The sequence below is a fragment of the Telmatherina bonti genome (assembly GCF_933228915.1).
Source record: "Telmatherina bonti genome assembly, chromosome: 11".
NCBI classification, from domain to species: domain Eukaryota; kingdom Metazoa; phylum Chordata; class Actinopteri; order Atheriniformes; family Telmatherinidae; genus Telmatherina; species Telmatherina bonti.
This window is the reverse complement of record NC_136629.1, coordinates 6,398,219-6,460,538: the sequence shown is the minus strand read 5'-3', so window position 1 is coordinate 6,460,538 and position 62,320 is coordinate 6,398,219. Positions and strand designations below refer to the sequence as shown.

Below are 62,320 nucleotides of genomic sequence, written 5' to 3'. Positions count from 1 at the left end.
TAGTCATATCGTCGAACCTGCGGCCACATGCCTTGGACACTCGGGTGAAGAGGGGGGCGGAGCTGTCTCACCTGGTGGTGAGTTGGCTCAGATGGTGGGGGAGGAAGCTGGTCAGATCTGGCAGGCCCAAACGTGTCGTGAGGGTCTGCTGGGAACGTCTGGCTGAGTCCCCCGTTAGAGCGAGTGTCAACTCCCGCCTTCAGCACAGCTTCAAACATGTCCCAAGTGAGGCAGGGGACATTGAGTCTGAATGGGCTGTGTTCCGTGCCTCTATTGCTGAGGCGGCCAGCCGGAGCTGTGGCTGTAAGGTCGTTGGTGCCTGTCGTGGCGGTAATCCCAGAACTCGTTGGTGGACACCAGCAGTGAGGGATACCGTCAAGCTGAAGAAGGAGTCCTATCGGGCCTTCTTGGCCTGTGGGACTCTGGAGGCAGCTGATGGGTACCAACAGGCTAAGTGGCATGCGGCTTCGGCTGGTCTCATTAAGTTAAGTCATTCCACCTGTGTCTCGTTCTCTTTGTATGTGTGTGCATATATATCCACGACTTGGTTTCTGTTTTCAGTTGCTGGATCATTGTGTTAACTCCCCTGTAGTTTCCTGTGTAAATTTACCCGTTGGATCATATTAGTTCTATTCCCCATTGTGAACTTCAGTCAGCAGTCTCAGAGGCAAACGTCATTGGAAGCACACAGAAAAGGTAAACAACTGGACATATAGTGGTCAACCTTTATTTTTCATACTCAAAGAACCAACTCGACTGATAAAAACTGCCTGCTTATATATACACCATTCCCCCAGGTTCCCTAAACAGCTATATACACAGAAAACACAAAGATATTTACATTCACATTGTAACAGAAACTATACATATATTTACATAACCCTAACCATCCCAACAATCATACTTAAATTATCCAGCCCCTGATTAACCCCACTCTAACAATCCGTTCTCCACTAAATCCCCCTTCATTTATTCCACTGCTTCAGTTCCCTTTCCGCGGAATCATTTAAAGGCACCTGAACACCTGTGGTGTCTTTTCCCTATTGTCTCTGAAAAGCAGAGACAATCAGAGGTCAGTAAAACATCAATTTCTTGCAACATCCTTCAGGCCTTAAACCTAGTTTACCCACCACTCCTATCTTATCTTTACAGGTAAGCCTAATATGGATGACTCCAGGTTTCTTCACACAAACACCATGAACCAATAAAACAATACAATAAACTCTTTGTACTCATTTTACCACTTATCTTACCAGTATAAAACATACTGACCCAATTTAACCAGTTACCCAAATGTTTGCTGTCATTATTCCATAAGCCACAGTAGAGTCACAACATCTCATTGTGACACCACTGTTGGTTCTGTTGGCTCACTTCTTGTTTTAAAACCTTTGAGTTCTGCAACTCTTGTTTCCTGCTCCTGCTTTTGGGTCCACACCACCTCCACCAATATGGAGTCTTTTACCTGACGCAACATTGTTCCAACATTCAAAACACTTCCTGAAGTTCTACGAGAGGTAACGCTTCAAACATTTTCAGTGGCATTGATCCCCATGAAGGGTATGCGTCTATACACATTTAACTCAATACGTAGCTCTCAGTTAGCAGATAGCAATTCACCTCTTAATTATCCCATTTAGTGTTGGGTCATACATGGTTAGAAATCCTGATTAGTTTCCTTTGCAACCAGATACAGCTTATAAGGCTGATACTTTTATGGAATAAACAACAACAGCTAAATGTGTAAGTTTGCCTGTGTCGAGCCTTTTGTAATAGAAACACATAGAATAGTGTATCCAAACCACTTTTGACCGAACCTGACCATACCAAACATGACCTGACAAAACCTAGCTATACCATATTGTACTTGACTATACTGCACTGTATCTGACCGAACCTGATGATACCAAACCATATCTGACCAAACCTAATGATACAGTACCTTACCTGACTGAACCTAACCATACCAAACTGTATCTGACTGAACCTGACCATACCAAACTGTATCTGACTGAACCTGACCATACCAAACTATCTGACTGAACCTGACCATACCAAACTGTATCTGACTGAACCTGACCATACAAACTGTATCTGACTGAACCTGACCATACCAAACTGTATCTGACTGAACCTGACCATACCAAACTGTATCTGACTGAACCTGACCATACCAAACTGTATCTGACTGAACCTGACCATACCAAACTGTACTTGACAAACCTATTCATACCAAACCCTATCTGACCAAACCAGACAATACTGTACCATACCTGACAGAACATGACCATACCAAATCGTACCTGACTGAACCTGACCATAACAAACTGTTTGTGACTTAACCTTACAGTAGCAACCATATCTGACCCAACCTGACTCTACAAAACGTTACCTGACAAAACCTAACCATACCAAACCGTACCTGACTATAACGTACCGTATCTGACCGAACTTGACCATTCCAAACCTGACCATACCAAGCCGTATCTGACCACACCTAATGATACAGTATTGTACATGACTGATTCTAACCATACAAGACCGTATATGACTGAACCTGGCCATACCAAACTGTATCTGACCGAAAACTGACCATACCAAACTGTATCTGAGCGAACCTGACCATACCAAACCATATCTGACCACACCTAATGATACAGTACAATACTTAGCTGAACCTAACTTTACCAACCCATATCTGACCAAACCTAACTCTACCGTATCTAATCGAACCTGATCATACCAAACGTTACCTGACAAAACCTAACCTTACCAAACCGTACCTGACTATAATGTACCGTATCTGACCGAACCTGACCATACCAAACCATATCTGACCACACCTTATGACACAGTATCATACTTAACTGAGCCTAACCATACCAACCCATATCTGACTGAACCTGACCATACCAAACTGTTTCTGACTGAGCCTGACCATGCCAAACTGTACCTGACTTAACCTTACCATAGCAAACCATAGCTAACCGAACCTGACCATACCAAACGTTACTTGATAAAACCTAACTATACCAAACCGTACCTGACTATATTGTACCGTATCTGACTGAACCTGACAATACCAAACCATATCTGACTGAACCTGACCATACCAAACCATATGTTCCCAAATCTGACCATATCGAGTCATACCTGACTGTACTGTACCTGACCAAACCTGACTATACCATACAGTACAGGAACTGTATTTGGACCTGGACCGTACCATACCATATCATACCATACCATACCATACAGGAACTGTCCTCTTGATCAGGACAGTGGACCAGGACTCTGGATCAGTACTGTGGAAGAGAACTCTGGATCAGTGCTGTGGACCAGAATTCTGGATCAGTAATGTGGACCAGAACTCAATCGGGACAGTGAACCAGGACTCTGGATTGAGACAGTGGACCAGAACTCTGGATCGGGACAGTGGACCAGAACTCTGGATCGGGACAGTGGACCAGGACTCTGGATCGGGACAGTGGACCAGGACTCTGGATCGGGACAGTGGACCAGGACTCTGGATCGGGACTGTAGAGCAGAACACTGAACCAGGACTCTGGATCGGGACTGTGGACCAGGACTCTGGATCGGGACTGTAGAGCAGAACACTGAACCAGGACTCTGGATCAGGACAGTGGTTGTTTTTCTAAACAAGCTGATGCGTTTCGGTTCATCTCAACACAAACTGTTTGCATTGCCGCGCGCGTGTTTGTGTGTAATTGTGTGTGTGCGCGCGGTGGACCAATAGTCATCGTGTTACACAACCGCTTTCAGTTTGTGAGCCCTGCCCGCCGCCTGGTGGCTCCCCGCCCGCCGCCTGGTGGCTCCCCGCCCACCGCGGCTCTCTGCTGCCTGGCTGACTGACTGCTGGGCGGACTGGGGCAGATCCGAGCGACCAGTTCCGTGTTCTCTACCCAGCCAGCGTACGGACCAGCCTGAACGGGGAAGGACCGGACCAATGTCATGGTGGACATTCCCGCCGCGGCCGTGTGCGCGAGGGAAAGCGTGAACTGGAGGTGAGGAATGTGTTTTTATTTCTGATGCCGGATTCATCCGCGACGCCACGAGCATTTCAGCCAAACTTTGACGCTGCTGGCTGGACCTCCTCTCCGGCTCTACCCCTCCCTCACCGGCCCCCCTCTACCTCCAAACGCAAAGTGCGTCGCTGTGCACGCGCGCACGCGGGATTACAACGTGTTCGCGCAAACGCACGTTGCGCCTTCGCGTAGACATGAAAGGCCGCGAGCCGAAGCTCCGCAACTTTTACTGTCGACAGCCGCTGTGCGCGCGCGGGGAAAGCTACGCAAGGAACCATGTAGTGAGGAGCGTCCGCGTGCGCGTACGTTCGCGTGAGGGAACTGAAGGCGAGTTACACACAGTGCGTGTGTCACCGTAAACCGAAAAAAAAGGAATGAAAAGCGTGTCCGGTGATGTTGTTTTGACGCAGATGACGTAGAGCGTGACGCGCCTTCACGATGAGATAAGCAGATCCGCTCCGCGTGAAGAAATAACAGGAGCGCGCATGTGTGCGCGCGCGTGTCACATTGGCGGACCGCGAGGCGGAATTCTGAGCTGCGCACTTTGGATTTTTCTAGCAAAAGGCGGCGGAGTGAAGCTCACAGTGTTCCCGCTGTGTGTAGAGCCGCGCGAGCTGCCCAGATCCGGCTGCACACCTGACACACACACACACACACACACACACACACACACACACCGCGCGCGGCACTTCATGATGGGAGCTGCACGTCAGAATAAAGAGCAACCCTGAAGACAAAGTAGGACTTCCTGCTTGTTTCCCTCCAGAGTTCAGCATCAAGATGCTGAAAGTACTAAAGTACTAGTTAACCCCAGCACTAGTACTAGTTAGCAGTAGTTAGTACTCATGTAAATCATAGATAACTAATGGTGTTTGATCACCTGACTTAGTATGTGTGTTGGAACGATGTTCTTGCAGGATAAAGAAAAACGTGTGTCCTCCTCATCGGGACCACTTCCCGTAGCGGGTCGTCCTCATCGGGACCACTTCCCGTAGCGGGTCGTCCTCATCGGGACCACTTCCCGTAGCGGGTCGTTCTCATCAGGACCATTTCCCGTAGCGGGTCGTCCCCATCGGGACCACTTCCTGTAGCGGGTCGTTCTCATTGGGACCAATTCCCGTAGCGGGTCGTCCTCACCAGGACGAGTTCCTGATGATCTGGTTTAGAACCGTAAGTTCATCGTCACGCTGATCACCGTAGAAACGGTGGGATTATGATGGAATAAAACCAGATCAGTGTTGTCTAGTCCTAATCCTGACTTCAGGACCCAGACAGGCTGGAGGGGACCAGGTCTCAGTGTGGTCCAGTCCTCATCCAGACCTCGTCCTGACTTCAGGACCAGACAGGCTGGAGGGGGACCAGGTCTCAGTGTGGTCCAGACCAGCTTCGTTCCAGTTTAATGTGTGTTTATCCCTGAAATGTCTCCTGACTGTAAACCGTGGAACCGGTCCTGTAATCCCCGTTCCTACATCAGGATGGTTCTGTCTCCCTATTGGCTGCTGGTATAAATAATAAGTGTGTATTGATCGTCTGGACTGATCAGAGTTCTGTTGATTGGATGTTCTTGTCCGTAGGTGACCTCAGTGGATTAACAGATCACGCGTGTCCCACCAGCAGAAGCCAGGAGCCGGCGCATCATGGTGAACAGATCCCGGCCTCGGTGCGTCCCACCTTCCACCATTCATGGATTAAAACGGTACTTTGGCTGAAACAGGAAGTGGTTTTACTCTGACAACTTAGGAAGCGACTTTAACGGTGGATTGGATAAGTCCGGTTTATCCTTCAGCTCAGTGGGACTGATGTGGTCCAGCGAAGATGGAGACGGATCTGGACGGGAGACTTTCCTGAAGGACTGACGGAACAGTTCTAAGAATGGAGCAGGACTTCACACAGTAGCTCCTCGTATCGCTCCCGTGCTCTTCCTGGACTCATCAGTGATTTTCCCAACACTTCCACAGAAAAACTAACCTCCAGCTGGAGCGCCGTCCCGTTAGCAACACTCGTTGCCGTGGACTGACTCTTCTGGAGCTCCAAGGACATTTTACTTCCCTGCATCTGTCTGCAAACTTTAAACGAGATGGCAGCAGCAGGGCGAAAACATCTGGTGAGAGATTTCAACCACTTCATCACCTGCTACCTGTGTCGAGGTTACCTGATCAAACCGACCACAGTGACAGAGTGCCTGCACACCTGTACGTAAGCACACGCACACGCACACGCCACGCCACGCCACGATGTTCATGTGAACAGCTAAGTGGAACAGACCGATCACACCTCAAAACTGCCTGGAACCAACCGCTGCACCAGTAAACCTGCAGCGGTCTGGGGGGGGGGGGGACTGTTTCAGCGCTGCACCAGTAAACCTGCAGCTGTCTGAGGGGGGACCGTTTTCACCACTACACCAGTAAACCTGCAGCTGTTTGAGGGGGGACCGTTTTCACCACTACACCAGTAAACCTGCAGCTGTTTGAGGGGGGACCGTTTTCATCGCTACACCAGTAAACCTGCAGCTGTTTGAGGGGGGACCGTTTTCACCACTACACCAGTAAACCTGCAGCAGTTTGAGGGGGGACCGTTTTCACCACTACACCAGTAAACCTGCAGCTGTTTGAGGGGGGACCGTTTTCACCACTACACCAGTAAACCTGCAGCAGTTTTAGGGGGGACCGTTTTCACCACTACACCAGTAAACCTGCAGCAGTTTGAGGGGGGACCGTTTTCACCACTACACCAGTAAACCTGCAGCAGTTTGAGGGGGGACCGTTTTCACCGCTGCACCAGTAAACCTGCAGCAGTTTGAGGGGGGACCGTTTTCACCACTACACCAGTAAACCTGCAGCAGTTTGAGGGGGGACCGTTTTCACCGCTGCACCAGTAAACCTGCAGCAGTTTGAGGGGGGACCGTTTTCACCGCTGCACCAGTAAACCTGCAGCTGTTTGAGGGGGGACCGTTTTCACCACTACACCAGTAAACCTGCAGCTGTTTTAGGGGGGACTGTTTTCACCACTACTCCAGTAAACCTGCAGCAGTTTGAGGGGGGACCGTTTTCACCGCTGCACCAGTAAACCTGCAGCAGTTTGAGGGGGGAACTTTATGAAGCTGAATCAGAGGCTGACTTTGTTCCGCTTGGCTGCTCATCCTGTGATGTGATGTCATCCACACGCTGTGACTCGCCGTGACTTGGTCATGTCTGAATGTCTTGCAGTCTGTAAGAGCTGCATCGTGCAGCACTTTGAGGAGAGTAACGATTGTCCCAAATGTGGCATCCAGGTCCACGAGACCAACCCGCTGGAGATGCTGCGGTAAGACCACCTTCCATCTCTTCGTTCTCTTCTTTATCCTGAAAAAGCTTCTTTTAGTGGTTTGTCTTTTTTCAAGTTTAAAAAGCTTAAACATTTCCAGTAGTCATAATTTTTCACCATCTGTTCACCTTCTATTTTCACCTCCTCCTCCTCCTCTCGCCCCTTCCTTGGCTCCCACCCCCCAGGTTGGACAACACCCTGGAGGAGATCATTTTCAAGCTGGTGCCTGGACTCAGAGAAAGTGAGTTTCCACAGTTGGTCTGTAAAACCAGCGTCTCTCCACCTGCATCGTTTAGTTAAGCGAAGCTTGACTTCCTCATGGCGCTCCACAGTGAATTATTAACCTAGGAGAAGTTTTATCAGCTACTTCTCAGTCCGTTCCAGGAAGTTCAGGCCCGCTGACATCACCTCTAATGTTGCTCTGGTAGCAGGACTGGAGATCACTGTGAACTGACATCTCATCACATGCAGCCCAAAACACACAGAGACCCACAGAGACCCCGACTCCTCCAGGAACAGTCCCGACAGCGCTGGAGGACGCGGAGCCAGTCCTGCAGGAGATCACTTTCATGTCTTTCACATGTTTTAGTCTCCGTCATCCATTGTTTTAATTTACTGTAAGAGAAACTGGAAGTAGGCGGATTCAGACATTAGACTGAAGACAGTGCAGGAGCGAAAAGCAGTTTGTTCAGACGAGCTTTAATACCAACATCAAGAGTCAAATGATGAATTCTTCTCACTCCGGCTTCATATTTTCCTTCCATCTGCTTTTCCCGTCAACCAGGAGAAGAAAAGCAAGAACTGGATTTCTGGAGGAAGAACCAGCCCAAAGAAAATGGCCAAGGTGAGTTATAACCTCCTGCAGGTGAGTTAGAATCACCTGCAGGTGAGTTAGAACCTCCTGCAGGCGAGTTAGATCCTCCTGCAGGTGAGTTAGATCCTCCTGCAGGCGAGATAGATCCTCCTGCAGGTGAGTTAGAACCTCTTGTAGGTGAGTTAGATCCTCTTGCAGCTCAGTCAGAAACTCCTGCAGGTGAGTTAGAACCTCCTGCAGGCGAGTTAGAAGCTCCTGCAGGTCAGTCAGAACCTCCTGCAGGCGAATTAGAACCTCCTGCAGGCGAGTTAGAACCTCCTGCAGGCGAGTTAGAACCCCTTGCAGGTGAGTTAGAACCCCTTGCGGGCAAGTTAGAACCCACTGCAGGTCAGTCAGAACCTTCTGGAGGTGAGTTAGAACCTCCTGCAGGCGGGTTAGAACCTCCTGCAGGCGAGTCAGAACCCCGTGCAGGTGAGTTAGAACCTCCTGCAGGCGAGTTAGAACCCCCTGCAGGTGAGTTAGAACCCCTTGCAGGTGAGTTAGAACCTCCTGCGGGCAAGTTAGAACCCACTGCAGGTCAGTCAGACCCTCCTGCAGGCAAGTTAGAACCTCTTGCAGGTCAGTCAGAACCTCCTGCATGTAAGTTAGAACCTCCTGCAGGCGAGTTAGAACCTCTTGCAGAAGAGTTAGAACCTCTTGCAGGTGAGTTAGAACCTCCTGCAAGCGAGTTAGAACCCCCTGCAGGCAAGGTAGAACCTCCTGCAGGTAAGTTAGAACCTCCTGCAGGTGAGATAGAACCCCTGCAGGTAAGTTAGAATCTCCTGCAGAAGAATTAAACCTTCTGCAGGTCAATCAGAACCTTCTGCAGGTGAGTTAGAGCCTCCTGCAGGTCAATCAGAACCTTCTGCAGGTGAGTTAGAACCCCCTGCAGGTGAGTTAGAACCCCCTGCAGGTGAGTTAGAACCCCCTGCAGGTGAGTTAGAACCTCCTGTGGGAGAGTTAGATCTTCCTGCAGGTCAGTCAGAACCTCCTGCAGGTGAGTTAGAGCCTCCTGCAGGTCAGTCAGAACCTTCTGCAGGTGAGTTAGAACCCCCTGCAGGTGAGTTAGAACCCCCTGCAGGTGAGTTAGAACCTCCTGTGGGAGAGTTAGATCTTCCTGCAGGTCAGTCAGAACCTCCTGCAGGCGAGTTAGAACCTCTCGCAGAAGAATTACAACCTCCTGCAGGTCAATTAGAACCTCCTCCAAGCGAGTTAGAACCTCCTGCAGGCGAGTTAGAACCCCCTGCAGGTGAGTTAAAAATCTCCTGCAGGCGAGTTAGAACCCCCTGCAGTTTAGCTAGAACTTCCTGCAGAAGATTTAGATCTTCCTACATGTGAGTTAGAACCTCGTGCAGGCGAATTAGAACCTCCTGAGGAAGAGTTCGAACCTTCTGCATGTGAGTTATAACCTACTACAGGTGAGTTACAACCTTCTGCGGGTCAGTAAGAACCATCTGCAGGTGAGTTAGAACCTTCTTTAGGTGAGTTAGAACCCCCTGCAGGCGAGTTAGAACCCCCTGCAGTTTAGTTAGAACCTCCTGCAGAAGAGTTAGATCCTCCTGCAGGTGAGTTAGAACCTCCTGCGGGCAAGTTAGAACCCACTGCAGGTCAGTCAGACCCTCCTGCAGGCAAGTTAGAACCTCTTGCAGGTCAGTCAGAACCTCCTGCATGTAAGTTAGAACCTCCTGCAGGCGAGTTAGAACCTCTTGCAGAAGAGTTAGAACCTCTTGCAGGTGAGTTAGAACCTCTTGCAGGCGAGTTAGAACCCACTGCAGGTGAGTTAGAACCTCCTGCAAGCGAGTTAGAACCCCCTGCAGGCAAGGTAGAACCTCCTGCAGGTAAGTTAGAACCTCCTGCAGGTGAGATAGAACCCCTGCAGGTAAGTTAGAATCTCCTGCAGAAGAATTAAACCTTCTGCAGGTCAATCAGAACCTTCTGCAGGTGAGTTAGAGCCTCCTGCAGGTCAGTCAGAACCTTCTGCAGGTGAGTTAGAACCTTCTGCAGGTGAGTTAGAACCTCCTGCAGGCGAGGTATAACCTCCTGCAGGTCAGTCAGAACCCCCTGCAGGTCAGTCAGACCCTCCTGCAGGCAAGTTAGAACCTCCTGCAGGCGAGTTAGAACCCCAACCATGTGCGTTAGAACCTCCTGCAGGCGGGTTAGAACCTCCTGCAGGTCAGTCAGAACCTCCTGCAGGCAAGTTAGAACCTCCTGCAGGCGAGTTAGAACCCCAACCATGTGCGTTAGAACCTCCTGCAGGCGGGTTAGAACCTCCTGCAGGCGAGTTAGAACCCCATGCAGGTGAGTCAGAACCTCTTGCAGGTGAGTTAGATTCTCCTACATGTGAGCTAGAACCTCCTGCAGGTAAGTTAAAACCTCCTGCAGGTAAGTTAGAACCTCCTGCAGAAGAATTAAAACCTTCTGCAGGGCAATGAGAACCTTCTGCAGATGAGTTAGAGCCTCCTGCAGGTCAGTCAGAACCTCCTGCAGGCGAGTTAGAACCCCCTGCATGGCGTTAGAACCTCCTTCAGGTGAGTTACAACCCCCTGCAGGTGAGTTATAACCTCCTGCAGGCAAGTTAGAACCCCTTGCAGGTGAGTTAGAACCCCCTGCATGCGAGTTAGAACTCCCTGCAGGTGAGTTAGAACCTCCTGCCAGTGAGATAGAACCTCCTGCAGATCAGTCAGAACCTCCTGCAGGTGAGTTAGAACCTCCTGCAGGCGAGTTAGAACCCCCTGCTGGTGAGTTAGAACCTCCTGTAGGCGAGTTAGAACCTCTTGCAGGCGAGTTAGAACCCACTGCAGGTGAGTTAGAACCTCCTGCAAGCGAGTTAGAACCCCCTGCAGGCAAGGTAGAACCTCCTGCAGGTAAGTTAGAACCTCCTGCAGGTGAGATAGAACCTCCTGCAGGTAAGTTAGAATCTCCTGCAGAAGAATTAAACCTTCTGCAGGTCAATCAGAACCTTCTGCAGGTGAGTTAGAGCCTCCTGCAGGTCAGTCAGAACCTTCTGCATGTGAGTTAGAACCTTCTGCATGTGAGTTAGAACCTTCTGCAGGTGAGTTAGAACCTCCTGCAGGCGAGTTAGAACCTCTTGCAGGTCAGTCAGAACCCCCTGCAGGTCAGTCAGACCCTCCTGCAGGCAAGTTAGAACCTCTTGCAGGTCAGTCAGAACCTCCTGCATGCAAGTTAGAACCTCCTGCAGGCGAGTTAGAACTCCCTGCAGGTGAGTTAGAACCTCTTGCAGAAGAGTTAGAACCTCCTGCCGGTGAGATAGAACCTCCTGCAGGTGAGTCAGAACCTCCTGCAGGCGAGTTAGAACCCCCTGCAGGCGAGTTAGAACCCCCTGCAGGTGAGTTAGAACCTCCTGCAGGCGAGTTAGAACCCCTTGCAGGTGAGTTAGAACCTCTTGCAGGTGAGTTAGAACCTCTTGCAGTCGAGTTAGAACCCACTGCAGGTGAGTTAGAACCTCCTGCAAGCGAGTTAGAACCCCCTGCAGGCAAGGTAGAACCTCCTGCAGGTAAGTTAGAACCTCCTGCAGGTGAGATAGAACCCCTGCAGGTAAGTTAGAATCTCCTGCAGAAGAATTAAACCTTCTGCAGGTCAATCAGAACCTTCTGCAGGTGAGTTAGAGCCTCCTGCAGGTCAGTCAGAACCTTCTGCAGGTGAGTTAGAACCTTCTGCAGGTGAGTTAGAACCTCCTGCAGGCGAGGTATAACCTCCTGCAGGCGAGTTACAACCGCCTGGAGAAGAGTCAGAACCTCCCGCAGGCGAGTTAGAACCTCTTGCAGGTCAGTCAGAACCCCCTGCAGGTCAGTCAGACCCTCCTGCAGGCAAGTTAGAACCTCCTGCAGGTCAGTCAGAACCTCCTGCAGGCAAGTTAGAACCTCCTGCAGGTGAGTTAGAACCCCAACCATGTGAGTTAGAACCTCCTGCAGGCGGGTTAGAACCTCCTGCAGGCGAGTTAGAACCCCATGCAGGTGAGTCAGAACCTCTTGCAGGTGAGTTAGATTCTCCTACATGTGAGTTAGAACCTCCTGCAGGTAAGTTAAAACCTCCTGCAGGTAAGTTAGAACCTCCTGAAGGTAAGTTAGAACCTTCTGCAGAAGAATTAAAACCTTCTGCAGGTCAATCAGAACCTTCTGCAGGTGAGTTAGAGCCTCCTGCAGGTCAGTCAGAACCTTCTGCAGGTGAGTTAGAACCCCCTGCAGGTGAGTTAGAACCTCCTGTGGGAGAGTTAGATCTTCCTGCAGGTCAGTCAGAACCTCCTGCAGGCGAGTTAGAACCTCTCGCAGAAGAATTACAACCTCCTGCAGGTCAATTAGAACCTCCTCCAAGCGAGTTAGAACCTCCTGCAGGCGAGTTAGAACCCCCTGCAGGTGAGTTAAAAATCTCCTGCAGGCGAGTTAGAACCCCCTGCAGTTTAGCTAGAACTTCCTGCAGAAGATTTAGATCTTCCTACATGTGAGTTAGAACCTCGTGCAGGCGAATTAGAACCTCCTGAGGAAGAGTTAGAACCTTCTGCATGTGAGTTATAACCTACTACAGGTGAGTTACAACCTTCTGCGGGTCAGTAAGAACCATCTGCAGGTGAGTTAGAACCTTCTTTAGGTGAGTTAGAACCTCCTGCAGGCGAGTGAGAAGCTCCTGCAGTTGAGTTAGAACCCCCTGCAGGTGAGTTAGAACCTCCTGCAGAAGATTTAGATCTTCCTACATGTGAGTTAGAACCTCGTGCAGGTGAATTAGAACCTCCTGAGGAAGAGTTAGAACCTCCTGCAGGTGAGTTATAACCTACTACAGGTGAGTTACAACCTTCTGCGGGTCAGTAAGAACCATCTGCAGGTGAGTTAGAACCTTCTTTAGGTGAGTTAGAACCTCCTGCAGGCGAGTGAGAAGCTCCTGCAGTTGAGTTAGAACCTTCTTTAGGTGAGTTAGAACCTCCTGCAGGCGAGTGAGAAGCTCCTGCAGTTGAGTTAGAACCCCCTGCAGGTGAGTTAGAACCTCCTGCAGAAGATTTAGATCCTCCTGCAGGTGATTTAGAACCTCCTGCAGGTGAGTCAGAACCCCCTGCAGATGATTTAGAACATCCTGCAGGTGAGTCAGAACCTCCTAAAGTTGAGTTAGAACCTCCTGCAGGTGAGTTAGAACCTCCTACAGGCCTGTTAGAACCTTCTGCAGGTGAGTCAGAACCTCCTGCAGGTGAGTTAGAACCTCCTGCAGGCGTGTTAGAACCTCCTGCAGGTCAGTCAGAACCCCCTGCAGGTGAATTAGAACCTCCTCCAGGCGAGTTAGAACCTCCTGCAGGCGAGTTAGAACCCCCTGCAGGTAAGTTAGAACCTCCTGCTGGCGAGTTAGAACCCCCTGCAGTTTAGTTAGAACCTCCTGCAGAAGAGTTAGATCCTCCTGCAGTCGAATTAGAACCTCATGCAGAAAAGTTAGAATCCCCTGCAGGTGAGTTAGAACCTCCTGCAGGCGAGTGAGAAGCTCCTGCAGTTGAGTTAGAACCCCCTGCAGGTGAGTTAGAACCTCCTGTGGGAGAGTTAGATCTTCCTGCAGGTCAGTCAGAACCTCCTGCAGGCGAGTTAGAACCTCTCGCAGAAGAATTACAACCTCCTGCAGGTCAATTAGAACCTCCTCCAAGCGAGTTAGAACCTCCTGCAGGCGAGTTAGAACCCCCTGCAGGTGAGTTAAAAATCTCCTGCAGGCGAGTTAGAACCCCCTGCAGTTTAGCTAGAACTTCCTGCAGAAGATTTAGATCTTCCTACATGTGAGCTAGAACCTCGTGCAGGCGAATTAGAACCTCCTGAGGAAGAGTTAGAACCTCCTGCAGTTGAGTTATAACCTACTACAGGTGAGTTACAACCTTCTGCGGGTCAGTAAGAACCATCTGCAGGTGAGTTAGAACCTTCTTTAGGTGAGTTAGAACCTCCTGCAGGCGAGTGAAAAGCTCCTGCAGTTGAGTTAGAACCTTCTTTAGGTGAGTTAGAACCTCCTGCAGGCGAGTGAGAAGCTCCTGCAGTTGAGTTAGAACCCCCTGCAGGTGAGTTAGAACCTCCTGCAGAAGATTTAGATCCTCCTGCAGGTGATTTAGAACCTCCTGCAGGTGAGTCAGAACCCCCTGCAGATGATTTAGAACATCCTGCAGGTGAGTCAGAACCTCCTAAAGTTGAGTTAGAACCTCCTGCAGGTGAGTTAGAACCTCCTGCAGGCGTGTTAGAACCTCCTGCAGGTCAGTCAGAACCCCCTGCAGGTGAATTAGAACCTATTCCAGGCGAGTTAGAACCTCCTGCTGGCGAGTTAGAACCCCCTGCAGGTAAGTTAGAACCTCCTGCAGAAGAGTTAGATCCTCCTGCAGTCGAATTAGAACCTCCTGCAGAAAAGTTAGAATCCCCTGCAGGTGAGTTAGAACCTCCTGCACGTGAGTTAGAACCTCCTGCAGAAGAGTTAGAACCTCCTGCAGAAGAGTCAGAACCTCCTGCAGGCGAGTTAGAACCCCTTGCAGGTGAATTAGAACCTATTCCAGGCGAGTTAGAACCTCCTGCTGGCGAGTTAGAACCCCCTGCAGGTAAGTTAGAACCTCCTGCAGAAGAGTTAGATCCTCCTGCAGTCGAATTAGAACCTCCTGCAGAAAAGTTAGAATCCCCTGCAGGTGAGTTAGAACCTCCTGCACGTGAGTTAGAACCTCCTGCAGAAGAGTTAGAACCTCCTGCAGAAGAGTCAGAACCTCCTGCAGGCGAGTTAGAACCCCTTGCAGGTGAGTTAGAACGTCCTGCAGGCCTGTTAGAACCTCCTTCAGGTGAGTCAGAACCTCCTGCAGGTGAGTTATAACCTCCTGCAGGTGAGTTAGAACCCCTTGCAGGTGAGTTAAAACCTCCTGCAGGCGAGTTAGAACCCCCTGCAGGTAAGTTAGAACCTCCTGCAGGCAAGTTAGAATCTCCTGCAGGCGTATTAGAACCTCCTGCAGGCGAGTTAGAACTCCTTGCAAGTAAGTTAGAACCTCCTTCAGGCGAGTTCGAACCTCCTGCGAGTGAGTTAGAATCTGGCTTATGAAACATGAATTTAAAGATCAGTGTGATCTTTTTCCTGGATTGATTAGAGAGAGTGTGTTTGTTTGTGTGTGTGTGTGTGTGTGTGTGTGTGTGTGTGTTTGTGTGTGTGTGTTTGTGTGGGTGTGTGTTTGTGCTGTAGAAAGCCTGAGGTTTCAGCGTCTAGGCCTTCCTGACGGTGGCGGCGACGAGGCTGATGGTGGCGGGGATGAAGACTACCACCGGAGCGACCCTCAGATCGCCATCTGTCTGGACTGCTTACGCAACACGGGGCAGACGGGGGAGAGCACCGTCACGGTGGGCGTTTAACACACTTTTCCCAACATGCAGAACGTGGTCGTGGTTCGGTTCTGTCCGCACTAACGGGCCTGTACTGGACACTGTTTCCTGCACAGGACCTGATGAAGAGGTTCATCCGGTGCTCCAGCAGAGTCACGGTGGGAACAATCAAGAAGTTTCTCAGCCTGAAACTGAAGCTGCCGAGTTCGTACGAGGTGAGAAATGCCTGCAGCTATCAGTGCTGCTCACACTTCCAATATATCTGGTTTACATTTTTAAATAACTTTTACATCTAGTTTTATTTTATTATTTATGGAACCATATATTTACCCTCACTGAGGAGGGTGGGTTTTACTGGCATTTATCTTCTTGGTTGTTTGTCTGTTTGACTGTCGTTTTGCTTTTTGTCAGTCGATCTGTTTGTTTGTTTGTTTGTATGTTTTTTGTCTGTCTCTCTTTGTTTGTTTTTTGGTCAGACTTAGGACACGTTCACACCGCTGCTGTTTGGTCCTCAGTAACCGGACCGGGGTTTGGTTCGAATGTAGAAGAGACTGATTCTACCTAAATATTTCTGAAACCAGTTTTATGTTGACAAACAGATAATACCATAAATATAAAGGACGTGTGTTTTGGACGGTGGCCTAGAAGTTCAAACCACAACTGCAAATAAAGAACACAACATTAACCCCCCAGAAGATGGAGGTACCGGTGGGCAGCATGAGAAATAGTCATCCACGTCGTGTCGTTTGAATAGTTGTGTTTTTCAGTTTGTCGTTGGTGTTTTAACAACTTTATGATGTCTTCAGTTTAACTCTCATTCGTGGCTGTGGTCTGATTCAGGACCACCAGATAGCTACTGGTCAGAACGCACCTGGTTGGTGAGACCATTCAATCTGGTATTTTACAGATGTTTCCAGAACAGCTGGAGCGAGCACCGTTACTTCCATGTGAAACGCTGGTCTGTAATTATCTTCATGCTGTTTGTTTTACTGTTGAAATACAAGAGAAATAGCAGAACTGGAACAAGTTTACTGTGTTTTAATGCCTGTTTGACCGTCATGGTGTTATTTCAGGTGTGAAAGTCTGAGTCAGAGTGAAACTGGAATAGACGCAGGACTGGAACAAGTTTACTGTGTTTTAACCATAGACTGTATATAAAAGATGGGCGGAGCCTCCGTGACGTCACCCGTAGGTTTCTGAAGAGCTGAATTGAAGCTCGGTGGGCGGTTCCTACCATCACCATCTTGGTAGGGTCATGTGTGTCGTCTCGCCCGGAAAATACAAATATGGGCAAAGAGGTGGAGCTGAGAGGGGGGCTGTGAGCGTCATGGTGGATGATTGACATCGAACGAACTCCGAGCTTTCTGTAGCTAAGAGCTAACCGAGCTAACCCAGAGATAACAGGAGCTAATCAGCTAACGGAGGTAAGCGGGCTAAAGCTAAGTCACGTTGTTAACCGGCTAAAAACCGCGGTTGTTCTACGTTCTTCTGACTTGAAGCGGGAGATCGGGTACCTGTCAATCAAAAGGACACGCCCCTAAATATGCCGAATTTGAGATTAAATTACTATTAAAAGGGCAAGTTAGAAAAAAATTCAATCCTAAAACAACCTAAAATGGATTTTTAAACCAGGCTGTGAACATGTTTATTCCTGCTGTAAACATGTTTATTTCTGCTGTAAACATGTTTATTTATGCTGTAAACATGTTTATTCCTGCTGTGAAGTTGGTCTTTTTAACATGGGAGTCTATGGGGATTTGCTCTGTTTTGCATCCCCTAGTGGATGAAGGCGGAACTGCAGTTTTATGCACTTCTGTATAGGCTTTGCTTTTAACCGCCGGAGGCTCTGTCCATTTTTCATATACAGTCTATGGTTTTAACGCGTCTGACCGTTAATCATGGTGTTACGTCAGGTGTGAAAGTCTTTGAGTGAAACTGGAATAGATGCAGGACTACAACAGGCTACAAATGAGCGGCTCAGGAGATTTTCTACTTGCTGACGTCAGAATAACAATCTGAATTTGGCGTCATCTCAGTGGGAGGGACTTATTTTCAGCAGGTGGTGGGCGGAGCTTATTTTTAGTGAAAGGCTACCCCCCCCCCCCCCCCCGCAGGAAACCTTGAATCATTTAGCATTCAGTGTGCTTGCTGCAGACTGAGGGAAAAGTGGTGTCACACACGCTTTCACACACCTGCTGCATCCTCCCACTCGTCACCACAGCAAACTTCCCCCGTCTTCTCGCTTCAACACGCCTTCCTCTGCCGCTTCTCACTTTAACATCATTTCCACCTGATTTCTTCTGCTCCCTCTGCAGCTGGATGTGCTGTGCAACGGAGAAATCATGGGCAGAGATCACACTCTGGAGTTCATCTACATGACCCGGTGGAGGCTGCACGGAGAGAACGTGAGCTCATTTACACGCCTTCTCATCCAGACTGAGTTCCAGAAAGTTCTGAGGTGGAAGCTTGTCTGCTGGAATGTTGTTTCCACCCAAATCCAGTCACACATGTGGAAAACATGTGATTCCCATGTTGTTGACAAGTGAACATGTCAAGCACATATGGTTCACATATATAAAAATCATGTAAAATATGAGATTTCTATGTGATTCTCATGTGAACACATATTACACATGTGAAAAACTCTCATGTGAAACACAGGATTTACACGTGAACCACAAGAAAAACGTGATTACCATGTAGTTGACATGTGAAAAACATGGCAGGCATACATGGTTCACATGTGTAACATGTATGAAAAGCATGTAAAAATGTGTGCTTTTACACATGTGAAAAACCATGTAAAGCACAGGATTTACATCTGAACCACATTTTGTGAAATGTGTTATTCACATGTAACATATCTGAATTCCATGTGAAAAACATAACAACCCCATGTATGCTAATCACGTGTTATTCACATGTAAAAATCACATGAAATGCATGTAAAGCAACATTTTACAGACTAGTTCACATGTGAATCACGTGTCTCACATGTGGCTGAAACATGTTTCACATGTTTTTCACATGTAGTTCACATGAGGAAAAGCACAGCTCCATGTGATTCCCGTGGTTAACATGTGAATCACATGTGAAAATGCAGGAAACATCTGAACTGCATGTGGAAACCATGTGAAGACCACACATGAACATGTAGTTTACATGTGTTTCCCATGTGAACCACACTGGAATGTTTGCACATGTTGTTCACATGTGAGTCTGCAGCACAGGGAGCTTATATGTTCTGTTTTTATCCGTGACGATTCAAATCAGACTTTATTTCTATTGCACTTTTCGTGCTTAAAAAAAACAATGCAAAGTGCTTTACATCAAACAGATGAAACACACACACACACACACACATTTACATCCACAGTCCCCTTACACCCACCCACCACCCCCCTCTCCCTATTACTCCCTATAAGAGTTAAAAGAAGAGGAATGGCCAGGTACATGTGCACCAGATAAGGAAACGATAACCTCAGGGAGCCTCTACACAAAGGGATACCCCCAACCACGACCACCCACACAGTCACCGTGGCGGCCACCCGGGTCCGGCAGACAGGACCCACGCCACAGCACTGGATCAGGGACAGCCCCCACAGCAACACCCAGGCAGTCAGAGCAGGGCAGCTCTCGGTGGAGAGGACCCCAATGAGCAGAGAACTGGAGCGATAACTAAAAGTAAAATCCATCCAGAAATAATAAAATAATAACATTTATACTAATATGTAAATAAATATAAAAATAAATCAAATAAACTAAAAGAAGACTAAATATAGCCTGATATAAGAATGTTAAAACTTAGTTAAAAGATAAACTAAAAAGGGTTAGGTCTGGAGCGTTTTTTTTTTATTGGTTTATTGGTTTTTGGTTTATCTGTTTATTGGTTATTGGTTTATTGGTTATTGTTTTATTGGTTTTTGGTTTATCTGTTTATTGGTTATTGGTTTATTGGTTATTGATTTATCTGTTTATTGGTTATTGGTTTATTGGTTATTGATTTATCTGTTTGTTGGTTATTGGTTTGTCTGTTTATTGGTTATTGTTTAATTGGTTATTGTTTAATTGGTTTTTTGGTTATTGGTTTATCTGTTTATTTGGTTATTGGCTTATCTGGTTATTGTTTAATTGGTTTATTGGTTATTAGTTTATTGGTTATTGGATTATTGGGTTATTGGTTATTTGTTTATTGGTTGTTGGATGATTGGGTTATTGGTTATTTGTTTATTGGTTATTGATTTATTGGTTATTGGATTATTGGGTTATTGGTTTATTGTTTATTGTTTTATTGGTTTGTTGGTTATTAGTTTATTGGTTATTGGGTTATTGGGTTACTGGTTATTGGTTTATTGGTTGAGGAAAGCTCGTATGAACATGGATGCCGTGTCATGTTGTCTCATCGACACGTCTGCAGCCCGACATTCCTGTCCTGGTACGTCTACATGTGTGCGTGTTCAGATGCAGATTAGCTGTGGAAAGGTTCTGCTCTGGTGTGGACAGCTGTGTCTGCAGGAGGCAGCAGAACCCGGGTCAGGACGAGGAGCAGGAGGTCGGCTCCAGCTGTGCTCACGTGTCACATCTGTTACATCATCTCCAGATGTAACAGATCCAGATCTTTCCTGTCAGGAAAAGTCTTCCTGGGATCAGCTTCCTCCTGCAGCAGCAGCAGACGGAAATCCGCGCCAGTGTGACAGTCTCATGGTTTCAGTTTCCCAACGTGTTGTTTGGTTTTGTCTGCAGGACGTGCAACACGCTGGCGGAGTCCTCTCATGCTGACGCAGGAGACATTAGCTGACTTAAATGTTTTTATCTAATCTCGTTTATTACATAATATGTAATTATATTTATTCATTTTATATAAAGTCTTTTTTTTTTTAAAAAATAATTAAATAATAAAATTCTTTTTGTACTTATTTGATATTATCTGTTCTGGTGGGACTCGGTTACAAAATATATAAAAATTAAGCAGCAACAGCTGAAATACCAAACAGGAGGCTTCAAACCTGCAACTGTTAAAGTATCTGAAGCAGTTTCAGATGCAGTGCAGGTGGTTTGCTGATCCGATGGATCAAACCGGAGTTCTACGGTCGTTTAGAGGATTCTGCGTCTGAAACAGGTCGAGTTTTTACCTGCTGCAGGGAGAAACACCTTCATGCTGCCAAACCTCAGATCAGAGCCAAGATGGAGGCAACACAAATCCTCCTGGTCACAAACTGAACACAGACTCAGCTGCACGTTGTCGTTCATCCTGCTGTGAAACAGATGGGAAAACGTCATTCCAAGGAATCCAAGTATCTATAAGCCAGACTTCACAGGTGACGTCTCTGGACTCCCTGCTGGGAGTCCAACACAGAGCAGAATGTTTACATCTCTTTTTTTCAGATTCTATTCATCATCATTCCCATCATTCCCGTAATCATTCACAGCATTATTCCCAGCATTATTTCATCATCATTCCCAGCATTGTTCCATCATTATTCCATCATCGTTCCCAGCGTTGTTCTATCATTATTCCATCATCGTTCCCAGCATTGTTCCATCATTATTCCCACCATTGTTCCATCATTATTCCCAGCATTGTTCCATCATTATTCCATCATCGTTCCCAGCATTGTTCCATCATTATTCCATCATCGTTCCCAGCATTGTTCCATTATTATTCCATCATCATTCCCAGCATTGTTCCATCATTATTCCATCATCGTTCCCAGCGTTGTTCTATCATTATTCCATCATCGTTCCCAGCATTGTTCCATCATTATTCCCACCATTGTTCCATCATTATTCCCAGCATTGTTCCATCATTATTCCATCATCGTTCCCAGCATTGTTCCATCATTATTCCATCATCGTTCCCAGCATTGTTCCATTATTATTCCATCATCGTTCCCAGCATTGTTCCATCATTATTCCCACCATTGTTCCATCATTATTCCCAGCATTGTTCCATCATTATTCCATCATCGTTCCCAGCATTGTTCCATCATTATTCCATCATCGTTCCCAGCATTGTTCCATTATTATTCCATCATCGTTCCCAGCATTGTTCCATCATTATTCCATCATCATTCCCAGCATTGTTCCATCATTATTCCATCATCGTTCCCAGCATTGTTCCATCATTATTCCATCATCGTTCCCAGCATTGTTCCATCATTATTCCATCATTGTTCCCAGCATTGTTCCATCATTATTCCATCATCGTTCCCAGCATTGTTCCATTATTATTCCATCATCATTCCCAGCATTGTTCCATCATTATTCCATCATCGTTCCCAGCATTGTTCCATCATTATTCCATCATTGTTCCCAGCATTGTTCCATCATTATTCCATCATCGTTCCCAGCATTGTTCCATTATTATTCCATCATCATTCCCAGCATTGTTCCATCATTATTCCATCATCGTTCCCAGCGTTGTTCCATCATTATTCCATCATTGTTCCCAGCATTGTTCCATCATTATTCAATCATCGTTCCCAGCATTGTTCCATCATTATTCCATCATCGTTCCCAGCATTGTTCCATCATTATTCCATCATTGTTCCCAGCATTGTTCCATCATTATTCCATCATTGTTCCCAGCATTGTTCCATTATTATTCCATCATCATTCCCAGCATTGTTCCATCATTATTCCATCATCGTTCCCAGCGTTGTTCCATCATCGTTCCCAGCATTGTTCCATCATTATTCCATCATCGTTCCCAGCATTGTTCCATCATTATTCCATCATCGTTCCCAGCATTGTTCCATTATTATTCCATCATCATTCCCAGCATTGTTCCATCATTATTCCATCATCATTCCCAGCATTATTCCATCATCATTCCCAGCATTGTTCCATCATTATTCCATCATCGTTCCCAGCATTGTTCCATCATTATTCCAGCATTATTCCATCATCGTTCCCAGCATTGTTCCATCATTATTCCATCATCATTCCCAGCATTGTTCCATCATTATTCCATCATCATTCCCAGCATTGTTCCATCATTATTCCATCATTATCATTCCCAGCATTGTTCCATCATTATTCCATCATCATTCCCAGCATTGTTCGGTCATCATTATTCCATCATCATTCCCAGCATTGTTCCAGCATTATTCCATCATCATTCCCAGCATTGTTCCATCATTATTCCATCATCGTTTCCAGCATTGTTCCATCATTATTCCATCATCATTCCCAGCATTGTTCCGTCATCATTATTCCATCATCATTCCCAGCATTGTTCCAGCATTATTCCCAGCATTTTTCCAGCATTATTCCCAGCATTGTTCCATCATTATTCCATCATCGTTCCCAGCATTGTTCCATCATTATTCCATCATCATTCCCAGCATTGTTCCATCATTATTCCATCATCGTTCCCAGCATTGTTCCATCATTATTCCATCATCGTTGCCAGCATTGTTCCATCATTATTCCATCATCGTTCCCAGCATTGTTCCATCATTATTCCATCATTATCATTCCCAGCATTGTTCCATCATTATTCCATCATCGTTCCCAGGATTGTTCCATCATTATTCCATCATCATTCCCAGCATTGTTCCATCATTATTCCATCATCGTTCCCAGCATTGTTCCATCATTATTCCATCATCGTTCCCAGCATTGTTCCATCATTATTCCATCATTGTTCCCAGCATTGTTCCAGCATTATTCCATCATCATTCCCAGCATTGTTCCATCATTATTCTATCATCATTCCCAGCATTGTTCCATCATTATTCCATCATCGTTCCCAGCATTGTTCCATCATTATTCCATCATCGTTCCCAGCACTGTTCCATCATTATTCCATCATCATTCCCAGCATTGTTCCGTCATCATTATTCCATCATCATTCCCAGCATTGTTCCATCATTATTCTATCATCATTCCCAGCATTGTTCCATCATTATTCTGATAGTCTTTCAAATATCAGTCCATCATCATTCCATCATCATTCCATTATCATTCCCAGCATTATTCCATCATTATCATTCCCGGGACCTCAGGTCTGTCTGCCTTAAGTGGTTCAGGAAGTTCTCAGGTTTTAGACTTTGGATCCATTTTAAAGAAAACATGATTAAAGGAATAATAACTTGTATTAAAGGAGGGAAAGACCCTGTGAGGATGTTGAAACTCCTGAAGTTCGTAGTAAAAACGATTTCCCTCCTTCCAGTTATGATTCCAATTTCTTTCTGCTTCAACTAGAAAGTCACTGGGTTTAGGAGTTACTGGTTCCAGTCCAGTATTGACCTGAGATGAAGGTGCTGGACCATGAGGAAGTGGTTGACCCTGATGCTCCAGGCCAGCAAGCAAAGCAGAATTATTTCAGTGCTGAATGTGATGTCAGCAGGATGAACCAGGAACTTGTCAGTACTTCCTGTTGGAATGGGCTCGCCATCCTCTGACCCAGACCACGTTCAGATGTAGTTGATCAGTTTTCATTGGACACAGAAAATCCCGGTGTCTGTTCTTGTTCCAGGAATGAGGTTAATAAGAACGAAGGGTGAAGAAGCCTGTTGGTATTAAACAGAATCAGGTTGTGAAACTGGAATCAGTTTTACAACCAGCAGGGCCGAAACGGCCGCCTTTGACCTGAATATGGTCCCCATTGCATCTCTGAACAGTTTTATTTGTATAGCGCCACTTCACAACGTCATCGATGAACACTTTGCAGACTCCAACTCATAATAAACAGCCTAGTTAAGGAAAAACAACAGATTACATCAGATCTTAACTTGGATCCAGTCCCTCTTCCTGAGCTGCACGAGGCGACAGTGGAAAGGAAAAATCTCCAGCAGAACCGGCTCAGGGAGGACAGCCATCTGCCTGGACTGGTTGGGATGGAGAGGACAGGAAAGACAGACCAACATGTACAACTGCTTTTGTTCAGGAAGATCTGCAGAAAGAGAAGAAATATGTTAATGATGTCGATACTGTCCTGTTTCTACATGGTGGAAAAGGCAAAGAGGGATGAAGAGGAAGTATCTAGTGCATCAGATGGTGTCCCCATGGCTTCATGACTAATGGTTGGCTAGACTACCCCGACCTAAAGAGTTTATTACAAAGGAAGGTCTTCAGCTAGATGTTAAAGGTAGAGAGGGAGTCGAACTGGGAGGTCTGGCTCCATAAGGCAGGAGCCTGATAGCCGAAGGCTCTTCCTTCCATTGTACTCTTAGAGACTCTGGAACCACAAGCAGTCTGAGAGCAAAGGGCTCTGGTTGGAATTTAAGGAACGTTAACCTGTATTGCTCATCGGGTCTGGTTCATGTGAGCTCTGGTTACAGCTGAGACCAGCATCTGGAAGGAACAATCCCGTTCCTAAAACCTTTCCTTCCTAAACGTCCTTCACCAGCACGAAGCGGAACCTCCTTCCTGAAAGCATGCTGAGATACCGAGGTTCTGCCAGCGAGGCTCCGATACCGAGGTTCTGCCAGCGAGGCTCAGATACCGAGGTTCTGCCAGCGAGGCTCCGATACCGAGGTTCTGATACCGGGTTTCTGATACCAAGGTTCTAATACCGAGGTTCTGCTGTTGTCGCTCAAATACTGAGGTTCTGATACAGAAGTTCCTGATACCAAGGTCCTGCCACTGAGGCTCAAATATAGCGGTTCTGATACCGGGTTTCTGATACCATGGTTTTAATTCCAGGGTTCTGCCATTGTGGCTCAAATACTATGGTTCTGATACGAAAGTTCTGATATCGAGGTTCTGCCACTGAGGCTCAGATACCAAGGTTCTGGCTCTGGTTGATGGCCTCCTTGTCTTTGTGTCTGAGGAACGATGCTGACTGTAAAATCTACTAAAAAGTAAAATCTACTAAAGAGACATTCGAAAACTTGTCATAAAAACCAGTTTTGTTCATTTGAAAGAAGTTCGACGAAGACGGTTACAATGGCAGACGCTGCTGCTGTTCACGGAGAGAACGGAACTATTTACTTTCACGTTAGCCTCCAAAAGTTTCCAATATCCCAAGAAAAAGCCGCCACAGCTGCCTTTTCTGATGTGTCTGAACCGTCAGTGCTAGCTGCTGCTAGCTGCTACTAGCTGCTGCTAGCTGCTGATAGCTGCTGCTAGCTGCTGGCGGAAAGCTACTGTGTGTATCCGTATAATCAGGAAAACGTTTCATGATTAAAGGTGTTCATTTTTATTAAATTAATTTAACGTAATTAACATGTCAAAGTAAAAGCCCTCTATATGACGATATGAATGATATAATCTGTTAATACTGTGGGAGTGGCCACAGAGCCACTGCTAATCCTGAGGTATATAAGATGTACAAATGTAAAGCCCCCCCACCCCATTTGTTCCTGGTCTGGTCAGAGCCCCTCCCAGGGTGAGCCCGAAGTGGCCAAACTCAGCACTGTTTCCTGTTTCTGCAGACGTATCCTATGGTTCTGGAGTACCGACCACGGATCGACTTTGGCTGAACCACGGCTGCAAGAAGAGGACCTGCATACGTGCACATACATGCGGACGTTCACACACACCTAACATTTCCACCCACCCACACACACACACACACACAGAACATGCAGAGAAGAGATTTAGATGTATTTTTGTACAGCAGATGAAGTGCATTGGTTGTTATGTTGAAAAGCTTTTATGCTCCATAGAATAATATATGCTATATATGATATTTTTAAATGTATGTCCCTGTGCCTACAAACCTTCGGCTCAGACATGAAGTATGAGCATATCTTCAGTTTGCCTGTCTAACTCTAACTGTAGATTAAATGTTGATTTTCTACTGTGTATGCTGGTTTTTATTCTTCACATTCAGACTGAAACATCTGCTGTAGATGGACGCGCTGGTCGGGGGTCTTTCCCTCAAAATAAATCTGACCTTCCTGCTTTTAAACTAATGAACCTGTTAGCCAAAGCGCTGCCTTCTGCAAATCCAAACACCGCCGTCTGCAACCTGAGCCGATGCTGCTTTAAGTTTCAGCTTGGAGATGTCTTCCTGGCGTTTGGAGGAAATCCGTCTCTGCCTGGACACAGCTGCAGTAATGGACTGAATTCTTGGACATACGTCTCTGAAGCATTTTAAAGTATGTTTGCTCAAAATTAAATGTTTTTTTATCTTGATCTACTAAAACACTGAAAACATGAGTGAATAAAACACAAATAGAGAATATTCTGACATTTATCCAGTTAAATAATCGGCTGATCACACTTTGTGGGTATAAACTGGATATTAGAGATAGCGGAGCCTCTGTTACGTCATCTGTAGGTTTCTGAAGAGCTGAATTAAAGCTCATTGGGGGTTCCTACCATCGCCATCTTGGCAAAGTCTCTCCCAGAAAATGCAAAAATGGGCAAAGAGGTCGAGCTGAGCGGGGGGCTTTGAGCGTCATGGTGGATGATTGACATCTATTGATCTCCAGGGTGAAGCTAAAGGGCGACTGTCAGCTGGCTAAAAGCCCTGGTTGTGGTACACTCTGCCTTGATATTGGATACCTGTCAATCAAAAGGACACGCTGACTAGTTCTGCTGAATTTCAAGATTAAATAAAATCAGAACGAATGACTTAGACAATACCAAAAACCAACAACCAAAAAGAACAGGTGTATCGTTGGAAGAGATTTAAAAGGCAGTAAGGACATGCAGAGAGGTCCTCCAACGTTCTGGGACTGGATCAGGGACACCATCGGGATTCTAACATGAACTGGAAGCCAATGGAGCGACACTAAAACCAGAGAAATGTGTTGATGTTTATACATGACAGCTGCAAAACGTGCAGCAGCAATTTGTATTGTGATGCAAAAGTAACTTAAAGAGTCTGGATGAGTTGGAAAAAGATTTACTATGTTTTATAGGAGTAAAACAAGTCAAAGCAGAATAAAGTGGTTTGCGGTTACAACCGTACAGAAAAGTTCTGACACAGGGACAGACAAGCATCCCTCTTGAACCAGAAACGAACCCACAGTGGGAGCTGGTTCCATAAGAGAGGAGCCTGATAGCTAAAGGCCCTTCCTCCCATAGTACTCTTTGAGACTCTGGGAACCACCAAAAAACTGCAGTTTGAGAGCAACGTGCTCCTTTGGAATATATGGAACTATAAGATCTTTTATGAACAGTGGAGCTTGGTCATGGAGAGCTTTATATGTGAGGAGAAGAATTTTAAACTTAAACCTGGATTTAACAGGGAATGGGTAGCGATCTGAGAATACTTGTTTCACTTCGGATTTCACATGGAAAAGAAGCTCAACTTAGCTGTGCCTTGTGATGTTCCAGACTCTGCATTGTGCATTAAAACTGGTCAATGCATGGCTCCTCGTTCTATAATCTTTACTGACACCACAAACGAAAAACGTCTGTAACTTTTCATTAACGCGAAAACTTTCTTCTCCATATCTGCATTGACAACACGGTGAAGGCTGAATGAGTCAAATGTCCAACCAGCTTCGTGACAGCATTTCCACTGAGAGAAACTTCAGACTGTTTTGGTTGATTTGCTGCTTAATTGCAACAAAAAGCTGAGAACAGCTCATGACCATAGGTGAGGGTAGGAACGTAGATTGACTGGTAAATCGAGAGCTTCACCTTCTGGCTCAGCTCCTTCTTCACCATGACAGATCGGCGCAGAGTCCGCATTACTGCAGACGCCGCACCGATCCGTCTGTCGATCTCGTGCTCCATCCTTCCCTCACTCGTGAACAAGACCCCGAGATATTTAAACTCCTCCACTTGAGGCAGGATCTCACTCCCGACCCAGAGAGGGCAATCCACCCTATTCCGGCTGAGGACCATGATCTCAGATTTGGAGGTACCGCTTCACACTCGGCCGCGAATTGCTCAAGCGAGAGCTGGAGATCACGACCAGATGAAGCCAACAGGACCACGTCATCTGCGAAAAGCAGGGACCCAATCCTGAGGCCACCGAGCCGGATCCCCTCAACACCTCGGCTGCACCTAGAAATTCTGTCCATATAAGTTATGAACAGAATCGGTAATAAAGGGCAGCCTTGGTGGAGTCCAACCCTCACTAGAAACGAATCCGACTTACTACCAGCAATGCGAACCAAGCTCTGACACCTGTCGTACAGGGACCGGACAGCTCGCACAAGGGGGGTCCGGTACCCCATACTCCCGGAGTACCCCCCACAGGAGCCCACGGGGGACACAGTTGAACGCCTTCTCCAGGTCCACAAAACACATGTAGACTGGTTGGGCAAGCTCCCGTGCCCCCTCCAGGACCCCAAAGAGGGTATAGAGCTGGTCCACTGTTCCGCGACCAGGACGAAAACCACACTGCTCCTCCTCAATCCGAGATTCGACTATCAGGCGGACCCTCCTCTCCAGGACCCCTGAATAGACCTTACCAGGGAGGCTGAGGAGTGTGATTCCCCTGTAATTGGAAAACACCCTCCGGTCCCCCTTCTTAAAAAGGTGGGACCACCACCCCAATCTGCCAGTCCAGCGGTACTGCCCCCGATGTCCACACGATGCTGCAGAGGCGTGTCAGCCAGAACAGCCCCACAGCATCCAGAGCCTTAAGGAACTCCGGTGGACCTCATCCACCCCCGGGGCCCGGCCACCAAGGAGCCTTTTTAACACATCAGCCCCAGATATAGGAGAGTCCACCCTGAGTCCCCCAGCTCTGCTTCCTCATCGGATGACGTGTTGGTAGGATTGAGGAGGTCTTCGAAGTATTCCTTCCACTGACCCACAACGTCCCGAGTTGAGGTCAGCAGCTCCCCATCTCCACTGTACACAGTATTGATGGAGCACTGCTTCCCCCTCCTGAGCCGCCGGATGAAGGACCAGAATCTCCTCGAAGACGTCCGGAAGTCTTTCTCCATGGCCTCGCCGAACTCCTCCCAATCCCAAGTCTTTTTCCTCGGCGACAGCCGAAGCCGCAAGCCGCTTAGCCTGTCGGTACCCATCAGCTGCCTCCAGAGTCCCACAGGCCAAGAAGGCTCGATAGGACTCCTTCTTCAGCTTGACGGCATCCCTCACTGCTGGTGTCCACCAACGAGTCCTGGGATTACCGCCACGACAGGCACCAACAACCTTACAGCCACAGCTCCGGCCGGCCGCCTCAGCAATAGAGGCAGGGAACACAGCCCATTCGGACTCAATGTCCCCCGCCTCACTCAGGACATGTTTGAAGCTGTGCTGAAGGTGGGAGTTGAAGCTTGCTCTGACAGGGGACTCAGCCAGATGTTCCCAGCAGACCCTCACAACACGTTTGGGCCTGCCAGACCTGACTGGCTTCCTCCCCCACCACCTGAGCCAACTCACCACCAGGTGGTGATCAGTTGACAGTTCCGCCCCCCTCTTCACCCAAGTGTCCAAGGCATGTGGCCGCAGGTCTGACGATACGACTACAAAATCGATCATCGAACTGCGGCCCAGGGAATCCTGATGCCAGGTGTACATATGGACACTCTTATGTTGGAACATGGTGTTCGTTATGGACAATCCATGACGAGCACAGAAGTCCAATAACAAAACACCATTTGGGTTCAGAGGAGGGGGACCATGCCTCCCAATCACTCCCCTCCAGGTCTCACTGTCATTGCCCAAGTGAGCATTGAAGTCCCCAGCAGAACTATGGAGTCCCCAGAAGGAGCACCCTCCAGCACTCCCTCCAAGGACTCCAGAAAGGTTGGGTACTCTGAACTGCTGTTTGGTGCATAAGCACAGACAACAGTCAGGACCCGTCCCCCCACCCGGAGGCAGAGGGAAACTACCCTTTCATCCACCGGGGTAAACCCCAACGTGCAGGCACCAAGCTGGGGGCTGATGAGAATGCCCACACCTGCTCGGCGCCTCTCACCATGAGCAACCATGAGAGTGGAAGAAAGTCCAGCCCCTCTCGAGGGTTCTGGTTCCAGAGCCCAAGCCATGCGTCGAGGTGAGTCCAACTATATCTAGCCGGAACCGCTCAACCTCGCGCACAAGGTCAGGCTTCTTCCCCACCAGAGAGGTGACGTTCCACGTCCCTAGAGCCAGCTTCTGCAGCCGGGGATCGGACCGCCAGGGTCCCCGCCCTTTGCTGCCGCCCAGCTCAAACTGCACCCGACCCCTACGGCTTCTCCCGCAGATGGAGAGCCCACGGGAGGTGGGGCCCGTGTAACCCTTTCGGGCTGAGCCTGACCGGGCCCCGTGGGTAAAGGCCCGGCCACCAGACGCTTGCCCTCCCCACCCCCAGGCCTGGCTCCAGAGGGGTGTCCCGGTAACCCGCATCTGGGCAAGGGAACATTTTTGTCCGGGTTTGTGTTCATCATAGGGGTTTGTGAGCCGTACTTGGTCTGGGCCTTCCCCCAGACACCTGTTTGCCATGGATGACCCTGCAAGGGGCATAAAGCCCCAGACAACATAGCTGCTAGGATTTTTGGGACACACAAACCCCTCCACCACAATAAGGTGACAGCTCAGGGATGGGGAAAATGAAATCCATCACTGAAAAGCCGAACATCCAGAGACAGGAAAAGCTAGCTGTAGCAGCCGAGCCGCTAGCAGCTAGCCTGCTTTGTTTATCGGTTTTACCACCATGAATGTCGCCGACTTGCAGGTTATGTGAGCTGAAATGAAAGCTGTGAATCATTTATAAAATCTAAACCTGGAGTTGCTTTATTTCAACATCCTGCTTGTACTGAGCCGGCCCAGGTCGGTCCAGGTGCCAGGTGCAGATCCAGCACCTGATGCGAGGTGCTGGATCTGACTGTAGCTGTGAGCGCTCATGTCTGTGGGATTTTTTCCACAGAGAAAGTAGCTGCTGGTGGGATCAGTAAAGATGGACTTCAGTTTCTACCAAATACAGCATTGAACAAGTGCTTTTTGTCTTATTTTAAATGGTTTAGATTTATTCAGACTGAGATAGTTTTTCTTCATTATATTATATTTCAAAGCATCCTTTTACACAACTGTGCTGAAAAAAAGCAGGAGAAAAGCTGTGGAGGGTGAATATTGCTGTAAGAGACAGAACATTGAGCTTTACAGGCAGATGATTGACTGGGGTGATGCTGGAAGATGAGGCTGTGATGGGCTTAAACAGAAAACCAGAGCGTTGACCAGTAAGCTGGTCACTGGTGGCAAAGTACTGCCGGGATGCATGAAGCAGGAAGTTTTTCTAAATCAACTGTTTCATCTCATCCTGTAAGAAATTTCCTAACTGTTTCATCAGAAATGTAGGAATGCAGGTGATGACATATAGAACACACACCTCCTGACAAGCTAAAAATACACCTCTACACATGTTCATGTAGATTCTGTGTGCTGCAAACACTCGTCCTTCCAGTTGCTTCGTGTCCTTGTAATTTGATTTAGTTTGTTTTTCAGATAAAGTAGGCCAGAGGTCTCAGTGGTTCCTGACTCACATTACTGATCCCTCCCCGCTGGAATAAAAGCATGAAAGCAGACTGTTTCAGCAGGACATAATTGTCAAGAAGACAAACTACTTTAAACTCTTTATTTCTTGTAGAAATAATAATAATAATATATTTTATGGCAAAGTTCAGTTTTCCTTCTGATATTTTGATAACTGTTCATTCACATGGATGATACATGGATAGTTTAGTTCAATGGAAATCATCCATGTATATGTATATGTTAAATATATCTAAAAAAAAACCCTCCTCTCTCACCCACCCCTCCCATCTCCCCAGGGTAGGGCGGGTGGCTGTTCATCTCTCAAGCTCGGGTTCTCTACCAGAGTCCTGGGAGCTTGAGGGCCCTACGCAGTATCTTAGCTGTTCCTAGAACTGTGCTTTTCTGGATGGAGATGTCTGATGTTTCACCAGATATCTGTAGGAGCTACTTCTACAGTGTGGGGGACACGGCCCCCAGTGGTCCGATCACTATGAGTACTACTGTTGCTTTCACCCTCCAGGCCTTCTCCAGTTTATCCTTGAGGCCTTGGTACTTTCTCATGCTCCTTTTTTGGATGGTGTGGATCAATGAGTTGATGTGCTGCTCACTCTTAGCGTACAGCTTGATGTCATCCATGTACAGGAGGTGGTTGATGGTGGCCCCATTCCTGAGTCCGTATCCATATCCAGTCTTTTTGATTAGTTTGCTGAAGGGGTTCAGGCCTATACAGAACAGCAGTGGTGACAGGACATCTCCTTGATATAGGCCACATTTGATGAAGACTTGTGCAACTGGCTTGAAGTTGGCCTCCAGAGTGGTCTGCCACAGCCTCATTGAGTTTGCAACGAAAGTCTTTATGCTGCCTGGATCCGTGTGTGTGGCATTGAGTTGTAGGCTTTCCGGTAGTCAATCCAGGTGATGCACAGGTTTGTCTGTCTGGTTTTGCAGTCTCGGGTGACTGTTCTGTCATCCAGCAACTGGTGTTTGGCTCCTCTTGTTCCTTTGCCCATGCCTTTCTGTGTCTCTGCCATGTATTGATCCATGTGCCCACTTACCTTAGTCGTTATATTGCCTGACAGGAGCTTCCATGTCATAGAGAGGCAGGTTATTGGCCGGTAGTTGCATGGGACTGATCCCTTGTGGGGGTATTTCAGTATCAGGACTGTTCATCCCCTGGTCAGCCATTCAGGGTGAGTCCCATCCCTCAGGAGTTGGTTCTCTTGTGCTGCCAGGCGTTCATGAAGTGAAGCCAGCCTCTTTAGCCAGTAGGCATGGATCATATCAGGGCCAGGCGCTGACCAGTTCTTCATACTTGAGAGTCTCTGATGGAGAGACTGGGTCTTGTTCAGGGAGGGAGCTGTGGTCTGCTCTGAGGTCTTTAAACCACTGTGCTTCACTGTTATGTGATGCCTCCTTCTCCCATATGCCTTTCCAGCATTGTTCCGTCTCCAGCCTTGGTGGGTCAACATGTGTAGTATTACCCTGCCACACACACACACACACACATACATATATCTATCTATATATATATATATATATATATATATATATATATATATATATATATATGTATATATATATATATATATATATATATATATATATATATATATATATATATATATATATATATATATATATATATATATATATATTCATTCATTCATGTCATTCATTCATTTTCTGAACCGCTTAATCCAATTCAGGGTCGCGGGGAAGCTGGAGCCTATCCCAGCTGGCTTTGGGCGACAGGCAGGGTACATCCTGGACAGCTCGCCAGTCCATCGCAGGGCCACACAGAGAGACGAACAACCACTCATGATCACACTCATTCCTAGGGGCAATTTAGAGTAACAAATTAACCTAACATGCATGTCTTTGGATGGTGGGAGGAAGCCGGAGTACCCGGAGAGAACCCACGCATATATATATATATATGTATATATATATATCTATATATATATATAGATATATATATATATATATATATATATATATATATATATATATATATATATTTACCTAACAGATTTTCCATTAGGCCCTGCGGAAGACTGCTGGGATAGGCTCCAGCTCCCTTATGACCTTTAATCGGACTATGCGGTTCAGATAATAAATAAATGAATAATAATTTAAGTACAGGGATCTTCAACATTTGTCAAAATGGCTATTTTTACCAGCTGATTTACCAAATAAAGACTAAAAAATAACTCATTACTCAGAATAAACAAAAATTTTTCTGTCTTTAACAATGACATCATCAGAGTTGATGATGATGAGCGTTGACATCCTATATAACAACAGCACTCAGCATCAGCCACATTTCTCATCACTTTAACGGTTCTATCCTTTACAACCTTTTGCAGATACACATTTCCAAATTCTCTAACATCCAAGAATAGATGCTTTAGTATCATTCTGGATTCTTTAGCGTGTTCTGCATTTGTAAACTGTCTTTCTGTCTCCCAAGTTTCAACGAAACCTGAACATGGGCCATTTCTTTCAAGTATGTTTGCAAAATCCATCAAATGCTTTAATGTTACTTTACTACATATTTGCCACAACTCTAACATATGATTACGCCAGCATCATTGGTAATAAATTCACATTAATCTGTGAAGCAGAATTACACTCGGGAGCCACTGGGGAACGTCTGGAAGGAGTTCTTCCAGAAAAATCATGTTGCCAGCTGTTAAAGCTGAGAAAAATGTGGTCTGAGTAGGCCAGAAGTGACAACCTCAACCTGATAAAACAACATCTGCATGGCTCATGGTCAGTCTCCATCTGAGAAACCAACACCAGTCAGTCAGTTCAGTCCCGCTTTGCTGGCTACAACCTTGTCTGAGTCCTTCAGCTCTGGACCAGAGCCAGGACGCCCGAGCGAAGTGACACATGAGTGTCTCGTTCCTGCAGCTCTACTAAATTCCACCTTGCACAGTTGGCTGTGTCCCTTTTTTTGGTTTCCTGTTTAATTCATATCTGTGGATGAAAAAGACAGATTTTATTCTGCTTCTTTTCTTTCAGCAAAACCTGCAGGTAGAGATCCCCTTCAGCATGTTAGTTTATGTCTGATCAGAAACACAGCCTGGAATCCTGGTGGCTATTTGGGTTTTCGAGAGGACGAATGCTGCAGGTTTGCTGGGGTATTGCTTGTACTGTTTATTTTCCAGTCGGGATCAACTTGCTTCACGTTATTTCCATCATCAGATTAAAGACATTTTCCTTTTATAGCTTCATGTTGCTTCTCATAACATTTTTGTACTAATTCTGCAGCTATGAAAGTTTTTAGCCTCTGAGGTGGAAAATTTCTCCCGAATAACAAATTTGGCATTAAAGGAAAGTTATTGTTTGCAAATGTTCTCAATACCAAAGCAAATAATATGACATCATTCTTAATGGTCGACAAAGGTCCCTCAGGTTTGTGATGGTTCTATTGTCCCTTGAAGGTTGTACTGGTTCATGAGGCTCGTAAATGTCCACCCATAGGTTTCTGAAGAGCTGAACTTAAACTTGGTGGTCTTGGCAGGGGCATGCGTGTCGTCTCGCAAAAAAATAAAAATATGGGAAAAGAGGTGGAGCTGAGAGGGGGGCTGTGAGCGTCATGGTGGATGACTGACATCGAGTGAACTCCGAGCTGCCTGTAGCTAAGAGCTAACCGAGCTAACCCGGAGATAACAGGAGCTAACCAGCTAACGGAGGTAAGCGGGCTAAAGCTAAGTCACATTGTTAACTGGCTAAAAACTGCGGTTGTTCTACGTTCTTCTGACTTGAAGCGGGAGATCGGGTACCTGTCAATCAAAAGGACACACCCCTAAATATGCCGAACTTCGAGATTAAATTACTTTTAAACAGGCGAATTAGAAAAAAATTCACTCCCCCCACAGTTGTCATGAAGGTAAACCTGACCTATTAAACCAAAAATGGATTTTTGTACCAGGCTGTAAACATGTTTATTTCTGCTGCAAGCATGTTTATTCCTGCTGTAAACATGTTTATTCCTGCTGTAAACATGTTTATTCCTGCTGTAAACATGTTTATTCCTGCTGTAAACATGTTTATTCCTGCTGTGAAGTTGGTCTTTTTAACATGGGAGTCTATGGGGATTCGCTCTGTTTTGCAGCCCCTAGTGGATGAAGGGGGAACTGCAGTTTTATGCACTTCTGCATAGGTTTAATTTTTAACCGCCGGACGTCGCTGTTTGGTTGCAGCTAGCTGTGTGGCTAGCATCTAAACCCAGGGAGGCCAACATGACCTGACACTGAGTATCACATCTTTTATGTTAAAGATAAAAATTTTATTCAGTTTGGTTCATCTTTGCAAAAGACAAAATCACTGAAATCCTTCTGATGGGTTGAAATCTAAAATTCACCCATCCTGTTGGTATGTATGTATGTGTGTGTTTGTGTGTGTGTGTGTGTGTGTGTGTGTGTGTGTGTGTGTGTGTGTGTGTGTGTGTGTGTGTGTATGTGTTTTGCTTAAATAGAAAAATGACATCATGCTTTGACAGGCTGTCTGATGTGTGTGTGTTTAATGGCAGGCAGCAGGTGTGTGACAGCATATACTTCATATGTGAAACATGCAAATGGCTCTACACCGATGTAACCGAGCAGCTCCTGTGTGTGTGTGTGTGTGTGTGTGTGTGTGTTTTCTCTCAGCGTGACACGCAGCAGTGTGTTCAGATGTAATCCAACATGCTGGCGTCTGTTTCCAGGTGTGAACAGGATGTGTGTTGGTGATGCAGGAGAAATCCTGATCAAGGCTTCCTTCTCAGATATCTGATGAACATGATGTCGGTTCTTCCTTCTCTCCTTGTCATGAATCTGAATCTGTTCTGGAGGATCTGTCAGCACAGAGAGGAGACACTCTGCACCAGGTGTAACACATAATCCACCCACACTGATTCTGTTGCTCTCTGTCATCATCAAGGTTTTGTCTTTCTTTCCCGTTTTAGTTCATCGTTTCCGATTGGTCATTAGGTTTAGTTTATGTTCTCGCATCCTGCGGCAGCAGAACTTTTTGGTATTTATTATTAAATTCCTTCTTCCGACCTTTTAAACCAAATGGTCGCAGATTACTTCACTGTTATCCAATGGCAAGGACGGGTCAGAACCAGAAGGCGGTCCTGATAAAGAGGACGGGTCGGTACCAGAAGGCGGTCCTGATAAAGAGGACGGGTCGGTACCAGAAGGCGGTCCTGATAAAGAGGACGGGTTGGTACCACGGGTCGTTTATTTCCGACATTCGGACTCTCGATGTTAAACAGCAACACGTCTCCGACCAGATGAATGTCCTCAGAGGAGACATGACCCGTACGTCTTCATCATGGCCTCCAAACGGTGAACCGTCTCGGTGAGGTGAAATGTGGACCTCATCAGGTTCTCTAACCGTCCCGGGAGAATCTGTGACCTGTATTGATCTGAGCTGTTTGCGTCGGCAGACAGCTGGTGTCTTGTCAGGTTTCTGTCTGCCATGTTATGGCGAGTCACTGGGTCACCTGACAGCTTCTATCAGCTGAACACGTCGCTTCCCTCATGGACCCGTGGCGGATCATCATGATGGGACAAACCTGTGACACGAACACTTGGAATCCGCTGCTGCGTTCCGTCGCCACGTCTGAGCAGAGGAATGTGTGTTTACAATAGGTTCTATGAAAGGAAGACGAGCAGCGAACTTATACTGCTGTCAGTGTCTTCATTAGCTTCCTGAACAGAAACGTCTGACATATTTTGAAGCATCTTCTGCAATGAAACTAATAATATTGGATTATCTCCAAGAGAAATGAAAAGATCTTTCTGTTTACACACTGCTTCGTGTCCTCTGGTCTTACTTCGGTCCACATCGGTCCCATCCAAGTGTCCTTGTGTCTGTTTTATTGATACACGTTTAAACATACATTTTCATTTGTATTTAATTCTGAAAAAATATTAAACCTGCTATAAAGACATGAAAAATGACCATGTACACATCTTATTCTTGAACTGAATTGCAAAGTAAGTAGCTGGTTTATTCCCAGTGATTTGCTCTGCCATGTAAACGCTCAGAGTTCTGCACATGCTCCTTACCTTGTCCCATCCTACCTACCTACGTCACCTTGTCCCATCCTACCTACCTATGTCACCTTGTCCCATCCTACCTACCTATGTCACCTTGTCCCATCCTACCTACCTACGTCACCTTGTCCCGCCTCACTTACCTACGTCACCTTGTCCCATCCTACCTACCTACGTCACCTTGTCCCATCCTACCTACCTACGTCACCTTGTCCCATCCTACCTACCTACGTCACCTTGTCCCGCCTCAGTTACCTACGTCACCTTGTCCCATCCTACCTACCTACGTCACCTTGTCCCGCCTCACTTACCTACGTCACCTTGTCCCATCCTACCTACCTACGTCACCTTGTCCCATCCTACCTACCTATGTCACCTTGTCCCATCCTACCTACCTACGTCACCTTGTCCCGCCTCACTTACCTACGTCACCTTGTCCCATCCTACCTACCTACGTCACCTTGTCCCATCCTACCTACCTATGTCACCTTGTCCCATCCTACCTACCTACGTCACCTTGTCCCGCCTCACTTACCTACGTCACCTTGTCCCATCCTACCTACCTACGTCACCTTGTCCCATCCTACCTACCTACGTCACCTTGTCCCGCCTCACTTACCTACGTCACCTTGTCCCATCCTACCTACCTACGTCACCTTGTCCCATCCTACCTACCTACGTCACCTTGTCCCATCCTACCTACCTTCGTCACCTTGTCCCGCCTCACTTACCTACGTCACCTTGTCCCATCCTACCTACCTACGTCACCTTGTCCCGCCTCACTTACCTACGTCACCTTGTCCCATCCTACCTACCTACGTCACCTTGTCCCATCCTACCTACCTTCGTCACCTTGTCCCGCCTCACTTACCTACGTCACCTTGTCCCATCCTACCTACCTACGTCACCTTGTCCCATCCTACCTACCTACGTCACCTTGTCCCGCCTCAGTTACCTACGTCACCTTGTCCCATCCTACCTACCTACGTCACCTTGTCCCATCCTACCTACCTACGTCACCTTGTCCCGCCTCACTTACCTACGTCACCTTGTCCCATCCTACCTACCTACGTCACCTTGTCCCGCCTCATTTACCTACGTCACCTTGTCCCATCCTACCTACCTACGTCACCTTGTCCCGCCTCACTTACCTACGTCACCTTGTCCCATCCTACCTACCTACGTCACCTTGTCCCATCCTACCTACCTACGTCACCATGTCCCGCCTCACTTACCTACGTCACCTTGTCCCATCCTACCTACCTACGTCACCTTGTCCCGCCTCACTTACCTACGTCACCTTGTCCCATCCTACCTACCTACGCCACCTTGTCCCGCCTCACTTACCTACGTCACCTTGTCCCATCCTACCTACCTATGTCACCTTGTCCCGCCTCACTTACCTACGTCACCTTGTCCCATCCTACCTACCTACGTCACCTTGTCCCATCCTACCTAACTTCGTCACCTTGTCCCGCCTCACTTACCTACGTCACCTTGTCCCATCCTACCTACCTACGTCACCTTGTCCCATCCTACCTACCTTCGTCACCTTGTCCCGCCTCACTTACCTACGTCACCTTGTCCCATCCTACCTACCTACGTCACCTTGTCCTGCCTCACTTACCTACGTCACCTTGTCCCATCCTACCTACCTACGTCACCTTGTCCCATCCTACCTACCTTCGTCACCTTGTCCCGCCTCACTTACCTACGTCACCTTGTCCCATCCTACCTACCTACGTCACCTTGTCCCATCCTACCTAACTTCGTCACCTTGTCCCGCCTCACTTACCTACGTCACCTTGTCCCATCCTACCTACCTTCGTCACCTTGTCCCGCCTCACTTACCTACGTCACCTTGTCCCATCCTACCTACCTACGTCACCTTGTCCCATCCTACCTACCTACGTCACCTTGTCCCGCCTCACTTACCTACGTCACCTTGTCCCATCCTACCTACCTACGTCACCTTGTCCCATCCTACCTACCTACGTCACCTTGTCCCATCCTACCTACCTACGTCACCTTGTCCCGCCTCAGTTACCTACGTCACCTTGTCCCATCCTACCTACCTACGTCACCTTGTCCCGCCTCAGTTACCTACGTCAACTTGTCCCATCCTACCTACCTACGTCACCGTGTCCCATCCTACCTACCTACGTCACCTTGTCCCGCCTCAGTTACCTACGTCACCTTGTCCCATCCTACCTACCTACGTCACCTTGTCCCGCCTCACTTACCTACGTCACCTTGTCCCATCCTACCTACCTACGTCACCTTGTCCCATCCTACCTACCTACGTCACCTTGTCCCATCCTACCTACCTACGTCACCTTGTCCCATCCTACCTACCTACGTCACCTTGTCCCGCCTCATTTACCTACGTCACCTTGTCCCATCCTACCTACCTACGTCACCTTGTCCTGCCTCACTTACCTACGTCACCTTGTCCCATCCTACCTACCTACGTCACCTTGTCCCGCCTCACTTACCTACGTCACCTTGTCCCATCCTACCTACCTACGTCACCTTGTCCCATCCTACCTAACTACGTCACCTTGTCCCGCCTCACTTACCTACGTCACCTTGTCCCATCCTACCTACCTACGTCACCTTGTCCCGCCTCACTTACCTACGTCACCTTGTCCCATCCTACCTACCTACGTCACCTTGTCCCATCCTACCTACCTACGTCACCATGTCCCTCCTCACTTACCTACGTCACCTTGTCCCATCCTACCTACCTACGTCACCTTGTCCCGCCTCACTTACCTACGTCACCTTGTCCCATCCTACCTACCTACGTCACCTTGTCCCGCCTCACTTACCTACGTCACCTTGTCCCATCCTACCTACCTACGTCACCTTGTCCCATCCTACCTACCTACGTCACCTTGTCCCGCCTCACTTACCTACGTCACCTTGTCCCATCCTACCTACCTACGTCACCTTGTCCCGCCTCACTTACCTACGTCACCTTGTCCCATCCTACCTACCTACGTCACCTTGTCCCATCCTACCTACCTACGTCACCTTGTCCCATCCTACCTACCTTCGTCACCTTGTCCCGCCTCACTTACCTACGTCACCTTGTCCCATCCTACCTACCTACGTCACCTTGTCCCGCCTCACTTACCTACGTCACCTTGTCCCATCCTACCTACCTACGTCACCTTGTCCCATCCTACCTACCTTCGTCACCTTGTCCCGCCTCACTTACCTACGTCACCTTGTCCCATCCTACCTACCTACGTCACCTTGTCCCATCCTACCTACCTACGTCACCTTGTCCCGCCTCACTTACCTACGTCACCTTGTCCCATCCTACCTACCTACGTCACCTTGTCCCATCCTACCTACCTACGTCACCTTGTCCCGCCTCACTTACCTACGTCACCTTGTCCCATCCTACCTACCTACGTCACCTTGTCCCGCCTCATTTACCTACGTCACCTTGTCCCATCCTACCTACCTACGTCACCTTGTCCTGCCTCACTTACCCACGTCACCTTGTCCCATCCTACCTACCTACGTCACCTTGTCCCGCCGCACTTACCTACGTCACCTTGTCCCATCCTACCTACCTACGTCACCTTGTCCCATCCTACCTAACTACGTCACCTTGTCCCGCCTCACTTACCTACGTCACCTTGTCCCATCCTACCTACCTACGTCACCTTGTCCCGCCTCACTTACCTACGTCACCTTGTCCCATCCTACCTACCTACGTCACCTTGTCCCGCCTCACTTACCTACGTCACCTTGTCCCATCCTACCTACCTACGTCACCTTGTCCCATCCTACCTACCTACGTCACCATGTCCCTCCTCACTTACCTACGTCACCTTGTCCCATCCTACCTACCTACGTCACCTTGTCCCGCCTCACTTACCTACGTCACCTTGTCCCATCCTACCTACCTACGTCACCTTGTCCCGCCTCACTTACCTACGTCACCTTGTCCCATCCTACCTACCTACGTCACCTTGTCCCATCCTACCTACCTACGTCACCTTGTCCCGCCTCACTTACCTACGTCACCTTGTCCCATCCTACCTACCTACGTCACCTTGTCCCATCCTAACTACCTACGTCACCTTGTCCCGCCTCACTTACCTACGTCACCTTGTCCCATCCTACCTACCTACATCACCTTGTCCCATCCTACCTACCTACGTCACCTTGTCCTGCCTCACTTACCTACGTCACCTTGTCCCATCCTACCTACCTACGTCACCTTGTCCCATCCTACCTACCTACGTCACCTTGTCCCGCCTCACTTACCTACGTCACCTTGTCCCGCCTCACTTACCTACGTCACCTTGTCCCATCCTACCTACCTACGTCACCTTGTCCCGCCTCACTTACCTACGTCACCTTGTCCCATCCTACCTACCTACGTCACCTTGTCCCATCCTACCTACCTACGTCACCATGTCCCTCCTCACTTACCTACGTCACCTTGTCCCATCCTACCTACCTACGTCACCTTGTCCCGCCTCACTTACCTACGTCACCTTGTCCCATCCTACCTACCTACGTCACCTTGTCCCGCCTCACTTACCTACGTCACCTTGTCCCATCCTACCTACCTACGTCACCTTGTCCCATCCTACCTACCTACGTCACCTTGTCCCGCCTCACTTACCTACGTCACCTTGTCCCATCCTACCTACCTACGTCACCTTGTCCCGCCTCACTTACCTACGTCACCTTGTCCCATCCTACCTACCTACGTCACCTTGTCCCATCCTACCTACCTACGTCACCTTGTCCCATCCTACCTACCTTCGTCACCTTGTCCCGCCTCACTTACCTACGTCACCTTGTCCCATCCTACCTACCTACGTCACCTTGTCCCGCCTCACTTACCTACGTCACCTTGTCCCATCCTACCTACCTACGTCACCTTGTCCCATCCTACCTACCTTCGTCACCTTGTCCCGCCTCACTTACCTACGTCACCTTGTCCCATCCTACCTACCTACGTCACCTTGTCCCATCCTACCTACCTACGTCACCTTGTCCCGCCTCACTTACCTACGTCACCTTGTCCCATCCTACCTACCTACGTCACCTTGTCCCATCCTACCTACCTACGTCACCTTGTCCCGCCTCACTTACCTACGTCACCTTGTCCCATCCTACCTACCTACGTCACCTTGTCCCGCCTCACTTACCTACGTCACCTTGTCCCATCCTACCTACCTACGTCACCTTGTCCCATCCTACCTACCTACGTCACCTTGTCCCGCCTCACTTACCTACGTCACCTTGTCCCATCCTACCTACCTACGTCACCTTGTCCCGCCTCATTTACCTACGTCACCTTGTCCCATCCTACCTACCTACGTCACCTTGTCCTGCCTCACTTACCCACGTCACCTTGTCCCATCCTACCTACCTACGTCACCTTGTCCCGCCGCACTTACCTACGTCACCTTGTCCCATCCTACCTACCTACGTCACCTTGTCCCATCCTACCTAACTACGTCACCTTGTCCCGCCTCACTTACCTACGTCACCTTGTCCCATCCTACCTACCTACGTCACCTTGTCCCGCCTCACTTACCTACGTCACCTTGTCCCATCCTACCTACCTACGTCACCTTGTCCCGCCTCACTTACCTACGTCACCTTGTCCCATCCTACCTACCTACGTCACCTTGTCCCATCCTACCTACCTACGTCACCTTGTCCCATCCTACCTACCTACGTCACCATGTCCCTCCTCACTTACCTACGTCACCTTGTCCCATCCTACCTACCTACGTCACCTTGTCCCGCCTCACTTACCTACGTCACCTTGTCCCATCCTACCTACCTACGTCACCTTGTCCCGCCTCACTTACCTACGTCACCTTGTCCCATCCTACCTACCTACGTCACCTTGTCCCATCCTACCTACCTACGTCACCTTGTCCCGCCTCACTTACCTACGTCACCTTGTCCCATCCTACCTACCTACGTCACCTTGTCCCGCCTCACTTACCTACGTCACCTTGTCCCATCCTACCTACCTACGTCACCTTGTCCCATCCTACCTACCTTCGTCACCTTGTCCCGCCTCACTTACCTACGTCACCTTGTCCCATCCTACCTACCTACGTCACCTTGTCCCGCCTCACTTACCTACGTCACCTTGTCCCATCCTACCTACCTACGTCACCTTGTCCCATCCTACCTACCTTCGTCACCTTGTCCCGCCTCACTTACCTACGTCACCTTGTCCCATCCTACCTACCTACGTCACCTTGTCCCATCCTACCTACCTACGTCACCTTGTCCCGCCTCACTTACCTACGTCACCTTGTCCCATCCTACCTACCTACGTCACCTTGTCCCATCCTACCTACCTACGTCACCTTGTCCCGCCTCACTTACCTACGTCACCTTGTCCCATCCTACCTACCTACGTCACCTTGTCCCGCCTCACTACCTACGTCACCTTGTCCCATCCTACCTACCTACGTCACCTTGTCCCATCCTACCTACCTACGTCACCTTGTCCCGCCTCACTTACCTACGTCACCTTGTCCCATCCTACCTACCTACGTCACCTTGTCCCGCCTCATTTACCTACGTCACCTTGTCCCATCCTACCTACCTACGTCACCTTGTCCTGCCTCACTTACCCACGTCACCTTGTCCCATCCTACCTACCTACGTCACCTTGTCCCGCCGCACTTACCTACGTCACCTTGTCCCATCCTACCTACCTACGTCACCTTGTCCCATCCTACCTAACTACGTCACCTTGTCCCGCCTCACTTACCTACGTCACCTTGTCCCATCCTACCTACCTACGTCACCTTGTCCCGCCTCACTTACCTACGTCACCTTGTCCCATCCTACCTACCTACGTCACCTTGTCCCGCCTCACTTACCTACGTCACCTTGTCCCATCCTACCTACCTACGTCACCTTGTCCCATCCTACCTACCTACGTCACCTTGTCCCATCCTACCTACCTACGTCACCATGTCCCTCCTCACTTACCTACGTCACCTTGTCCCATCCTACCTACCTACGTCACCTTGTCCCGCCTCACTTACCTACGTCACCTTGTCCCATCCTACCTACCTACGTCACCTTGTCCCGCCTCACTTACCTACGTCACCTTGTCCCATCCTACCTACCTACGTCACCTTGTCCCATCCTACCTACCTACGTCACCTTGTCCCGCCTCACTTACCTACGTCACCTTGTCCCATCCTACCTACCTACGTCACCTTGTCCCATCCTAACTACCTACGTCACCTTGTCCCGCCTCACTTACCTACGTCACCTTGTCCCATCCTACCTACCTACATCACCTTGTCCCATCCTACCTACCTACGTCACCTTGTCCTGCCTCACTTACCTACGTCACCTTGTCCCATCCTACCTACCTACGTCACCTTGTCCCATCCTACCTACCTACGTCACCTTGTCCCGCCTCACTTACCTACGTCACCTTGTCCCGCCTCACTTACCTACGTCACCTTGTCCCATCCTACCTACCTACGTCACCTTGTCCCGCCTCACTTACCTACGTCACCTTGTCCCATCCTACCTACCTACGTCACCTTGTCCCATCCTACCTACCTACGTCACCATGTCCCTCCTCACTTACCTACGTCACCTTGTCCCATCCTACCTACCTACGTCACCTTGTCCCGCCTCACTTACCTACGTCACCTTGTCCCATCCTACCTACCTACGTCACCTTGTCCCGCCTCACTTACCTACGTCACCTTGTCCCATCCTACCTACCTACGTCACCTTGTCCCATCCTACCTACCTACGTCACCTTGTCCCATCCTACCTACCTACGTCACCTTGTCCCGCCTCACTTACCTACGTCACCTTGTCCCATCCTACCTACCTACGTCACCTTGTCCCGCCTCACTTACCTACGTCACCTTGTCCCATCCTACCTACCTACGTCACCTTGTCCCATCCTACCTACCTACGTCACCTTGTCCCATCCTACCTACCTTCGTCACCTTGTCCCGCCTCACTTACCTACGTCACCTTGTCCCATCCTACCTACCTACGTCACCTTGTCCCGCCTCACTTACCTACGTCACCTTGTCCCATCCTACCTACCTACGTCACCTTGTCCCATCCTACCTACCTTCGTCACCTTGTCCCGCCTCACTTACCTACGTCACCTTGTCCCATCCTACCTACCTACGTCACCTTGTCCCATCCTACCTACCTACGTCACCTTGTCCCGCCTCACTTACCTACGTCACCTTGTCCCATCCTACCTACCTACGTCACCTTGTCCCATCCTACCTACCTACGTCACCTTGTCCCGCCTCACTTACCTACGTCACCTTGTCCCATCCTACCTACCTACGTCACCTTGTCCCGCCTCACTTACCTACGTCACCTTGTCCCATTCTACCTACCTACGTCACCTTGTCCCGCCTCATTTACCTACGTCACCTTGTCCCATCCTACCTACCTACGTCACCTTGTCCTGCCTCACTTACCTACGTCACCTTGTCCCATCCTACCTACCTACGTCACCTTGTCCCGCCGCACTTACCTACGTCACCTTGTCCCATCCTACCTACCTACGTCACCTTGTCCCATCCTACCTAACTACGTCACCTTGTCCCGCCTCACTTACCTACGTCACCTTGTCCCATCCTACCTACCTACGTCACCTTGTCCCGCCTCACTTACCTACGTCACCTTGTCCCATCCTACCTACCTACGTCACCTTGTCCCGCCTCACTTACCTACGTCACCTTGTCCCATCCTACCTACCTACGTCACCTTGTCCCATCCTACCTACCTACGTCACCATGTCCCTCCTCACTTACCTACGTCACCTTGTCCCATCCTACCTACCTACGTCACCTTGTCCCGCCTCAGTTACCTACGTCACCTTGTCCCATCCTACCTACCTACGTCACCTTGTCCCGCCTCACTTACCTACGTCACCTTGTCCCATCCTACCTACCTACGTCACCTTGTCCCATCCTACCTACCTACGTCAACTTGTCCCGCCTCACTTACCTACGTCACCTTGTCCCATCCTACCTACCTACGTCACCTTGTCCCGCCTCACTTACCTACGTCACCTTGTCCCATCCTACCTACCTACGTCACCTTGTCCCATCCTACCTACCTACGTCACCTTGTCCCGCCTCACTTACCTACGTCACCTTGTCCCATCCTACCTACCTACGTCACCTTGTCCCATCCTACCTACCTACGTCACCTTGTCCCGCCTCACTTACCTACGTCACCTTGTCCCATCCTACCTACCTACATCACCTTGTCCCATCCTACCTACCTACGTCACCTTGTCCTGCCTCACTTACCTACGTCACCTTGTCCCATCCTACCTACCTACGTCACCTTGTCCCGCCTCACTTACCTACGTCACCTTGTCCCATCCTACCTACCTACATCACCTTGTCCCATCCTACCTACCTACGTCACCTTGTCCCGCCTCACTTACCTACGTCACCTTGTCCCATCCTACCTACCTATGTCACCTTGTCCCATCCTACCTACATACGTCACCTTGTCCCGCCTCACTTACCTACGTCACCTTGTCCCATCCTACCTACCTACGTCACCTTGTCCCATCCTACCTACCTACGTCACCTTGTCCCGCCTCACTTACCTACGTCACCTTGTCCCGCCTCACTTACCTACGTCACCTTGTCCCATCCTACCTACCTACGTCACCATGTCCCGCCTCACTTACCTACGTCACCTTGTCCCATCCTACCTACCTACGTCACCTTGTCCCGCCTCACTTACCTACGTCACCTTGTCCCATCCTACCTACCTACGTCACCTTGTCCCATCCTACCTACCTACGTCACCTTGTCCCGCCTCACTTACCTACGTCACCTTGTCCCATCCTACCTACCTACGTCACCTTGTCCCATCCTACCTACCTACGTCACCTTGTCCCATCCTACCTACCTACGTCACCATGTCCCTCCTCACTTACCTACGTCACCTTGTCCCATCCTACCTACCTACGTCACCTTGTCCCGCCTCACTTACCTACGTCACCTTGTCCCATCCTACCTACCTACGTCACCTTGTCCCGCCTCACTTACCTACGTCACCTTGTCCCATCCTACCTACCTACGTCACCTTGTCCCATCCTACCTACCTACGTCACCTTGTCCCGCCTCACTTACCTACGTCACCTTGTCCCATCCTACCTACCTACGTCACCTTGTCCCATCCTAACTACCTACGTCACCTTGTCCCGCCTCACTTACCTACGTCACCTTGTCCCATCCTACCTACCTACATCACCTTGTCCCATCCTACCTACCTACGTCACCTTGTCCTGCCTCACTTACCTACGTCACCTTGTCCCATCCTACCTACCTACGTCACCTTGTCCCATCCTACCTACCTACGTCACCTTGTCCCGCCTCACTTACCTACGTCACCTTGTCCCGCCTCACTTACCTACGTCACCTTGTCCCATCCTACCTACCTACGTCACCTTGTCCCGCCTCACTTACCTACGTCACCTTGTCCCATCCTACCTACCTACGTCACCTTGTCCCATCCTACCTACCTACGTCACCATGTCCCTCCTCACTTACCTACGTCACCTTGTCCCATCCTACCTACCTACGTCACCTTGTCCCGCCTCACTTACCTACGTCACCTTGTCCCATCCTACCTACCTACGTCACCTTGTCCCGCCTCACTTACCTACGTCACCTTGTCCCATCCTACCTACCTACGTCACCTTGTCCCATCCTACCTACCTACGTCACCTTGTCCCATCCTACCTACCTACGTCACCTTGTCCCGCCTCACTTACCTACGTCACCTTGTCCCATCCTACCTACCTACGTCACCTTGTCCCGCCTCACTTACCTACGTCACCTTGTCCCATCCTACCTACCTACGTCACCTTGTCCCATCCTACCTACCTACGTCACCTTGTCCCATCCTACCTACCTTCGTCACCTTGTCCCGCCTCACTTACCTACGTCACCTTGTCCCATCCTACCTACCTACGTCACCTTGTCCCGCCTCACTTACCTACGTCACCTTGTCCCATCCTACCTACCTACGTCACCTTGTCCCATCCTACCTACCTTCGTCACCTTGTCCCGCCTCACTTACCTACGTCACCTTGTCCCATCCTACCTACCTACGTCACCTTGTCCCATCCTACCTACCTACGTCACCTTGTCCCGCCTCACTTACCTACGTCACCTTGTCCCATCCTACCTACCTACGTCACCTTGTCCCATCCTACCTACCTACGTCACCTTGTCCCGCCTCACTTACCTACGTCACCTTGTCCCATCCTACCTACCTACGTCACCTTGTCCCATCCTACCTACCTACGTCACCTTGTCCCGCCTCACTTACCTACGTCACCTTGTCCCGCCTCACTTACCTACGTCACCTTGTCCCATCCTACCTACCTACGTCACCATGTCCCGCCTCACTTACCTACGTCACCTTGTCCCATCCTACCTACCTACGTCACCTTGTCCCGCCTCACTTACCTACGTCACCTTGTCCCATCCTACCTACCTACGTCACCTTGTCCCATCCTACCTACCTACGTCACCTTGTCCCGCCTCACCTACCTACGTCACCTTGTCCCATCCTACCTACCTACGTCACCTTGTCCCGCCTCAGTTACCTACGTCACCTTGTCCCATCCTACCTACCTACGTCACCTTGTCCCATCCTACCTACCTACGTCACCTTGTCCCGCCTCACTTACCTACGTCACCTTGTCCCGCCTCACTTACCTACGTCACCTTGTCCCGCCTCACTTACCTACGTCACCTTGTCCCATCCTACCTACCTACGTCACCTTGTCCCATCCTACCTACCTACGTCACCTTGTCCCGCCTCGCCTACCTACGTCACCTTGTCTCGCCTCAACTACCTACATCACCTTGTCCCGCCTCACCTACCTACGTCACCTTGTCCCGCCTCACCTACCTACGTCACCTTGTCCCGCCTCACCTACCTATGTCACCTTGTCCTGCCCCACCTACCTACGTCACCCTGTCCCGCCTCACCTACCTACGTCACCTTGTCCCGCCTCACTTACCTACGTCACCTTGTCCCATCCTACCTACCTAAATTACCTTGTCCCATCCTACCTACCTACGTCACCATGTCCCGCCTCACTTACCTACGTCACCTTGTCCCGCCCCACCTACCTACATCACCTTTTCCCATCCCACTGACCTAATTAACCTTGCCCGTCCTACCTACCTACGTTTCTTTGTCCTTATTCCACCTTCCTACGTAAACTTGTCTTCCTCCTCCTCCTCCGCAGCTGCTGGAAATAGTAAAATGTGCTCATGTTGAGCTGGTATTTCAAAATAATAAAATCCCAGAAATTGCACTTATGTAGTCAGTACCAAACACATTATTAATCACATTTTTAAAAAGGATCATTATCACTGCTAGTTTGCTAAACAAAAAAACCTCTATTTTCACCTGAAAATGTAGATGAAGCCACTCCCTGTCAAACTTTTCACCAATCAGTCCACCAATTAGTCCTACAAAGTTTTGTTGGTAATAAATCCTGTTTTCTTTTTCTGGTTGCTCTTTATGCTGCTTTATCTACTGAAACATTCAGTTCACATCATTTTAGGCGGATAATATCGCAGCTGAGGCTGAAACATCCCGTCTGCCTTCTGACTGGTAGGAAAAGCTTTAAAAATGGCTGTAGTTAGAGTTAACGTGGACAACTGGATGACATACCATCCCACGGTTGTCGCTGACAGGAAACATCAGAGCCTAGACGTCTATAAACAGCACACATATTTTACTCTGAATATACCTGGAAGGTTTTATGGGCAACATGACTTGTGTACATGTGAGGAACTTGAGAGGTCCTTGATGATGACATTAGAATTTACAGCAGTAAAGAGTTTCACACATACCTCACATCCAGTACCCATTATTTATTACAGTCACTGAGCAATTTTCCCTTCTGACCAGCTGTTCTGGGTCAACATTCCCGTCCAAACTTCCAGCATCTGCTTCCAGAGTTTTCCAGGCTGTGGTTTAAAAGAAGAGGACAGAATTGATCCCTCTCAGCTTTTAATGTTTTCTATTTATTATTATAAATTAGGATAATTTGTGCAGCCCTACATCTGAGACAGCCGGATGCTGTTTAAAATGTAAATTATAAAATTTCATCTGGTCATTTTTTTATTCATATCAGATGATGAAACTGAGACATTGTTCCTCAAGTGTTCCTCAGACTGTGAAGATCCACCGTCTACAGCGGAGAATATCAGCAGAAGGTTCCGAGATTCATTACTACGATACCTTTGAGAGTGACTGTGATAAATACAGGGCTCATGTTACATTCTGCTACTGTCCAGGCTGATATCATATTATATTATTTATCATATTATATCTGAATGACTGCAAACTGTAAAACAAGGTATTTGTACACTGTGTTTGCGGTTATATTTAACATTGTGTGGGCTCAATTCTACCAAACGAAGGCTCGGACTTTCACCTTTGTTTGGCAGATTTGCTTGGTGTTTTACTGTTGTTAGCTCTTTTTTACAGGTTTAATGAAAAACTGTAATAACAATAAAAGATGAATAAATACCTGCTGCCAACAATCAAACAAACAGCTGAAAATGAGTAAACTGGACTAAAACAGAAGCGCTATTTGGGAGCTGAAAGAGCTGACTCTTCTGAGAGAACGAGTCAAAAGAGCAGAATCTTTGACAAGAGATGAACTTCCCGCTACTACCACCTACAAGACAAATGTCTGAAACTCACCAGCTCAGAAGAGAAAACAGAGATGAAAACTAAAGAAATCACACACTGACCTGAGATATTTTGCCACAACATTGGTGATTATGCCTTTGGAATCACAAACACGTCCATTAATCGAATACAAGTGTTTGTAATTTCTGTACACATGCTTAGTGTCTGCAAGGAGCACATGGATACAATCATTTGCTACTGTTACTCTCAGAAACCAGCGACTGCAAACAAAGCCTTGATTGTCTCATTTAATGACTGCAGAGTGTGGAAACAACAACTGAGGTCATTCTGACAGAGAAGGATGAAGAGGAACCTCCCCACAGTTTTACAGACCTGCAGGTGCAGACATACGACAAGCCGCTAGTAGGAATAATCGGACGTAAATTAACGCCATAGTCTAAACCGTAAAAAGCGGGATGTGCCATTTTGGAGTGAAATTCAAATGTTACTCTCAAAAGAAGGTCTTTTATGTAGGCTATTGCAATAACGACAGGCCAGCTGGTCCATTTTTATTGTTTCTCATCATAGTGGTGCAGCGAAGTTCGCGTCATGTGAAAAGCAAGCTTTGTTGTGCGTCGCCATCTGCTATTATATGAGATGAACTACAAGTGGATAAACACCGTAGTTTCATTAAATAAAACTTGTGTAACCATAACCATAACTTGTTCTTAAAAGAAAAAAAGAGGGAAAAAACACATTTGTAACATTAACAATTTAATAAAATCACAAAAAGATTTTGAAAGTAAAGTTCTTGCTCATCCAAATTTGTATCTAGTTACAATTGCAATTACTGCGGTAGTGGATTAATTAATAACTTGAACATTCGTTAAAACTTTCATTTTATGTCTCGTATTTATTATCTACGGAAGAGTAATAGGGCCACTGAAAAAAAAAATTAATTCTGAGAAAAAATTCAGAATTCTGGGATTAAAGTCAGAACTTTAATCTCAGAATTCTGACTTTAATCCCAGAATTCTGACTTTAATCCCAGAATTCTGACTTTAATCTCAGAATTCTGACTTTAATCCCAGAATTCTGACTTTAATCCCAGAATTCTGACTTTAATCTCAGAATTCTTACTTTAATCCCAGAATTCTGACTTTAATCTCAGAATTCTGACTTTAATCCCGGAATTCTGACTTTAATCCCAGAATTCTGACTTTAATCCCAGAATTCTGACTTTAATCCCAGAATTCTGACTTTAATCTCAGAATTCTGACTTTAATCTCAGAATTCTGACTTTAATCCCAGAATTCTGACTTTAATCTCAGAATTCTGACTTTAATCCCAGAATTCTGACTTTAATCTCAGAATTCTGACTTTAATCCCAGAATTCTGACTTTAATCTCAGAATTCTGACTTTAATCTCAGAATTCTGACTTTAATACCAGAATTCTGACTTTAATCTCAGAATTCTGACTTTTATCTCAGAATTCTGACTTTAATCTCAGAATTCTGTCTTTAATCCCAGAATTCTGACTTTAATATCAGAATTTTGAGATTTTTGTCAGAACCTAATATATTAGGTCTGTCCCTTCTGCTAACAAGGAACTGTATTGTGGTCAGCGCTCAACTACAGGAGAGGCAAGGAGGTCTGAAAATATCTGATATTTGTGATTTTCTTCAAGACAGAGGCGTCTCTGAGGACCAAATATCGTATTTACTGGTTGGTTTATGAGTTCTGTACATTTAAAGTGTGGAGCGATCCAATTAAGATTGCTTGCATGTCATTAGCTAATCATTTGCGAACGTAATGTTAACCCAATGAGTGAACCCGTTTGTCGGATAATTTCAATATATATTACAGCAACGTTATATTGTCTTCACTGTTTATCTTCATACAATTATACGGACTCCTCTGGGGACTGGTTAACTGGTTCTTTCTGCTGACATCGACCATACATGGCTGCTACTCATTCTTTACGTACACAACACACATCAGACAACCTCAAATGCATGATATAATGTTATTGTGGCGGTTTGTGTTAGGAGTGTTTGAGAGACATCCTGACAAAAAATTGAACTGTATTATATTGCCCTGCGATGGACTGAAGACCTGTCCAGGGTGTTCCCTGCCTCTCGCCTGAAGGCTGCTGGGATAGGCTCCAGCTTCCCCGCGACATTTACTTGGAATAAGCGGGTTCAAAAAATGAATGAATGAATGAGTGAATGAATGATTGTATTATATCGCACACTGTCCCTGAAAAAATAATGCGAATGAATGAATGAATGAACTTTCAAGAACTTATGAACATACGCGCCTGTATTAGTTATTCATAAACGCTGGTGTAATTTGTTTTCTGACTTTGATTAGTGTAATATTAAAAGAGGTTAGTTACATTTACCACACGGAGTAAGTCATTATGAGTTAAGGTGCTCTCAACTTTATTTATATTAGATCTGTGTATCCTTTTGAAGGAAAATGTTAAAATAAACAATTTAGAATTGTTCCTACTGTTGTGAAAGGACAACAGTACTGTACTGTATTATTGCACATCAGAAAACATTTTTGGGACTACTGCATACACAGCTTTTGTATGTGAAACTATGAGGATACAGATTCTTATCCACCAACTAACCACCTGAAATAGGGGATATTCTGGAAGTAAAAGTCATACACACATGCTTTTCATATAACAATTATGTGTTGTACTGAAAATCAGTGTATAATTATATGACCATAAACAGTGAAGACAATAAAATGTTGCTGTAATATATATTGAAATTATCTGACGAACGGGTTCACTCGTTGGGTAAACGTTACGTTCGCAAATGATTAGCTAATGACATCATGCAAGCTAGCTTAATCGGATCCATACTCCACACTTTAAATGTACAGAACTCATAAACCAACCAGTAAATGTCTGTTTTACTCACCTTTTGCTCCTTTAAATACGATATTTGGTCCTCAGAGACGCCTCTGTCTTGAAGAAAATCACGATTATCGGACATTTTCAGACCTCCTTGCTCTCCTTAGTTGAGCGCTGACCACAATCCAGTTCCTTGTTAGCAGAAGGGACAGACCTAATATATTAGGTTTTGACAAAAATCTCAAAATTCTGAGATTAAAGTCAGAATTCTGACTTTTTTCTCAGAATTAACTTTTTTTTTTATTCAGTGGCCCTAATACTCTTCTGTAATAATCAACTGTTCTTTACAGACCAAATTATTGTTAGATTTTATTTTGCTGACTGAATTTATACCAGGTAATTTGTACGACCCATCAAAACGACGGCTACGATTAGCCTTGTAGGAACATAATGCCGGTAGTCAAAGTGCAGACTTTAGACTGTCACTATAAACATGATAAGTCGAGATCAAACAAAAGAAAATACAGCAGTGAACTATATATTTGATTTATTGACTTTGTTTATTTATTTCAGTGTCATGCACTAAAGTGCCCAGCAACAGGTGCAACGCTCTGATTGAGACACAAACAGAATGGCAGGTATGTGTATGTAGGCTACATTCTCTCCTTCACCAGGGATCAGTGATCCTCTGGTCAGGACTGCCGAAGTATGATCCCTACGATCCAACCTCCACCTGCTCCACCGGTATGATCCAACCTCCACCTGCTCCACCGGTATGAACCAACCTCCTCCTGCTCCACCGGTATGATCCAACCTCCACCTGCTCCACCGGTATGATCCAACCTCCACCTGCTCCACCGGTATGATCCAACCTCCACCTGCTCCACCGGTATGAACCAACCTCCTCCTGCTCCACCGGTATGATCCAACCTCCACCTGCTCCACCGGTATGATCCAACCTCCTCCTGCTCCACCGGTATGATCCAACCTCCACCTGCTCCACCGGTATGATCCAACCTCCACCTGCTCCACCGGTATGAACCAACCTCCTCCTGCTCCACCGGTATGATCCAACCTCCACCTGCTCCACCGGTATGATCCAACCTCCACCTGCTCCACCGGTATGATCCAACCTCCTCCTGCTCCACCGGTATGATCCAACCTCCACCTGCTCCACCGGTATGATCCAACCTCCACCTGCTCCACCGGTATGAACCAACCTCCTCCTGCTCCACCGGTATGATCCAACCTCCACCTGCTCCACCGGTATGATCCAACCTCCACCTGCTCCACCGGTATGATCCAACCTCCTCCTGCTCCACCGGTATGATCCAACCTCCACCTGCTCCACCGGTATGATCCAACCTCCACCTGCTCCACCGGTATGATCCAACCTCCACCTGCTCCACCGGTATGATCCAACCTCCACCTGCTCCACCGGTATGATCCAACCTCCTCCTGCTCCACCGGTATGATCCAACCTCCTCCTGCTCCACCGGTATGATCCAACCTCCTCCTGCTCCACCGGTATGATCCAACCTCCTCCTGCTCCACCGGTATGATCCAACCTCCACCTGCTCCACTGGTATGATCCAACCTCCACCTGCTCCACTGGTATGATCTAACCTCCACCTGCTCCACCGGTATGATCCAACCTCCACCTGCTCCACCGGTATGATCCAACCTCCACCTGCTCCACCGGTATGATCCAACCTCCACCTGCTCCACCGGTATGATCCAACCTCCACCTGCTCCACCGGTATGATCCAACCTCCACCTGCTCCACCGGTATGATCCAACCTCCACCTGCTCCACTGGTATGATCCAACCTCCACCTGCTCCACTGGTATGATCCAACCTCCACCTGCTCCACCGGTATGATCCAACCTCCTCCTGCTCCACCGGTATGATCCAACCTCCACCTGCTCCACTGGTATGATCCAACTTCCACCTGCTCCACCGGTATGATCCAACCTCCTCCTGCTCCACCGGTATGATCCAACCTCCACCTGCTCCACCGGTATGATCCAACCTCCACCTGCTCCACCGGTATGATCCAACCTCCTCCTGCTCCACCGGTATGATCCAACCTCCACCTGCTCCACTGGTATGATCCAACCTCCACCTGCTCCACCGGTATGATCCAACCTCCACCTGCTCCACCGGTATGATCCAACCTCCACCTGCTCCACCGGTATGATCCAACCTCCACCTGCTCCACTGGTATGATCCAACCTCCACCTGCTCCACCGGTATGATCCAACCTCCACCTGCTCCACTGGTATGATCCAACCTCCACCTGCTCCACCGGTATGATCCAACCTCCACCTGCTCCACCGGTATGATCCAACCTCCACCTGCTCCACCGGTATGATCCAACCTCCACCTGCTCCACTGGTATGATCCAACCTCCACCTGCTCCACCGGTATGATCCAACCTCCACCTGCTCCACCGGTATGATCCAAACCTCCACCTGCTCCACCGGTATGATCCAACCTCCACCTGCTCCACCGGTATGATCCAACCTCCACCTGCTCCACCGGTATGATCCAACCTCCTCCTGCTCCACCGGTATGATCCAACCTCCACCTGCTCCACCGGTATGATCCAACCTCCACCTGCTCCACCGGTATGATCCAACCTCCACCTGCTCCACCGGTATGATCCAACCTCCTCCTGCTCCACCGGTATGATCCAACCTCCACCTGCTCCACCGGTATGATCCAACCTCCTCCTGCTCCACCGGTATGATCCAACCTCCACCTGCTCCACCGGTATGATCCAACCTCCACCTGCTCCACCGGTATGATCCAACCTCCTCCTGCTCCACCGGTATGATCCAACCTCCACCTGCTCCACCAGTATGATCCAACCTCCACCTGCTCCACCGGTATGATCCAACCTCCTCCTGCTCCACCGGTATGATCCAACCTCCACCTGCTCCACCGGTATGATCCAACCTCCTCCTGCTCCACCGGTATGATCCAACCTCCTCCTGCTCCACCGGTATGATCCAACCTCCACCTGCTCCACCGGTATGATCCAACCTCCACCTGCTCCACCGGTATGATCCAACCTCCTCCTGCTCCACCGGTATGATCCAACCTCCACCTGCTCCACCGGTATGATCCAACCTCCACCTGCTCCACCGGTATGATCCAACCTCCACCTGCTCCACCGGTATGATCCAACCTCCACCTGCTCCACCAGTATGATCTAACCTCCACCTGCTCCACCGGTATGATCCAACCTCCTCCTGCTCCACCGGTATGATCCAACCTCCACCTGCTCCACCGGTATGATCCAACCTCCACCTGCTCCACCGGTATGATCCAACCTCCACCTGCTCCACCGGTATGATCCAACCTCCACCTGCTCCACCGGTATGATCCAACCTCCACCTGCTCCACCGGTATGATCCAACCTCCACCTGCTCCACCGGTATGATCCAACCTCCTCCTGCTCCACCAGTATGATCCAACCTCCTCCTGCTCCACCGGTATGATCCAACCTCCACCTGCTCCACCAGTATGATCCAACCTCCTCCTGCTCCACCGGTATGATCCAACCTCCACCTGCTCCACCAGTATGATCCAACCTCCTCCTGCTCCACCGGTATGATCCAACCTCCTCCTGCTCCACCAGTATGATCCAACCTCCTCCTGCTCCACCAGTATGATCTAACCTCCACCTGCTCCACCGGTATGATCCAACCTCCACCTGCTCCACCGGTATGATCCAACCTCCACCTGCTCCACCGGTATGATCCAACCTCCTCCTGCTCCACCAGTATGATCTAACCTCCACCTGCTCCACCAGTATGATCTAACCCCAATCGGACTGAGTCTAGCGGACTATCCTGATGTGAACACACCCTAAAACTTCTTTTTCTCTTTCTGACTAGATCAAGAGAGCTGATTCTCTTTATCCTTCTTTTGAGTCTCCATCATGCAAACTGATGACTTTCTGATGACGTGTTTGTGTTGTTTGTATGTGAGCTGAGTTGTGAATCGCCTTTCAGAGATAAATAAAGTTTGGCCATGTTCACCTGCCCTTCACCTGATGATCGCTGAGATAAACTCCAGCTTCCCCACAACCCTAAACAGGAGAATGACCAACTGAATGAATGAATGAATGAATGAATGAACAGGACGATACTGCGAGGAAAAGCTCGCTGGACTCGGACTTCCGACTGCAGGGAGCTTTTCCTCGCAGTATCGTCTGGTTTGTCGATGATCCTGGTTCTGCACCGCTGATTTGGAGCATCGTCTCCTCAGGCTTTAATCAGAACTGAAGTCCACAATCCTGAAGAGCTGCAGCAGACGGACAAGACTGAGGAGATGATGTGCTGAAAAAGAGGAAAGAAAAATAAAAAACATTATGACATCAAAGTTTCACTGAAAATGTTCTTCTTGTTTAGTTTTTATTCATTTAATAGTCATATTTGTTTATTTTATGGGCTATTTATGGATTTTAGAATTTAAAAATGAATTTCCAGGTGAATGAAATGCATGAGGAGACCAGCCATCAGAGGTCCAGCAGCTCCAAGCCGAGTCCTCAGCAGGAAGTGTTGGTGGGAGGCTGGAGAAACAGAGGAAGTTGTCTGAGAGCTGAGCCTCATGCAGAGCAGATGTTGGTAAACATCGCCCTCTTGTGTTGAGAGAAGAAATGACATCAGGACTGGTTCTGGAGGTTTTCCTTCCTGATAAATCCAGAAAAGATGTCCCAACATGCGTGAGAAAGATAATTTTTCCTTCTACACCTCGTCTGGTTGAGCTGAAGTATTTCCAACAGCTTTAAACCCAGAAGATGGTGGGAGCATTTATTCTTCCTCCATCGTTGTTTCTTTTCCTTCTCAAACCCTCCATCCAGATGCATGCCATCATGTGCAGGAAATGTGCACACCCTCCTCCTCCTCCTCCTCCTCCTCTTCTCCCTGGCTCCCAGCTGAACTACAGTAACCCCTGTCCTGCTTCACGCTTGCTTTTCGAGTGAAGGCGTGTGTGTGTGTGTGCGTGTGTGTGTGTGTTGCTGCCAAACAGTCTAAAAACGAGGATTGTGCTTGTCCAGCTCTCCCAGATGTTGGTTCTGGGCTCTGTCTCCCACAGTTGGAGGCGTTGCTATGAATCAAACCAAATATTCCTCCTGACAACCACTGCCTCTCCTCCTCCTCCTCACAGCAGCACAGCTGAGTGAGGATGAGTCTGCTGACGAGGAATCACACTCGCACACAAAGTTCATGTCTTTTAGAGCAGCGTTTCTGTTCCAATCGAAACATGTTGGACTTGCGTGTTTTCCTCAACATGGCCTCTGTACACTCACGTCCACATTCACAGGATCCCAGATCTGTCAGGAAGAAAAAACGTCGTTAGGCAACAAGTTCAGGATGATGTAGATCCATAGAAACATACACGGCAACACACGTTTAAACAGTCGTGCAGTTTACTCCCTAAGCACACACTTAACTCTTTTCTAGATGAATTGAGGCGGTATCTCCTGGTTTACACTGACAGTAATATGGTTTTCCTTCAGAAGGAAATAACACTGACATGTTTTACTGTGCTCCTCCCTGAGCCGTCACCTTATCGTGGTGGAGGGGTTTGTGTGTCCCGAAGATCCTAGCAGCTATGTTGTCTGGGGCTTTATGCCTTTATCACCCATGGCAAACAGGTGTCTAGGGGAGAGACCAGACCAAGCACGGCTCACAGACCCCTATGACGATGACAAACTTGGGCACAAATGTTCCCTTGCCCGCATGCAGGTTACCGGGGCCCCCCTCTGGAGCCAGGCCTGGGGGTGGGGCATGAGGGTGAGCGTAGCCGGGCCTTTGCCCATGGGGCCTGGTCGGGCTCAGCCCGAAAGGGTTACATGGGCCCTACCTCCCGTGGGCTCACCATCTGCGTGAGGAGCCGTAGGGGTCGGGTGCAGTGTGAGTTGGGCGGCAGCAAGGGGCGGGGACCCTGGCGGTCCGATCCCCGGCTGCAGAAGCTGGCTCTGGGGACGTGGAACGTCACCTCTCTGGTGGGGAAGGAGCCTGAGCTTGTGCGCGAGGTTGAGCAGTTCCGGCTAGATATAGTTGGACTCACCTCGACGCATGGCTTGGGCTCTGGAACCAGTATCCTCGAGAGGGGCTGGACTTTCTTCCACTCTGGAGTTGCTCATGATGAGAGGCGCCGAGCAGGTGTGGGCATTCTCTTCAGCCCCCAGCTTGGTGCCTGCACGTTGGGGTTTACCCCGGTGGATGAAAGGGTAGTTTCCCTCCGCCTCGTTGTCTGTGCTTATGCACCGAACAGCAGTTCAGAGTGCCCACCCTTTCTGGAGTCCTTGGAGGGAGTGCTGGAGGGTGCTCCTTCTGGGGACTCCATTGTTCTGCTGGGGGACTTCAATGCTCACATGGGCAATGACAGTGAGACCTGGAGGGGAGTGATTGGGAGGCATAGTTCCCCCCCTCTGAACCCAAATGGTGTTTTGTTATTGGACTTCTGTGCTCGTCATGGATTGTCCATAACGAACACCATGTTCCAGCATAAGAGTGTCCATATGTACACCTGGCATCAGGATTCCCTGGGCCGCAGTTCGATGATCGACTTTGTAGTCATATCGTCAGACCTGCGGCCACAAGCCTTGGACACTCGGGTGAAGAGGGGGGCGGAGCTTCAACTGATCACCACCTGGTGGTGAGTTGGCTCAGATGGTGGGGGAGGAAGCTGGTCAGATCTGGCAGGCCCAAACGTGTCGTGAGGGTCTGCTGGGAACATCTGGCTGAGTCCCCCGTCAGAGCGAGCTTCAACTCCCACCTTCAGCAGAGCTTCGAACATGTCCCGAGTGAGGCGGGGGACATTGAGTCTGAATGGGCTGTGTTCCCTGCCTCTATTGCTGAGGCGGCCAGCCGGAGCTGTGGCTGTAAGGTCGTTGGTGCCTGTCGTGGCGGTAATCCCAGGACTCGTTGGTGGACACCAGCAGTGAGGGATGCCGTCAAGCTGAAGAAGGAGTCCTATCGGGCCTTCTTGGCCTGTGGGACTCTGGAGGCAGCTGATGGGTACCGACGGGCTAAGCGGCATGCGGCTTCGGCTGTTGCCGAGGCAAAAACTCGGGCATGGGAGGAGTTCGGCGAGGCCATGGAGAAAGACTTCTGGACGGCTTCGAGGAGATTCTGGTCCACCATCCGGCGGTTCAGGGGGGGGAAGCAGTGCTCCATCAACACTGTGTACAGTGGAGATGGGGAGCTGCTGACCTCAACTCGGGATGTTGTGGGTCGGTGGAAGGAATACTTCGAAGACCTCCTCAATCCTACCAACACGTCTTCCGATGAGGAGGCAGAGCTGGGGGACTCAGGGGTGGACTCTCCTATCTCTGGGGCTGAAGTCGCTGAGGTGGTCAAAAAGCTCCTTGGCGGCAAGGCCCCGGGGGTGGATGAGATCCGCCCGGAGTTCCTTAAGGCTCTGGATGCTGTGGGGCTGTCCTGGCTGACACGCCTCTGCAGCATCGCGTGGACATCGGGGGCAGTACCGCTGGACTGGCAGACTGGGGTGGTGGTCCCCCTTTTTAAGAAGGGGGACCGGAGGGTGTTTTCCAATTACAGGGGAATCACACTCCTCAGCCTCCCTGGTAAGGTCTATTCAGGGGTCCTGGAGAGGAGGGTCCGCCGGATAGTCGAATCTCGGATTGAGGAGGAGCAGTGTGGTTTTCGTCCTGGTCGCGGAACAGTGGACCAGCTCTATACCCTCTTTGGGGTCCTGGAGGGGGCATGGGAGTTTGCCCAACTAGTCTACATGTGTTTTGTGGACCTGGAGAAGGCATTCGACCGTGTCCCCCGGGGGCTCCTGTGGGGGGTACTCCGGGAGTATGGGGTACCGG

At 48.4% G+C, this 62,320-nt stretch overlaps 1 protein-coding gene across 1 annotated transcript; it reads left to right on the top strand.

Moving 5' to 3' along the window:
- Positions 1–3,869: 3,869 nt before the first annotated feature.
- On the top strand, positions 3,870–26,276 carry LOC306762436 (polycomb group RING finger protein 5-A-like). Its single transcript, XM_079248895.1, has 9 exons — positions 3,870–4,025; positions 5,621–6,238; positions 7,253–7,349; positions 7,535–7,590; positions 8,134–8,193; positions 15,385–15,539; positions 15,638–15,736; positions 17,837–17,926; positions 25,904–26,276. Exons 2-9 carry the CDS (start codon positions 6,124–6,126, stop codon positions 25,949–25,951), a joined length of 720 nt encoding a protein of 239 aa, XP_079105021.1. The 5' UTR covers positions 3,870–4,025; positions 5,621–6,123; the 3' UTR covers positions 25,952–26,276.
- Positions 26,277–62,320: the final 36,044 nt, after the last annotated feature.

Excerpts from the sequence above, each read along its gene's own strand:
- LOC306762436 (XM_079248895.1), top strand. The coding sequence starts at position 6,124 with ATGGCAGCAGCAGGGCGAAAACATCTGGTGAGAGATTTCAACCACTTC. Across the intron at positions 7,350-7,534 it reads AACCCGCTGGAGATGCTGCG|GTTGGACAACACCCTGGAGG; the intron begins GTAAGACCACCT and ends CCCACCCCCCAG. Across the intron at positions 15,737-17,836 it reads AGCTGCCGAGTTCGTACGAG|CTGGATGTGCTGTGCAACGG; the intron begins GTGAGAAATGCC and ends CTCCCTCTGCAG.